This window comes from Strix uralensis, chromosome 19 (genome assembly GCF_047716275.1).
Source record: "Strix uralensis isolate ZFMK-TIS-50842 chromosome 19, bStrUra1, whole genome shotgun sequence".
In the NCBI taxonomy this organism is placed as follows: domain Eukaryota; kingdom Metazoa; phylum Chordata; class Aves; order Strigiformes; family Strigidae; genus Strix; species Strix uralensis.
Window position 1 is genome coordinate 14,422,638 of NC_133990.1, and position 70,746 is coordinate 14,493,383.

General features: G+C 48.2%; 1 protein-coding gene across 1 annotated transcript; it reads left to right on the top strand.

Annotated features, from left to right (window-relative positions):
- The first annotated feature begins 3,778 nt into the window (after positions 1-3,778).
- Positions 3,779-57,841, top strand: MAP2K6 (mitogen-activated protein kinase kinase 6). Its single transcript, XM_074888968.1, has 12 exons — positions 3,779-4,070; positions 29,003-29,069; positions 30,015-30,063; positions 32,622-32,735; positions 34,267-34,386; positions 35,177-35,293; positions 35,752-35,803; positions 37,886-38,013; positions 38,727-38,804; positions 39,588-39,727; positions 42,668-42,713; positions 46,172-57,841. The coding sequence occupies exons 1-12, from the start codon at positions 4,055-4,057 to the stop codon at positions 46,247-46,249; spliced, it is 1,005 nt and encodes a 334-aa protein (XP_074745069.1). The 5' UTR covers positions 3,779-4,054; the 3' UTR covers positions 46,250-57,841.
- Positions 57,842-70,746: the final 12,905 nt, after the last annotated feature.

Genomic DNA, 70,746 nt, shown 5'->3' on the forward strand with positions numbered 1-70,746 from the left:
GGGAGACACAGGCTCACATAAGGCACCTCGCTGGTTCCTGGGCATTGCCCCGCAGCCTTTAGGCACGTAACCATTCAAGAAGAGGTTTTTCTGTTCTGCTTCAGCGTCTGCTCTCATGAACTAATTGCTGCACAGCAAATCAAAGTGTTTTACTGTAAACAAAACCAGCAACTCATGTTTAAAAAATTACTTAACGAGTCCTCAGAAGACAAATGGCCTTTTCCACAGCTTGGAAGCGCTGCTGACAATCTGAACAGCAGAGGTGGGGACCTGAGCCTGTTACTGGACAGGAGGAGGGTGAATTCTACCAAGGGCAAAGGAGATCTGGTCACGTTGTCTGCAGAATTTAGGCTTTAAAAATAAAAAAATCTGGCAAGGGGAAACTAAACACCACACTTAAAGGTTGGGCACTGTGCTGGAGCAATCACAGAATCCTGTCATAGAATGGTTTGGGTTGGAAGGGACCTTGAAGACCATCTAGTTCCAACCCCCTGCCATGGGCAGGGACACCTTCTGCTAGCTCAGGTTGCCCAAAGCCCCGTCCAACCTGGCCTTGAACACAACCCAATCGTGAACAATAAAGATAATAAAGTGTTTTGGTACCACTTGACTCAAAGCTGATGACAACCAGGACACGGCACCATGATGCGCTGTCCGGGGAAGTGAAACAAGTCCAGCCATACTTCCATCGGGTCGCCCACCGACATCTCCCCTCGGCTCCGGGGCATCCCCCAGGGCCTGGCCAAGGCTGCAGCCCTCACCCCCAGGGCAGCCCCCCAGCCCGGGGCCAATGCTGCCGCACCCCCCGGCCTCCCCAGGCCTGCCGAGACTCGCCCGCCGGCTGAACTTCACACACCCTCCAACCCTACGCACACGAGCCACTGCACAGCACATGACAGACGGACAAGCCTCTGCAGGTCCCAGGCTCAGCCTAAACCCATTAAAGCCGGGAGAAAATTTCCCTCGGCGTTAGCAGGGCGCTGTTTGAGGGGGCCCTGATTCTGAGGAAAGCAGCGCTGCAGCGGGATCCCAGATTCCTGCAACCCTTTGGGGAGGGGGAATAGGGAAAACATCAAAAAACAATTAAAATGGACATTGTGCTGTTTGCTGGGTGCCAGCAGTGAGGCACGGGTTTTGCTGGGCTGTCCCAGCTCGTGCATGTGACGGGGACATCCCAGAGCACCTGATGGCACTTGGGACACAGCAAGGGACATGGCCAGTGCTCCAGGAAACTGCCCAGAACAAGGACTCCATCCTCTACTGGAAAAAAAATGCCTTAAAACAACCGGGCTCTTGTTCTCACCTGATGGATAGTATTCCAGCGGCCATCCAAAAATTTCACGAAAAACCAAACCCTCATTTTGCACCTGCATGCAAGTTAGACCAACAAAAGTTTTGTTAGAAACATTAAAAGCAAAGTAAAAGCCAGAGCCCCGCTGCACATCTTTATCCAGACAAGGCCTCTGGGCCGTGGCTGGCTCGTTGTGGCAATCCTCGAAGGCTGCCTGCGCCGCTGCTGATTTAGCTTATAGCTACTGAATTTTAACATTGCCATTTGTAACGTGTTAGTTAAGGGTTTGTCAGCATTTCCATAGCAAACCTTTCATTTTGGGGATTTATTGCTTGGCTATAAGGATTTGTTCTAGCTGCAAGTTTGGCAGGAAGGACCACGTACAGCAGCACATTTCCCTCACCCCAAACAATCACTGCGAACATTAGAAAGCTACACAAACAGATCCCTAATTGAGGGTTGCAGCCTCCTTCAGACTTTGGCCCTCGCAGCTAAAAATGGCAAAATCCTGAGCAACACCAGCCTAGTGCGAGCTCAGCTGCATGGGGCTGGCCAGGACACAGAGCGGCACGAGGGCGCGGGATCAAAATCAGCTACAAGACACATTTTCCAGCCCAAGGAAAAAGGACTCTAGAAGCGGCAGCGCTGCTGACGATCCCGGATGTGCTCTCCATGCCGTCTTGTCACCGGATTTTATACCTTTGTCATCAATATTTCACTGGGGTGTAAACCAACATCCTTGGCACTAATTTAGCTGCAAATGTTTTTAAAGTGCATGTTTCTGAGCGCTCAGTTATTTTGGTTTTTTTTAATTCTTCCAGTGTTTCTATAATGAAACATATACTTAATGTAAAGCGCTGCTTTAGGAAGGCCTATCTTGTCTTTTTTTTAGGGGCTTTTCCCAAGGTGGGGCTCTTACGTACAGAAGGGGGTACCCACCTATCACCCCCCACTCTACCGCCGGGTTTCTGATCTGGACAGCGTCCCCATCTCACTGGGACATCACCGCATCAACGCCACCGGCTCTTCCCATGGGAAACCTCCATGAGCCCGCAGGGACCGAGCTGACCACCTCGGAAAACACTCTGTGTCAGACCTGGGATAAACTTGCTTCATCTGATCTGCCTGAGAGGGTGAAAAAAAAAAAAAAAAAGATTAAGAAACTGCTAATGTTATATAAAGTGACTAAGAGCCGTGGTTAAGCCAGGGCACCACCGTGCTATGCAGAATGTGTAATGCCCCCAGCATCGTATGAGCACAAAGGCGAGAGGTTCCTCTCCAACGGATCCTTAAAATCTACAACCAAGAGACAAAACAGACCGTGTCTTTTTTCCTCTTCCCACTGTATTTTTCCACCCCGCTTGCTCTCGCTTTCACTGTGGTGCACCAGCACGCCCCGATGGGCTTCCCCACGCCCGGTGCGGGGTGACTGGCGGTAGAGGCTCTGCCCGAGGGAGCGACGGGGCTGACCCCGCGAAGACCCCCGTGGGCAACGCTCCGGCGCTGCCCCGCACGCAGCCATCCCACCACGTTCACACCCAGCGGTGCCCCAAGACCTGGAGCCTTTTTCTGGTCCCCAGGGAGCTGCAGGATCCCACCGGGGAAGTGGCTGCGTTGGGTGGGTGCCACGAAGATGCTCGGGGGGCTGGAGCACCCCCCTGTGAGGACAGGCTGAGAGAGTTGGGGTTCAGCTGGAGAAGAGAAGGCTGCGGGGAGACCTTAGAGCGACCTCCCAGGACTGAAAGGGGCTACAGGAAACATGGGGAGGGACTCTTGATCAGGGGGGTAGGGATAGGACAAGGGGTAATGGTTTTAAACTGCAAGAGGGGAGATTTAGATCAGATCTAAGGTAGAAATTCTTCCCTGTGAGGGTGGTGAGGCCCTGGCACAGGTTGTCCAGAGAAGCTGTGGCTGCCCCCTCCCTGGCAGGGTTCAAGGCCAAGTTGGGTGGGGCTTTGGGCAACCTGGGCTAGTGGAAGGTGTCCCTGCCCGTGGGAGGGGGGTTGGGACTAGGTGATCTTTAAGGTCCCTTCCAACCCAAACCATTCTATGATTGCCCCCGCACCCGGTAACAGGAGGCCATCCAGCAGCCACCGGACAGAGGCGCAGGCAGGGACACCTTCCGCAGCAGTTTAGGGAGAAAAATAATTAAAAAAAAAAAAAAAAAAGAAAAAAAGAAAAAAAGAAAAAAAAGGCGATCCGCCGCGCTATTTCCGCGGAGCCCCCGCCGATCCAGCTCCCCCCGTCCCCTGCGCCGAGCCAACCTCCGCCCCCGCGGCGCTCTGGCCGTTTGCGCGCTTTTTGCGCGGCCGCTCGGCCCCGCCCCTCCCGCCGCGCGCGCGCGCGCAGTCTCCGCGGGCGCGCCGCCCCCTGCCGGCAGCGGCGGGACTACAGCTCCCAGGGGGCCTCGCGGCGGCCGCCGGCCCCGCGCCTGCGCCCCGCCGCCCCCCCCGCTCCAAGTTTGGAGGTTTTCGCTGCCAGCCCTGGCCCATCATGTAGGTGCAGCGGAGCCTTCCCTGCCATTGCAAGCAGGGGGGGAGGAACCCCCCGCTCTGCAAGCTGCCCTGCACCCTGTGCAATTGCACGGCCCCCCCCCCCCCCCCGCTGCACGGAGAAGCGGCTGCAGCGAGTCAGGAAAACTCCCGTTTGCGCGAAGATTTGGGGCGCTTGCAGTTTTGCATCTTTGTTGCAAAACTAAAGCTCCAGAAGAGAGGCAAGGCAAAGTCTTTTGTGCTCCCCTCCCCCAGCAAAGCAAAGGGGAAAATGTCTCAGTCGCGAGGTAAGGCTCCTGCTTCTGTTCGTCGCAAATCTGCAGAAAGCCGTGCATGCATTTTCAAGTGCATGCATGCATTTTTCGGGATGCAGTTGCATTTTGAAGTTTGAGGCTTTTCAATGGCTCGCAGTTGCATTTCCTGTTTAGTATGTGCCTTTTTGCAGGCGCACACACACTCACACACACAGTTCCTGGGAGGCAGGGCTCGCCGTTCAGCTGTGCATTGACGTTATTCGAATTCTTCTGCGGGGATTACCGAGCCCTTTTTTTTTTTGCCTTTTGCACAGTCAGGACAGATAAAGGGTGTTGAGGAGCAGATGCATTCGCTGCTGTATGCGTGCATGCAAAATGGGCACAGAGCATGCCAATTGCGGCTAATTTCAAGTGCAAAATTAAATGAAACTTTTAAAGAAGTCCGTGGAGGAGATGAAAGGTGAAGCTTGAGTGGAGTTACCAGGAATTAAATATATACCTATGTTTCCATGGGAAAGTATTGTTCTTGTGCCAGGACTGAGATCATTTTCCACCGATTTCTCCCCCCCCCCCTTTAATATTTGGTAACTTTTGGTCAGAGGCAGCGGTGTGGTTTGTAACACCAGATCGCAGAAGAGCTCCTTTATTTAGCATTTAGTTGCTCGGCGCTTCGGATGGAGCGGGAGGGGTGTATTTGGGTAGGGGACAACACTGATTTTTTTTTTTTAAATTTTTTTTAAATTTTTTTTTGTGCCAGCGTGGTGGGGAAGGCTTGATCTTTGCTTTTTAACTTGATGATTATTCCCGAGCGGCTCTGCCTTGTGTCCTGCAAGGGGAAGGGGGGTGTGGGGGGGTGGAAGGAGGTGGAGAATTTAATATTGCAAAAATGCTGTGGGAATGCAATAGTCCCTGCAAGACCAGGCTGAGATGTTTTAAGGAGTTGCTCCGGCCATTCATTGTGAAAATAGAAGCAGATATGTCAGCGACTGGCCACACTGATGCAGCTTTTGGAGCTTCTTTTAAATGTTTGGATTTGGTAGTGCAGCTTGCCTCTCCTTGCATTTTGCAGCCCTCGCACATATTGGGGAGTGGGGGGGTGAGAGACAGTGCATGGCCCAGTTCTAGAGCAGTTTCCAAACTGGGACTGGGGCTTTTTGTTATTGTTGTTGTGTTTGTTTTGTTTGTTTGTTTTTTTTTAAAGACATCTGTGAAGTCAGTGGCCTTCCACTATAAGCCTTGCTGGGAGGACATAGGAAGGAGGTGCTTTCACAGCTCTTGCCACACAGTTTTCCTTTGTAAGAAAAATGTAAAGTTGTTGTATAATTTATTCCTAATTTGGGTTTGCTGCAGTCATCTTTTCCAGCCAAGCAGAGAATTGTAAAAGTTTCCAATAGAAAGAGCCAAGGAAGTTTGATAATGCAGAATTGAACCAAATGATACCCACAGCACGCTGCCGCTCGCAGGAGGGTCCCTGCGAGACCCACGGAGGGGCAGGGGCTGGGCAGGGGAGCAGCCGCTTCCCGGGGGTCCCCAGAAAGCCTTGGGGTGCAAGAGCCTGACCGCATAGAGCTGGTGACAGGCCGGGACCTGTGCTGGTGGCCCTGCAGCCCACCCTCCCACGGTGCTGCTGAGCCCCTGCGCTCGCCAGAACTGGCCTTGTCTGTCCTTCTCAGTACCAGGAAAATGGGAAAATACAAGTAGCCAACCCACAAAACACGATCTCAATGAATGGCATCATTCTTGAATCCGTTTTCCGTCCATCTCGCCCTCTGCCATAGGGGTGTCTAAGTTTGAATTCCTTACACGGATAACTTTTCCAAGTTCAGCTGTTCAGGCTGAGGTTTTGCTCAGGAAGGGGTTTCAGCTCCGGGGTTTGCACCAGAGGTATCGCTCTTCAGGATGAATTAAGGGAGGCATAATCTGCATTTCAGGATCAGCTTTCATGTGTTGCACAGGAGGTTCCTCGTCAGCTTTCTAAAATACCGCACAGAGCTCCAGCCAGCTGCTGAGCCGCGGAGCCCTCTCCCTACTTTGAATCATTTCCAAAGTTGGAATTTGCCAGAGATTAATTTTTTTAATGCTGCTTGTCAGGGGAACATGTAATCAGGAGGGTTGTTCTCCGATAAGATTTACTCACTGCAGGGAATCTCCCCTAGTTCAGCGGGCAGAACCGCTCCTTGGACCCTGCCTGTGCCACGCGAAGAAGCGGAGGTGATCTGCTTTCTGCGGAACCACAGCGCGGGCTGTAGAAGATAAAACTCTCCCCGGAGTTTGGAAGCAACAGCTTCTTTCTGGCCCTTTCCATTGCAGCCACCCGCAGATGCCTCCAGCACCGCGCTCGTGGCCACATTACCTGTGCCCTGATGGACTCCCTAAGACTTTGTGACCAACAAAATACAGATTGAGTCAGAATGATGCTACCGGGTGCAGACCCTTGCTCATTTCTACCTTCATTCCCTCTTTTAAGTTGCAGAATGGTATTTTTAGGTGGATGGAGCGATCCACAGCAAGTAAGATTTCCCCAAGAACAGCAGGTCCCCGCAGTCCGTTTCTCACCTTCAGAGAGGAGTCCGCTCTGGACAAGTGGGGTTTGATGTTGATGGTATCTCAGAAGTTGTTGAATCGTTGCCCAAATACGGTACATTTGGCTGTCATGACTAATAGGATATTATTCTGGAAGAGAAAAAAAATGCGGAAGTCCATATTAATTACAAGCTAAACACAGTTTGAGGCTATAAATCTGAACTCTCGTGACAGCAGATATATTCAAGAGTCTTCCAAATTCGTTGTAATGGGAGAATTATTCACTCACGAAGCCCACATCAGAGAAGCAACCTGCAAATATGCAAATTTCTCCATTGAAATAAGAAAAGGGAAGGGGGAGCAGTTCCCATTAGAGCACTAATTCATAAATAGTACGCTGAAATGAGCTACATTTAACTAAATATTGCTGTCCATTGATCTCATTCCTAATTGTTAGGCTTTGTTGTTTCAAATACGTTTTTTTTTTTTGTGCTCTAGCTGAAAAGGGATACTGAGATTATGAGAACCATGTCCCACGTGATGCTGGCTGAATATGTACCCTATGGACTTTGACCAAAGGCCCTGCACCTATTCAAAATACTGCATTTTATGCAAAATGCTCTTTTTTCCCAGCTAGAAGTCTCAGTGGAACAGATGTAAAGCCTAAATGGTAGATTTTTTTTTTTAAAAAAAGAAATCCTAGGTAGGTGGTAGGTTTTTGCTAGTATAAAATTAACTCGTAAGCAGCGTGAGGCTCCCGTTGGTTGTGCAATGTGCAGTTTGCCTCGTCAGCACCACCTCAGCTTCTTGCCATTAACACACTCCCATGACATAGGCACTTGGCAAGGGCAGGCTTTGCAAGAGCACGGTGAGCAAAGCTGTGGCACGGTCACTGAGGTGCAAGCCTAGCAAAGCCTAGTCTAGCAGTTAGCACAGCCAATTTTGGTTTGAGTTGTTGATTTATTTTTATTTTTTTTCTTCAGGATACCATGTTGAATTACTATTTCACCCCATTGCATGTGCTGCCTGCTCTGCTATGCCACTTTTGGGATGGAGGTGCCTGTGTACTTGCTTCAGGTTAAGAGGGGGGCAAATGTTTATAAAGAGGTTTAAAAGCTTCACGCAGTGCCACACTGGAGGAATTAACCAGCATGGGATAAAAGAAAACCAACTAGTTGGGGTAGAAAGTATTAGGCTAGAAATGATGTCTGACAGAAGCTGAATCACTGCTCTACACAGCTGAGCAAGAGGGAACCAGTATACCCAGTCAGGACTCCCCAGTTGGTGTATTTTGTGCCCTGCTCCCTCTGCATTGTGCTATGGATGCGTTTGCTTGTGGGCCATGCAGGGCAGGAGCTCTCGCCCCTTCCAGCCCAGGGAGCAACACCAGGGCTGCAAAAGCCAAAGTGTTTGCAGGGTGCCCTGTCCCCATGTCCCGACAGCCGGCGCGGTGCTGGCCAGGGCAGCAGCTCCCCGCTGCTAAGCGTTGGGCTGCTCGGCAGGGACAGGTAGACACGAGCATTTAAAAGCTCCAACTATAGAAGTAATTATAGCAATAAAAGCGGTAAGTTGCAGGGGAAAAAGAAGCAAAGAGCTGTCTTCTCCCTCCAGCTGAAAAAAAGTTTAGGCTTCTCACTGCCACAGTAAGTGCGGCTCATTTGTTACTTTAGTCACCAAAAAAAAAAATGGAGCTTCCGTTGGGGTGAATTCCCTCCCATGACACATACACAAGCTGCTAAGGTGAAGCAAATGATACTCAATTAAAACCACAGGAGTAATTTAGAGACATGAGACACTTCAATCCTCCAAGAGCATTGACATTAATAGAACACAATTACCTTCGAAGTCACATGGCAGATTTGCAAATTCTGTGTACTGTGGTTGCAAATATACAAGAGGAGTAAAGTTACTTTTTTTCCCCCTGAACAATACATGCATTTGATGTCACTTGTCTGTTTTCTCCTGCTGAAAAGAACCATAACAACACCTGTAGAAGCCTCTCAGAAAAGGATTTGAAAACAACACATCTGAAACAAGCTCCCATCCCTTTTTTAGGTTGAAAAAAGAAAAATACCATGGGGAGCTTTGATAGCACAGGAGCAGGAACACACTTGCAGCCCTCCTCTGCCGGTGCACTCGGAGGACCGCAGTGTCTGTTACCCTGATCCTTGGCCATGGTCATGATTCCCAACTCTTTCCCAGGGGTTCCCTGCCTTCACCTCATGAACTTGCATTTCTAATGCTCAGCCTGCCCCCAGGTCTCCTCCCAGCCCAGCTCCAAAGGCGAAGCCCTGCACCTCACCAGGAGCTAAAGCACCCGCAGCAGCGCTCGCTGGGCAGGTCATGGCTTCCCGATGGCAGCGGGTGGCACAGGTAATTCTGGGTAAGGGAAAGGGGTGACAACCAGAGCACACAGGTGTCCCTTACTGCGATCACTCACATTTTGGGGGACAATCAGTGCATTGTTCTAGCTGGCAGCGTGGTCACCAGCAGCATCATTGTATAAAGTGTTGAGTCAGTCTCCGGTGGCCGGATAAATTGCAGGACTGTTCTTTTAATTTTAGACATGGACAGAGCTATAATTAAAAAAAAGTTTCATTACCTGTAGAGTTACTTAGCTCCCTTCCTTAGGGCCTGTCTGAGCAGTTTGAGAAATTAGCATTATCAGCTAGAGCAGTGTTAGTAAGGAGGCAGATGTAGGACCCTGGAGCTGTGCCACGTTAGATGTTATGATCTGTGGTGGCAAAGTGGTGAAGGCCATTCAGTGCAATTTCCATATCTACTCATTGTGCAGAAAGTTGGGATTTTTTTGCTTTTGTCTTCCAAATCCACAATATTCTGCATGTTGACAAGTGTGAATGGAAAAGTGACTTCTGCTCAGTAATCCTGGCTCAGTAAAAAGCAATTTGGAGAGGGGAAGCCTGAGACTCTTGTTTGTAGGGCTTTCTTTTGCCTCAAAGCCAGAATTAAAGCTATCCTTCCTTTTAAGTTCAAAATTCCAAACACCCAGTTGATGTTTCAGAGGGTTCATCCCACCATGAAAGTCTCTGGGGTGCTAAAGCACTTCTGAGTCATCTTTACTTTGGAGATGTTACAAACAGATGTTGAACATCCTTTATGGAAGCTCCAAGAAGCCACTTGTGCATCTTGGTCTGCTGGTGCTAGCAAAGCTGCAGCTGAACATCGCTCTGGATTTGCATCCCATAGTCAAGCAGGGGCCTGAATTCGTATGGGCATGGTAAGAGCAGCATCCGACCGCATCAGGAGAGCGCTTTGGGGCAGAGCTGCTCAGGCTCCTTCCCCTCCTGCAGTTGCTGTAGGAGCAACATCCATGGCTTGTTAGGCTGCTGCAAAAAGCTGAGTGCAGTGAAGCCCAAGGAGCATTGTGCAAACAGCCAGAGGGAACAGCCTCTGCAGCCGAGACAGGGTTTCATATTTGTAAGAAAGATTGCAGAAAGAGAAAGCATTTTTTTTTCCCCCTGCTTGAGCCGGAAAACTTCACTGAGCAAAGCTGATCCAGTTTCTTGCTGCTGCTGTTTTGTTAGCCTACTTAGCTTGCAATTTTATAATCGAGGCTAGATTTTCCTAGCCTGCACCCAAGCAGATGAAAAATCATTAGAAGAACTGAAGCCCAAGCAGCATCCACTTCTACTGCACTCGGATGAAACCAGTGGAAAAAAAAAAAAAAAAACAGGAGTAGTTGCAGATGAGATGCCAAAGATAAGGCAGCAACAGAAAATAAGTACAGGAGTCAACACTTCATTGTGTCTGCAGTAAGAGGCCTCTAATGAAGGCTGAATCAGCATAGACTTGGTAGCTGCTTTTGAAGGAGAATCTTCTTCTAAACAAAAATATGTAATTGCACTCAGTGAAACAATGCTTATCAGCGCCAAATGGCCTCAGAGCATCATCTGGCAGTTCTTCTGTGGAAGTCCCAGGCAAGATGCGTTTGTGCTTATTTTCATCCTGCAGTGGGGTCTGATCCTGACGTTCTTCAGTGGTGTGTTTTCAGCAGGGCTTGACACTCAAGCAACAAGTTACATTGTGAAAATTACAGCTTTTCTCCGTGTTATCATTCCTCTTAAGAATGTTTATTGCTCCTGCAGTAGCTCAAGGTCAAATATAGAAAATGACTCAAAGAGGTCTTTTGTTCTAACAACTCTAAAGTAATGAAGTCCCCATCTGGCAAAGACAAACCTTCCCAGAGTACCAGCATCAAAAAGGAAGGAAGAGAGAACATTTTAAAGGCAAACTCAGCATTCATGACTGACTCCCTTTCCCTGGACTCGCTCCATTATATCTGCTCTCGTCAACTCGCAGCATCTCCCATCTCATACGCAGGAGCCCCACTACGAGCCCGCTAGACTTGCATGCTCACGCAAGTGCCTGCATGTAGGAGGTGAAACATTCACTTAAAAACCAGGGCACACGCGATGAGAAGGTCCTTTTGGCACCAGCTCTGCATGGAGGGTTTGTGCAGCGCCAAGCACCGCCCTGGGCACCGGCTCCTCGTTCTGGGGCACTTCTCCAGCGCTGGCAACTGGCACCCATTTAGAGGCACACTTTCCAGCTTTGATTTCAACACAGCCCTTTTTTCCTAGGGCAGCTTTAATTGCCTACAATTAGGGTCTCCAATGCTGCAAGAGTATGAAGAAATAAAACCAAGTTTGGCTTCTTAAGGACTGGAACTGATTTCTTCTTTCAAACTGCTGATGCTGTTGGCCTTTTAAAAAGGAAGTGTCAGCCTGTGATCATGGCATTTATGCATGCTACTGCCCAGGGATTAAAGCACAGATATGTGACATTTATTGTAGTTTCATTCAAGGAGCGAAACACCTGTAGGAGCTGAGAACAGCTGTTCTCCCTTCTTCCAGTTAGATGAAGGAAAAGACAGGGACTTTACATGCTATTGGCAACATGCCAAAACCCCTTTGGGCAAAGCTACATCTTAAGTAGATTTAAGCACTGAGCAAATGTGTCTCAGCAGAAGTACAAGCCATAGCACAGGGCTTTTGGCAGCCCTGATGGGTCCCTGAAGGTGCAGTGGGTCACCCCAGCCCCTGCACAAGGAGGCCAGGATCTGGCCAGCTGGGACTCTGTGCTGTTAAGGAGGTGCAGACAAAGATGTGATTTCCAGCTGCCATGCAGGTTTTGGAACTACCAACAGGACAGGGAAACTGTGGCGGTTTTCATCCTAAACTTGACCACCACTGAAGTTTTGGACGTGGAGATGTAGACTTAACCTGCAGTCCCCTCTTGCAGGTTTGATCCTCCAAGTAGAAAGATGCTTATGGTTAACGCAGAAGCTCACTCCCAAGCAGACCTCAGTACTTAACCGTACTAATTAAACGCTTTCAAAAACCACAAGATTGACCTTCACTGCATGCCCACAGATTTTTTTTCTCACTTAACAAGCAGAAGGTTGATAGAGTAGCCTATTAAAGGTGAAGAAAGGCAATGCTCTAGATACTGTTGTTTTTCAACCTGTTCCAAAGTGTTTTCTGCCTTTTAACTGTAAGAGATGGAAACCATAATCCCCTAACAACCTGCTGGGAGAAACCAGGCTGGAGACAAGGAGCGCTTTGCTCAAATAAAGCACAAAGTCTGATAAAATAGTGAACGTACCTAACACTGCAGTTTACTCAGATATCTATGCAATAAGCCATGACAGCCATTATATATACAGGTACTTATGTAACCAGAGAGCCATTCTGTGTGGCATAGAGTTGTCCCCTTTGGGAGATACCCTCTAGAAAAAAATAAAGGCAATTAACATAGACTCTGACTTCCTTACCTTTCCCAAGGACACCAGTAATGTGCTCATTGCTAATAAAACTTGGAACATCTCTACAGAGAACTTGAATTCCTGCCAAGGAATCCGTTTTACAAATTAACTAAAAGACACGATCGATGTGGTGCACTGCATGAAAGGACATCGCAAAACAGCCCCCCAACAGAGCAGCATCTGAACTGGAGGGAGAGCCCAAAATAGTCCCTGGCAGCTGGGGAGGGTGACACAGACGTTGCATTTAAAGATGATTAGTAGTAAGTGGGCAAGAAAGAGACAAGAAAGACTGAATTTGCAGCAGGCACCTCTCTGGCAGAGAGGAGGACCTCTGGGCTTGCACCTCTCCAGGTCTCTGCGGGGTGACAGTATGGGAACGTGCCCTTGCTCGTAGCCACCTGAGCTGGGCAGCACAGCAAGCTTCCTCATAGCATGACTTTAGTTTCATTCATGTCATTAGGCAGCTTCCTTTATAGCTAAGCATGTGATATTTTTTTTTTCCTTTTTTTCTTCCCCTCAAAAACATTTGGTACTTCCCCCGCAAGAAATCAGAAGCTCTATGTCTGATAAGAGGCTGGAACAGCTTCCTGCAATAGGAGAGCATTCCTCCTCTCGCTCTTCCTGCGCAGACCTCAGAACAATGCCAGCGCTTCCAGCATCAACAAGCAGTTACTTTACCTTATAGCACGCTCATTTAGGGCCCATCCTGTGCAAGCATCTCCCCAGCCAGCACCTCCTGCAAAGGGGGGATCTTTTTCATGGAGCTTGCTTTAAAAAGGCATTGCCGCAGCTGAGACGCAAGGAGCAATCTGGGAGATTGAATCAGAGCCTATTCAGAGCAGCTGTAGCCAAGCAGGGCCCTCATTTGGACGAGTGGGGTCTGAAGAATTTTTTTTCTTTCCCCTTAAAAGAGAAGCTAAATAGGATTTTTTTCACGCTCTGATCTTGAAACTACTTGTGCACATGCTAAACTTGGAGCACGTGAATCCTTTTGCAGGAGTTAGGGGGACTGAATGTGCTTGGGGTTGAGAACACACGTAAGAATTTACAAGGTTGGGGATATATTTTGTCCTGGTTGCTAAGTGGGATGGACATTATGGATCTGCGTAGATGATTTATACTGCCCTGCTATTTCATGGTTTAATTTTTTCCATTTCTGCTTATCTGTTCTTGCAACTTAGAAAGCGGTATCGTATTTGCGAGCGTGTATGTAACAACTGAAACTACCGTCCTGAGCCTCGCACAGGGAGTTCTATAGAGGCTTTGACAGAAAGGCTTATAAAGGGAGTTTTGTATTTGCAGCTCCTGATTTAGAAGGCTGGGTGGAGAGATGTAACCTGACGGTGTTTGATACATGTGGACATATGTGGATAGAAAAAAAATCTGCCCGGTTGTGTCAGGGACACTTTATTGGGAAAAAAAGGAGAAGACTTGCTGTCTTCTGCCACAGTACATGTTTTCCAAATTGAAAGAAAATTGCATTATAAAAGCTGGGGAAAGGCTTTTGTTCTTTACATACCGCCTGCTTTACTTTATTATATGACATAGACGCAAGTGTGTGCTCTTAGCAGGGGTCTGGAAGGAGAGCTGGAAGTTCATGCTCTCTGACCTCTGGCTAAAATCTGTTTGAACTTGAAAGAGCTTCCCTGGAAGCCCCGAGAGCTGCGCTGCATCCTGCAGACCTTCACGTTCATGGCTTTTTGCTTCCTGAGCCTTCCTGTATGTGCAGAGATACACTGCTGAAGTGGTTGCAGGACTGAGACTTTATGTTCGTGGTCGGACAGACTCACCGCTGCCGTAGTGGTGGTGGAGCAGCTCCGGTTCTTGCCCATCTCCGCCGCTGGTGGTTTTATGGAGCAGCTGCTGTCGTTGCTGACGGCACAGACCAGGTGCAGTTATTCTCCTAGGGCCTCCTGTCCTGCTCCGGTGTTGGGGTAGTGCCCAGAGTTGCAGTGCTGGAGACCTGGGTGGGTGCCGGGGCTCTGAGGGCACATGGGTTTGGCTTTCCTGCGGTTGCCCTTGGCTTCTCACTATGAATAGGGTTCCTGTGTGTTTTTAAAGTAGGACCTACACGTTTGCTGGGAGGCATTGCCAGCAGAGGGAGCATGAGTTAGTTCCTCCCATCTATGCGGTCCAGAACTGTCAAATGCCATCTTTAATAATTTAGGGACAAAAATAAGCAAATAAGCTCTTAAATCAAAAAAAAAAAAAAAAAAAAAAAAAGAATAGCAAAAGAGAGCTGTCTAACACAGCACAAAGGCAGATTGGTCAAAGTCATGACCGCGTTGAAAACTTAATCACAATATTTGGCTGAACCTTTACAAAAATTCCCCATGGCAAAATGTTAAGGAAGGAAGCAGATTGTCTCCTTCCATGCCAGTGCTGCGGGTGCCACGGCGTTCTTCTAATGCAGGAAAACCTCCGGGCGAGATTGCCACCAGATTTCTACTCAATGTGTCTGTTTGGCCTGAGCCTCGAGTGAAGGATGGAGCGTGAGCGGCATAGCACTGGGAAGAAAATTAGGCGTTGATTTGAAACACTTCTGAGTGTTATTTGCACCAGAGAAGACGAAAGTGCTCCTAAAATTATCTTCAGTTCAACAGTTTTAGTTGAAACAGTTGCCAGCTGCCAAACAGAACAGCACAACTTGGGGACTGAGAAGTAATTCAGTCTAGAGGTGTCTTGTACAACTTTGGCACTATTTATTAAATCTTTTCAACCCAGAGGTGCTGTTTTTTCCCTGAGGAGTGCAGTGGATGCTTGACCACGTGGATTAATGTAGCCTTCCTGTTCATCAGGGACCTCTGTTCATCAGACCTTCTGCAGAGGGTGGGGATACTCGTTAGAGAAATGGCTTGTGGCACATTCCTCTATTTCTGTGGATATTCCTGTTTGGCTGTAAAAGTTATTGATACTCTAACTTGCAGAATGACCAAATCAATGGGCAGTTTTCTCTCTATGGAGCATAAATTGCCCATTTTATCCTAAGGTGGCTTTGCTCCTGAGCAGAAAATTATAAACCCAAGTTTAATATGCTGTGCATCAGCAGTAGAAGATGGCTGATAGTGGTGTAGTTTAAACGTCCAACGTTTACAATATGCTGAACAAATTAAATCTGTGCTTGGTAAAATGAGAGTCCTGTGGCTGCCTGGAGCGCTCGGTAACAAAAATAAAACCATACCTCAGATTGCCCTGTGGTATTGATTAGATTTTATTCTGTCCTGCTGCGAGGGTGCTGACACCGAGACAGGTATCCCACAGACAAGGTGCGATCCTGCTCAGCGAGCAAAAGCGTCTCTGCAGAGAAATGGGGCTGCATTAACAGGCGGGGAGCAGCAGTTCAGAGCTGAAGAACAAATAACTGTGCTTGATTGCCTGGGGACAGTGACACCCCAAAGCGCCAGTTTGCTGAGCTCCCCCAGGGAGTCCTTCCTGGCCCATCACACCCTCCCGATTTAGCAAAGACCTGTTTTTCCCTTCTTTAAGCTTCCTGACTCATTTTTGGCTGAACAGCACTTGCCTGCGTAGCTTTGCCAGCGGATGCTACAGGGAAGCAATGACAAGGAACCTGCGACCTGCCTGGCACCACCGCTCGCAGAGGGACTTCTGTGTGCGGGTTGTCCCTTTGGGTGGGTATGGCTGAGAAATGGGCTCAAGCCAGCAGCCGGGTGCCCAGGGGACCGGTGCTTGCTGCAGCTATTGCAAAGGTCTGGCAGAGCCTTTAGGTACATGTTCCTGCTCAGCCTGGCACTTAATACAGCCTTAATAGGAACATGTGCTCTGGGTAAGCACGTGCTTAAATGTAAGCACCATCAAGACATAAGAACCTTCATAGCTGGAGCCGCAGGCCTGAATTGGGCTTTTGAGTCTGCAGCACAGCAGAAATCAGCAAGCGGGTGGAAATGTCACCTTCGTTTTCCAAAGCAATTTGCATTTCCCCGGGCTGGCAGCACATCTGACAGCTCCAAGAGGCCCTGGCTCGGAAAGCGCGGTGCCAGCGCTGCCGGGGCGGCTGCCCCTCGCCCGCTCTGCCGGGTGCACGGGCTCGTCACCCCTCGGTGTCCAGGCAGTTGGGGCAGATGTAGGAGCTGATTTGTTTTTCAGGTGAAATGAAGCTCTGCTGTGGGGTCCTCCACCCGTGATGCTTCTTTAAAATCACCTTGTGGGACCCGCTGGGAGAGAATCGCACTTGCACCAAGCGCATTAAAAAAACCTGAAAACCAAAATTGAAACTGGAGGTAGACCCTGAGCAAAACGTCTGTCTGGTGGGGAGGGCGTCCTTATCGCCTCCCTGCAGCCAGACCTAAGAAAGTTGTTTTTGAGGCTCTGCAGAGCAGTGGGAAAGGAGGTGGATGCTCGTTTACTGTGTCAAGTTTTCCAGGGAGTGGCGGGTTTGGGAAGTGTAGAAGTGTTTGTAGCTGGGCTGGGACTGGTGGATTTAAGGCAAATCCTGCTCCCACCGTGTCTGAGGCAGACAGGGCACCTGCTTTTATGCTGAATAGAGGAGACTTGCTGCTGCCTGCTAGATATTTGTATGGGAAGTTGGTCAGAGCCCTGTAGCTCTATGGGGTCACTCACTGTGGCATTTTGAGGTGAAGTCTTGGTGGATAAGAGGAAGTAAAAAAAAGCAAGTGGAGTACCGGGAGTGATGCCCAGCTCGCAGGCGAACCTGCAGCATCCCCGCTCACACGTTGGCCGTGGGAGCTTCAGCCCCCCATCCACAGGGCTGCATCTCACGGGAGCACCCACCGGCATGGCAGAGCCTGCCCATCCCTTGGGAGACTTTTTAGGGTGCTGCCACTGCACTGAGGAGCGGAGCCCACCCCACCTTCCGTGCGAGGGGCAGAGCCAGGGCAGGGAGCACGGAGCTTGGCCGAAAGGCTCGGGTGAGTAAGTCTTGCACGCCGCGATGCCTGAACATTTGGAAAGCGCTTCACCCTCCTGCCTGCAGTGCTCTGCTTCCGCTGCCTGCGGGCGCGGGAGGCATCCGTCCTCCTGCCCACACATCCCCCCGTGCACGGGCAGCAGCCCACCTCCTCCGGCACCGCTGGCAGGTGCTCTTTGGCGGGGAGAGAATAGAAATGAAGGTAGCGGCAATAAAAGCAGCCACGTCCTCCAAATCCTCCTGCACAAAAGGCCTTTTGTTCCCCGGGTGAATTCCAAGAGCTTTTCTCCAGTTTTGATTCCAGCAAACTCCCACTGCAAGCAGACAGCCGAGGGCTTGAAAACAAAGCAGCAAGTAAACGAAAGTCCCTCATAAAAAATCCCCACGAGGGCTGGAGGCTCTTGACAAACAGCTTCCCTGGCCTGCAATTCCTGTGGATTTCCTAATTTGAGATAAGCAGCAAAGAAAACAGGCTCTGGGATGGGGAGGCAGTGAAGCCAGCGGACCTTGGCAGAGGGAAAATACGGGCTTGATTTATGGTGTACTGGTGACTGGAGGGGGTGACTGTCCCGGCCACTCACCTCCCCGGAGCTCTGTTGCTGTGACTTCTCATGATAATGGGGGTGAGGGGAGAGGCCGTGAGGGTCCCGACGGCCTCTGCTGCTCCGTGGGATCTCTGTCACTGTCACATCTTTCCCAGAGCAACAGGAGGATGCAGCTGCCCAAGTGCTGGAGGTGCAGGAGCCTCACAAGGGATGTAACCTTCTCCAGCGGCCGTGAGGAGCAGAAAACAAAGTTCTTTTGGCATCACTTGGACCCCAGTAAGATTTCCCTGGGCCGTTAGTTGCCTTTGGCTCTCACAGCCTCCCATTGGACAGCCGTGAGCGTTTGCAGGATTTCAGGGTGTTTGAGACAGCGTGATGGGAGGAGGGGAGTGGAAGTGGTTTTTCTCTGTGCGTGATGAGAAGGTCTTGAGCACACCCATGAAATTAAGTTGATGAGTGGGAAAATAGTGAGGCAAAGCAAGGTGAGGAGAAGGAAGAGGGTTTGGCCCCTGTAAGATTTCAGTCAGACGACTGGAGATGGATGTGTGGTTGAATTTTGCATTTTGTGTTTTTATGCATGTGCCTCCACGGTGGTCTCTGGAGGATCCAGCATGTCTGGAGCATCAAGGCTCTCCCACAACTTGGGAGTTGAACTTGATGAGATCCTTATGGGTCCCTTCCAACTTGAGATATTCTGTGATTCTATGATTAACTTGCCTGCGGCCATGGACGGGGTCGTTAGAGCTGGAACTAGAGCATGAACACCCTTGCACCCACCACCTCCTCCCCTCTTTATCCGATGGATCACGAGGCAGTGCCTGTCCCTGACAGAACACCTTACAGCTGGGCTGAATCAGCAGAGAACCACACAATTCCACTTTGCACCCGCCTGGGCGATCCCAGCACTGAGGAGGAAGGCGCTGATCCCTGGAGAGCTGTGCAGGGGCAGAGCTGGTGCTGGGGGGTCAGCCTAGGGCAGCCAAGCCCCAGCCCGGGTGGTATTGCCTGACAGCAGATGCTCCCAGCTGTGGTGTGTTTATTCACGTCAATATAGAAACCAACGCAGCGCCGTTCCTGCAGGGCGGTGTTGCCACCGTTTGCACAGAGGTGCTGCAGTTTGGGAGGAGCCGTGCCCTTTCCCCCAGGCCATCGAAGTTCGAGCAGCTGGATGCACACGCCAGATGAGTTCAGCCAAAGTGTTGTAACAGGGTTTTTAATATTAAAGTCTCTTGAGCCCTGTGCTGAAAGCCGTAGGCAGGCAAAACTCTCGTCTTTACCATCTCCCACGTATATTAGCACCTAAAATATGATGGATTTAGGGCTGTTTTGCATTGCACCTGTTTTCTAAAGAAAAACTGGCTAATCTAAAGGCTGCCTTGGCAGTGCAGGATGTCAGGGGAGGACTCTGTCTTGCCTTGTCATGTCTGCAGATGCCAGCTTGGTCCTGGCACCAGCTCAACAGGAGCATGATGGTGGCCCCACGTTGTGCCTGCAGTTCCCTCGCTGAGATTGGGAGTGATGCTGTGTCTGGGCTGGGAAGGGACATTGTCTGGGAAAGCTGTTTGTTGTCATCTCCCTGTTAGCATCAGAAGGGAGCATGTGGCTGCTCTTTGTTGGTCTGTGAGTATGAAAATGGGCTCTGAAGGCCCCGTTTCCTCTCTCATGTTGGTGTTCCTGCAATCAAACACTGGAGCGGGGTGCAAGGAACACACCGGGGCAGAGCCCAGTTGGGAAGTGAAGTCCCAAGGTCCTAGCAATGGAAGGTCCAAGCCAGTGTGGGAGCCCATGAAACAGCTCAGCGAGGTGGCAGCAACTTCCAGAGGACACAAAAGATCATCCCAAACCCTCGTACCCTCCCTGTGCAGCTGTGTTTTATCACCCCCTCCATCAGACAGCCAGCGTTCGCCTCCAAACTGGAGTTGGGTGTTGGTGTCCCACAAAACCTGCTGGAAGGTTGCTCCAGCACATGATTACCCCAGTGCTCCCTGCAAGCTCCTACGGACTAGAGCTGCAGGGGGGCTCAGCTTTGTTTGGTGGTGGATTACAGGAGGGTAGGGAATTGCCCAAAAGCTGTGTCAGCTCCCTGCCCCCTTCCCAGAGTCCCTGCAGCGCTGCGTTCGGTGCATGTCTTAGCACAGGATCTCATGTCTAATCTCTATCAAAGTGTCTCTTCCGTTTCGCACTCAGAAGGTCTTAACTCTTCTAAAATTTTGACATGCACTCTTATCAGAGTGACAAACAGACTCTCATAACCAAAATCTGCAGATAGATAAGAAGAAATTGCATCCCTCTGGTTTCTATATTGACATGAATAAACACAGCAGCCTGCAGCCCTTTTGCAGGATGTGTTAAGAGGAAAATGGGCAGAGTAAGAGAGATTAGCCTGAATCAGGAAATTACCTTCAAAATTGAATTACTGAAATACAGAGCTTATTGAAAGGCAGGCAAATAGGTTCTGATATTTGCACAGTTTGGTGACATTTCTGTATGTTTCTGCACTGCAGGATCCACAGATTAGTCTGCTGGAGTCCTTATTGCAAAGCTTTGTGCTTCGTCTTCTTCCAGCGTTTTGTTCGTGTGCTGTTCAGAGCTTCGCCACCAAACTGTCTCCTGCTGGAGGCCAATCTTGAGGCAGGCATGACGGACTGACCTTGTGATTTTACCTTGCAGTAAAGCTGGAGATCTTTGTCTCCGTTGTGTTTGTGCCTCAGCAGAGCTGACCTACGTCAGCCGCCGTGAGTTGAAAACGCAGCTCGCTCTTTCAGTGGAGACAGGCCCTGAGACGCAAATAACCTTGGCGTGATCCGAGCAGACGTTGCACAACCTTTGCCACGGGGTTCATTCGGTGCACCTCCGTCGCTCCTTGCAAAAGCCCTGCTATTTTGGTTTGGGGCCTCTCCTGCGCTGGGTTTATTACAGGTTGCAGGATTGAGTCAGAGGAGTGAGCTGAGCCCTGCGACAAAGAAACCCCGGGGCAGCCGCCGGCGCGGCGGGGTGCTGGGGCCCGGCTGCTGTCGGGGCAGGACAGCAAATTGCATTTCCAACATTGCAATGTGGGTGCTAACGGTATCGGCAAGTAGTTTGGGATCGGCGGAATCGTGGTCACTGGGTGAAGTGTGCCCAGGCAATGGCATGCCATGCTCTTCTTATCTTCAGGAGCCTTGGGAATTAAATGGAAGATGAATGCAGCATCATCTGCTCATGTGTTGTGCCAAGGTTTCAGGGTTTCCTACTGTACAGACTTCCAGATGTTGGTTTTCCAGATGGAGATTCAGCGTTTTTCTGTCTCTCTATTTTCATTGCTTAGACTGACTTTGAGAAAAGAAAGTATCTGCCTCTGGGCTGTGGCTCTGAGGTCACCTCCTCTTTGCCAAAGCAAATCTGGGTGCACTTGGGGCGATGCATTGGCTGGTTAAATCTCTGGGAGGTGTCTTTAGGAGCAGGTTCCCCCCAGTGTGTCGCAGCCATTCGTCAGAGCCAGAAAGGAGACGCAGAGGGGAAGAGCAAGTGACTCAAGCACTCCATTTAGCCTGCTGACATTTCCAGGTTTGGTATAAAATGAGATTTATTTATTTTTGGAGAAAAGCACCAAGAGGAGGAGTGGAGTTCAGAGGCAATTAGGGCTGTCCCGTGGTATCTCTGTGCCTGGCGCAGTGTTTCAGGCATATCCTGATTCCGGTATGTGTTGGCAAAATTCATCACAGTCATAAAAGTGCTTTTGCCTTTCCCGCTTCCTGTCCCGAAATGTGGTTCGGGGGGGGTGGGGGTGGGGGAAAGCAAAACCAAAAAGCTTCGATTCTTGAGATGTAAAGGTGTGTGTTGCAGCGCAGGGATGGGGCGCAGGGATGGGGCTGGCAGCAGTGATGGTGTGCTCAGACCTGGATGTGCCAACGGCCACCAAATGAGCCAGCAGCTCCGCGGCACCAAAACGAGAGGAAGAAAGCCCAGAGCTGGGAGACATCTCAGCCCCACGACCGTGGCAGGCTCAGCTCCCTTCTCCTGAGCAGCCCTGAAATGAGTTGTTAAGGAAACAGATTTCAAGTTTGCCGTTTCCAAGGAGTTATTGCAAACAACTGCGAGGGAAGACACAGATAAAAGACGTGCAGGAAACGTCCCTGTCCTGCGCAGAGGACGTGCCATGTTCCTCGTTGGGACATCTCCATTTGCCTCCAACCGATCCAGTTGCTCATGGCAGTGATGGAAAAGCAGCCAGTGGCGCTTGGCCACTCTTACTTATTAACAGGGCTAAGGAGAGAGCAGCTGAATTACATTTCAAGGAGGCAAATAAAGCACAATATCAACTTCATCTCTTCCATTGGCCTTCAGTTGAAACTTGAACAGGTTTTAAGAATCTCTTGCACATTAAATTCTTTTTCTGTGGCTTAATGAGGGGTTGGAAGACAGATTTTCAGGCCCACTTCCACATCATTGGTGCTTACATCTAGCTTTTGGTTTTCTTCAGAAACTAGGCCTTGGCTAAAGCTCTGCATTTACAAACTGGGTGGTGGGCACAGCTCAGGCACTCTCCTGCCCTGTCCCTGGCACCCTGCTTTGAGCATTGCACAATGTGGTTTTATGCAGCTTTACCAAAGGGTTACCAAGACACGCAACCAACCATGGAGGCAGAAGTGGTGGGAGAACTTCCCTCACGTGTCCCAACCCCAGTCACCAAACCACTGTCACCACCAGCAGCCTTGCTGTCACCTGCAGATCTGTCCCAAAGAGATATAAATCAAAAAGGCATCGTCTGATCCTGTACTTTGACTGCCTGTGTGACAAAACTCAAAGGCTTTCATGCAGCTAAAGCCCATGGAGGAAGGCAGTGGTGATGCAGGAGGCACTGTGGTCCTGTCTGGGGAGATGCCACAAGAACCCATGGGAAGGCAAGTGGTGCTGCCTCTGGGAAGAGACTGCCTGGGAAGATACATTTGTACTACTAAACCCACCAGAAGTGGCTAATTCATGAATTTACACCCATTGTGTTTGTTCTTTTTGACTGATGACTTGATTTCTGTTTCACCTGGAACGGAGCCAGCTTGTAAAAATGAGTCCAGGTAAAGCCCTGGCAGCATAGCTTCTCCCTCAGACACACTCATTTAAAATATATTTTGTTATCTATGTGTATTTTAATTTTTAAGCTCAACGATTTGGCAGGGAATCTCAGGCGTCTTTGCTCGGTGACTCTTGTTTAGTCTAGAGGTGGTGAGTGTTTGACTGCAGGGATGCCAGGAATGCACCCGGCCTTCCCACTCCTCTTACACTTGGCTGGGGCGTCCCCTCTTGTGGGATTCCTTGGTGAAGAGACCTGGGCGGAATTAAAGGCTCTTCACCTTGCGAACTCATGAGCAGTGACGAGCTGTTGCTGGGGCAGATGACTGATGGACAAAGGAGATGGGCAAGTCCATCACCAGCCCTTGAGCCCTCGTGTGCCAAGATGGGTTTGGATCAGCTCTAACCATTGCTTTGCCTTAACCTTTAATAATTTGCAAGCATAAATAATAAACCTGTGAGATGCTCTTTAATACTTGTTGAAAAACCATTTCCCCCCCCCCCTCTTTGATCATCCTGTGTGAAACAGATGTTAAATTTGAGGTTGCTGCATCTTCTACAGCAGCAGTTGCTCCAGGTGACCCTGCCCTGGCTGTCATGAGCAGCTTTAAGATATCTCAGTGTTTATGTGCCTGGGTCCAGGCATGTTAATGGGTGAAGTTCTCAGAGGTTTGGGTATTTCCACCTGGCTTGCAAGGCTTGAACTTCTCTTTGACAGCATCAAATCTACCATTGCTTGCTGAAATATGGGCTGGAGCTGGGCTATGGGTAAGAGATGCCCTTCGCAGTTGAAGACTAAGTCTTTGCATGAAGAGCTGTTTCCTGCTGGGCATTTCCAGGGCATCTGGGACCAAAAAAAGTTAATTTCTTGGTTCTGCAAGAACCGTCTCAGTTTGGGGATTTGCACCTAAGCCGTGACCACAGGTTCTTTCCCACTGAAAAGGGGGCATAGTGGTGCTTCAGTGTCAGGGAAACGTTGGTTGTGCAGCTGTGTGGTACAGGGCTCAGTCTTGCAGAGCCCATGAGATGCTGATTCACTCTTCTTCCACGTAAACACTCCGAGCATTTCTATTTTGCCCTCCTGTTAGGTGTGGGGGTTTTGCTTACACAATTGAGTACAGCTGATAGGGGAAAAGCAGATCATTTGGCTTTCAAAACCTTTCAAGAAATCAGACAAAAAATCCTTAGGGAAGACTGGAATAGTAAATGAGCCTCTTTTATCTCTTAAAAAAGTGGGAGAAAGAGGCATTTCCCGCCTGTGAAATTTTACCAGCAAATTATATGCTAAAGAGTGTTATTTGAAAGAAAGTGTTGCTACATGGTTATTGAACACAGCTTTAATAATAAATTGTGGTGAAGACAGAACTGGTTAATATCCTTTGAAGGAAATAGGAGCTTTTTGTGGCAAGTAACCATTTACTTTGGATTATATCATAAAAAGTTTTTGACTGCAGTGCAAAGTCTGGAGACTGGGGAATGGGATTTTCCTTCAGAAGTAAAAGTTTATTTTCTGTTACCGCGTATGTGGGTAGTGAATTCCTCTGTCTTCCCTTTCTTTCTCATTCTCTGTTATGCTTCCTACCCTTTCGCTGTGAAGCTTTGAAGTTTCCTTTTTCAATATTGATATTTAACGCTGCCCTAATTGAAAGGGGCTAGCAACATTAATCTCCCTGTACGCTCCGTCAGTGCTGGTGGGAAGAGGTTAACAAGCCCATTGGAAGTTGTATTTTTCTCCCCTCCCTCAGGAATTGGGTTTAAGACCTTCACAGGGAAGTATTTAATGTGTTTTCATTAAGTCAGGTTTTCTTTTTCCTATTACAATTTTGCTTTCAGACCTCATTTCATTCTCAGCATTGACTTTCTTGGGCTGGTCTAGCCAATGCCGTGCAGAAGGCACGCGGGGGGGGAGCTGGGGTGGGAGGTTGCAGTGATGTTGCAGCTAAATGCTTGCATTACTGCTGTCCTGATGGGTGCACTTGCCAGGAGAGCACTGAGGTTTTTTAAAGGTGGCACCTTCTCCAGCATCAGTCAGTTCAATATTTACTGTGGGTAATTGCTTTGCTAAAAGAAAGCAGGTTTAAGCTTGCGCTTAATGTTACAGATACCCTGGATGTTTTGCTGAATCAAAACTCGGTTCTGGAGATGTCTCTCAGCATCACTCCAAACCAGTCTGTTTTTTCCCCTCAATTATTCTTGAAACGTGGCTTTTGAGTCAAGTGCTTGTGGAAGGCTGTGTGCGGAAAATTGCAGGGAGAGCTGTCAGATGAGCTTTACTTGGAGGATTGGAGATGAGAAAGCCACCAGTGGTTGTTTACATGGAAAACTCCTGACTTTCTGGATGCTGGGGAGTAGATGTACGATCCCATCTGTTGATCAACCAGGACTGTGAACTTTCTGCAGGAGCCATGTTTAGACTTCACGCTTTGTATGATGCCTCACTGGGGCTTTCCTTATTGCAGATCCCAGGGAGCTGCACTGATGCTCAGGCCTCGGCTGGTTTGTGCCTCAGGATTGAGCCTCGTGCTGTTATTTTGATGTCTGAGACACCCGGGGCTTCTGCACGGCTTGAACATGGATGCCTGGTGCCTGTCATGGGTTGTTTTTGTGCTTTAGCCTGCCTCTTGAGTTGGGGACTTTATTTTGTCACTTCTTCTTGTCAGATTTGCAATCTGCAAAAGCTCAATTTCTCTGTCAGATAGGGCTGAAATTGGCCAGTGGATTTACACTTGCCACAAGGGTCACAGACTGTCAAATACACACATGTGATTTTCTTCAGGAAGCAAAGCTAAAAATAATAATGATTCATAAAAACACTATGGAAAATACTGTTTTTCTGGTGGATGGAACAGGTAACGTTCAATTTGGTATGTTATTAAGCTGCCTCCACATTTTGAGCTCCTGTACAGATTACTTTCTCTGCAAACTGCAATTTATTACAGCGTTGTCTTCCAAAGCTGATGTCTGCTATGGTAAACTGAGGGATTTTATTTTGACAGCGAGATACTTGCTTGGCAGTTATTATTGAAGAGAACTGATGTTGGGACTTCCAATTATTTTTTTTTTTTAAAAAAAAGCTCTCTAAACATCAGTGTTTGCTTTTGGGGAGAAACTCCTTCAAGCATGTGTGACCCGAACCCTTTGTTTTCGGAGCAGCGGAAGAGCCTCAGCTGAGCTCCCCCCCACATGCAGCTGGGAGCCGGGGAGCTGGGGCATAGGGCAAGGGGGGGACCCCGGTTTCTGCACCCCGCTGCAGCCTGTCAGGGTGGCAGCCACGGCTCTGCAGAGCGGTGCTGGCTGCTGCTCCATGCTTCTGGTTTTAAGGCAGTATCATGTTCAGCATTGCTAATGCTTCCTGCGAGACACTTGCAGACACTGGCCCCAGAAGGCTTGGAGAGACAAGCATTTTGCATGTTGTAACAAAAGGAGCTCAGAAAGTTTGCCTGATCCAGTTGAGAGGCATGAAGTTGCCTGATCGCAGCCCGAGACTTTCATTAAATGACCACGCAGCGAGCCGTGGTGTGGAGGGAACCGCTTTCCCCTCCGCACCGTGAGCTCATCCCGCAGGAGCTGTGGGTGCTGCAGGTGCAAGTCCCGGCTGTGGCAATTCCCGTTTGCAATCCCTTCTCCTGGTGCCATCTGAAATCTGTGTTTTATTCTTGCTACTGTTGTTGCTTTCTTCTTTCTTGAAAAGAAAACCCCAAAGAATGTTAAACTGTGTCGGTGTCTTGGCAACTTGAATACGCGAACAGATTGTGCTTCAAAAAAATGGCAAAGTTTCAAAATATTGTATTCTGTGAAGAAGAGACAAGGAAAATAAACTCCCCAAAGTGCAGATTTTATTTCACCAGAAGGCGGAAGGCTTTTAATATTTATTTGGGTTTGGCATTTTGCTACCTAGTTCTTCTGCTGACACCACTTATGAACCATGATAAGATTAAATGCTGTGCAACCTGTTCTGGTTCACGTTCAGATTAGGTTAATTTCCAGTAGGTTCATTTTCACCCTCCCAGAGCTGCCTGAGAGCAGGTTCCTGAGGTTCAGGTACAGCACGTGGCATTGTGTTAGCAAATCCATGAAGAAAAAAAACATAAAAAGGGAAGAACAGAGCAAATTTGTGCTTGTTTCTCTTTTGATTTTGGTGGTTGTGTGAATGTTGTTGCAGCGGTGTGCATGAATGGTCGACGTGTAGAAGGGTGCCAAGAGACGGCTGGGGAGTGTTAATAGGAAGAGTTCAATTCTAGAGCTGAAGAGGCAGTTCCTGACTCCATGGGCAAGTCGGCGAATTTCCCTGTCTTAATTCCCACGTGCAAAATAAGGCTGAAGATACTGCTTTTCTTCTGCCTGTGGTTGTCTTGTTTGCTTGAAGTGCGAGAGGATGCAGGCAGGTTTTTGGAGCCAGAGAGATCACTGGTACGGCAGACTTAGCAACTGCCAGAGAAAGAGGGTTTTTGTTTGCCTGCACTGCAAGACCTGTATTTTTGAGATTCCTTTTTTAGCTAAAACATGACAACATCAAGAACACCGTTGCCCATTTAGCATCCTGTTGGATCTGATGTGCGCTTGGCGCAGCATGGGCAAGAAATGGTATCTAGAGCATCTCGCACAGCAGGGCTTGCTTCTCAGTTGTGCCTTCAAGAGACCTTGGTAGTACAACTAAGAAAACTAGAAAGAAGAGGGTCAAAGAACAGCTCTGCTAACTGTGGAAATTCCTCCACTTGTTTTTACAATGATTTTTATTTCCTTATAGGCCAGCTTTTACCTCTTGGGAAAACTGAGAGCTGTTCTTCATGCTTCTGAGTGACCTTGCTTCTTTTATTTTGTCTTTTCTGTGCTGGACTGGAAGCTCCTTGGAGCAGAGAATTGGCTTTTTTTTCCCTCCCCCTTTTGTAAATTTGCAGCTCTGTAGATTTCTAATAACAATAGTGAGTGTGCACAGTGGTTTCCAGTAAATGCTTTTCCCACGAGGTGTCAGTTGGGTTGTCGAAGCTTATCCCATCCTGGAATGACTCTTTGCCAAAAGGAGCGAGCGCGATCCTGTCTTTTGGAGCAGAGAAGGGGAAACAAAGAAAGATTTAAAAAAAAGAAAAACGATTGGCAATCTGAATTGACTAATTGCTTCAAAAAGGTCATTTTCAGTTCTGGGTGCCTGCACTTTGATCTAGCACCCCTCCAGCACTGGGATGCACAGACATTTATTGACATGAGTTTGTGTCAAGAGGAAAAACAAACTCAAACATGTACAGGTAAAGTTTGAAAGAGAGTGTTGGGACTAGAGAGTAAAACTCATGCTTAAAAGAAAGACAGTAATTGATACAAATTGTTAGGTTAAAAATGTTTAACGCCTAAATTAGATGCTTGTGCTGTTTTTGGGGACCAGGGATTTTATTACACAGCCAAATAGCCAGATGTTTACCTTGGGGTTTTGGTGACATGACTTATGTTTTCAGGTTATTTTATCCATGAATTCAAAACCCCGTGCTGAAATGTGGCTGTATATGTTTAGTCATAAAAAGGTTCTTGTATTTCTCTAGTCTGCCTGGCTCTTGTGTCTGCCGGCTTGGACCCCCTTTACAGGAGAGCCTGCATTTGAACTACTTCAGAGCTTGAGCTTCATCCAGCTCAGAAAAGCTTGGCTGGTCAGTGTGAACAGAAACAAATGGCTTTGAAGCCTGCAAACTTAATTCTGCCTTGTTTTTGCTGGGTTTGCACAACTTTAATGACCAAGAGGTGAAACATCCATTTAAACAGAATCAGAATCTGGTTCTGGACTTTCAGATTCAATTTTTAAAAGATTTTTAATCCTGCCAGGGTTCACAATTATGTATCTGGAATGGTTTAAAATCTGAGAAACATTTTAAGGGATCCTACGTGGGTAGGGCTGACGAAGGAGAAATACCTTTCACTTTGCATTTTCACATGGCCTGCCTTTGCCAGAGCTCTTGCCTGTTTTCTGTACCAAGTTGGCAGCCAGACCTTGCAGGTCTAAGTGAAGCGTTACTGAACAAAGACACTTTATGTTTTGAACTCTGTGCCCCTAGTCTACACCACCAGCCTGGCTGGGCATTTATGTTAAATAAGGTCAACAAATATAGACAAGCTGTGTTTTGCAAATTAAACCAAAACAAAACAACAACAAAAAAGCGCCTTTCTTTAATTCTGCCTCTTTCTTGTTTCACAGGCAAGAAGAGAAACCCTGGGCTGAAAATTCCTAAAGAAGCATTTGAGCAACCACAGACAAGCTCCACGTAAGTCTGCAAACACTAAGGCAGAATAAAAAGAAAACCACGAACCCCAGCTGCCTTCCAGCCTTTGCTAGCGCCTGCGCTGCCACGGCCAGGGGCCGGCGGCCGGTCACAGCCAGCACCCGGGGCGTGTGCTTCCAGGTCTGGGATAACAGGGACTCTTCATGAGGAACAGGGGCAAAATGCCTATGTTAATTTTGGCACCATCAAGGAGGATAATAACAGCCCTTGTATTTCTCTTGTAGCCCCAGGTACAACCAGGGGGGGTCTCAGCCCATCACCCTCTACCCATCACTGCCGGTGGTATGTCTTGTACTGCTTCATGATGTGCCCAGGAAAAGTAAAAATGCAGAATGGGCACCCAATTTTAACCGATGTGGCACTTCTGCCACCCAGTTTGAGTAACATGCATTTGGTCAAGGCATAAAAACGCATCCCCTTCCCTACATACTCAGCCTCGCAAAAGAAAACCTTGTGCTTTTAAGGCAATTTGTGCAACTCCAGCTTTCTTTGCTTCCTTGAGGATTGACTTTTATTAGCCTGTTAACCCATGTTGTGTGACTTGGGTAATCATTTACAGTGGTTTTAGACCTTTACGCCTGTTTGATCCGTTTTTCATACAGGCTGGCGGAGATTTGGCGCTTGCCACCTGGCTTGCCTTTTGCAGTGAATCTCTCTGGGTTCCTGCATGGGGAGGTTGGATGTGAGAAATGCCAGCTCCAGCAGGTTCCTTCCTGACCCCTTTCTGGGGTGACTTTGTACATCTTGGCTGTATCTGTTGATCCTGCAAAGCTAGGAGACTGGTTAGGCTGCTCAGGGCTGCGAGGGCTGCTGCCCTGAAGGTGTGAGGGGACGGCCTGGGGGACGAGGGGGGTTGTGTTTACTCGTTGAGGGAAAATTGATCTTCATAAGGAACATTTCACATTGTTTCCATTTTCTCTCCTGCAGGCCACCCAGAGATCTAGACTCCAAAGCCTGCATCTCTATTGGCGAGGAGGTAAGACTAGGAGTTAATGTGAGGAGAAGACCTCTGGGGACAGGTGACCATCCTGAGCTGGCTGCTGTGGTGCTGGCTGCTTGTCCAGGCGGGCTGCTCGTGGGATTGCTTAATTTCAGCCAAAAGAAAGGGCAGATTAATAAATATTAGGCTATTTAAAAATAGTGGCCCATTTTGTGTGAAATGCAGAGCGATTGCTGGATGAGTAAAAGCTGGGAAGAGCCAGCCTGGGAGCTTGTGTGAGCCCTGACAGTCACCTTCAGCCTTAGAGAGCCGACCACCGTCTGGTGTTTGTGCTTCTCCAACAAGGGCTGCCTGCGTGGGGCCGATGGCCCCGTGGCCAGCTGCAGTGTGACCTGGTTGTCACCGCTTTGATGAACATGCCCCCAAATGCTCACCCTCTGCATCCCATAACACCTGGGTCCCCTTCATGTTTTCCACCTTGGAAATTCTTGTCTTGCCTCAATAAAGTGCAGCTAATCCCTTGGAAATAATGATTAGAAAATAAGGGGATTGCTGACAGCAGATTTTACTCTCATTTGCAGTTCCCTTGCTGATTTAAAGCCTTCATCCAAAGTATTTCCCTTTGCCAATATTGAAGGCCATCTCATGTGGAGCCTAACTCAGGGTAGATCTTCCTGTCCTGGAAGCAAATCCTTCTGAGAGCATGGAAACCAGTCCACCTGATGTTCTAAAAAAATAGCAGGGGGAAAAAAAAAACTGAGGACAGCTATTTTGATAGGAGAAAATGGCACAGCAGCATTCATAAAAGCACTTTGAAGCTGAGCAATAAATTTATTAGATGCAAAAGATAGGCCTCAGTGTCAGCAAGTTAATTTGTGAAGTGAAACACTACTCCAATAGTGTTTTATAATGTCTATCTTTGGATGCTTTTTTTTCATTTTGGATTTTGTATTTTCCCTGGCATGGAGCAGGGGCTGGAAGGTGGAAAGAGTGTGAGATGCCTCTGGAGCAAAATGGTGCAGCACTGAGGCAGAGAAAATGCCTGCTGCTAGAGCGAACGCCCGCTCCAAGAAAATCATTTCTCCCCTGCAGTCCCAGGGACGAGGAAAAGCCCAAGCGCTCCAAAAAGGCTCCATGCACGGAGGCAGAGAGCCCATGTTGGACAGTGCAAAGAGAAACGCACTTATAAAACTCAGGCTTTTTTACAGACACAGATATGTGGCTATCTCGGAGGGACTGACATGCCATGGCTTGTGTTTCCCATAGATCTGTTACCTATTTGTCCAGCCAAGTTCCTTTAGGATGTGCTTCCTCTTCCACCAGCCTTTCTACACTGACCCCTGATCCCTAGGGAAAGCCACTTTTCCCCCTCTCCCTTTAAACATTTCTGCTAAATTTAAGAGTGGCCTTGAGAGAGTCAAAAGTGCTTTTCTGGAGAGGGTCCTGTTGAACAGTAGGAGCAGTGTCAGGCAGTCAGAGATGCTTAAATCTCCGCTGTAACACAAAAATGTTAGTCAGGGCTCCTTTTGCAGGCAACGTAGCTGCGAGTGACTGACCGGGAGCCCGAGCGCACAGTAACGCAGTGTATGGGCCCTGCACGCTGTGGCATCCCCAGCCAGCACATTTCAGGCTGCAGGTTTTTTTCTGCTGTGCCGGCAAAAAGCAGTGTGGGATTATGCACCGTGAATCAGTTCATTATAACCCGCTTCTTTCTGTAGGATGATTGACTGATGTGGTTGTGCGTTCAGCAAACAGAATGGCTGGGTTTAGTAGCAAAGGCATATTTTAAATATCCAAAAATAATAATAAGCAAAAAATAGAGCTGCTGCACAATATTGCAGCAGAAGGGAGAAGAGCAGGTTAGAATGCAGGGCTCCAAACAAAGTCATCCTTTGTGTAAGGCCAGGAGAAAGAGATCTTGAAAGCTAGACAAAATAAATCCTCCGTGGTTTAAAAATGGGGCACACTTGGCTGCTATTTGGCCCATCTACAGGTCTGGAGAAATCAGCTTCTACAGGCCTTAAAAAAACCTGGAGATATTTCCATGATTGTTTGTGGGAGGAGGAGGATGGAAGGAGAAAAAAATTAAAAAATGAAAGACTGAAGGTGATTCCTAAGGGAGAAGCTGCCATGGTGTTTAAAAGACTGAAGGTGATTTTGAGGGGAGAAGCTGCTGTGGTGTTTTCCGTCCCAGCCCTCAGAGGATGGAGAAAATGAAAGTGCTGGCAGCTAAAGGTGCTGGGAGGGGCACCTGGGTGCAGGTGGCTGCGGGGAGAGCATCCCACCAAAGGAACGGTCCTTCCTGCACCCGCCCTGCTCAGGATGCTCGTCGACACAGGCTCCCTGCTCCTGCCGGTACGAGACACGTCCTCTTCAGAACGGTGCTAATTACCGCACAGTAGTTAATCCTGCTGACAGCCCCTGAGGACCATCATCTTGTTTCTAGCCTCATGAACACAGACTGGGAGAGGGATGCACAGAAGTGAATTCATGTGCCAAGCAGGGCTAGATTTTAGATTTTAGGGGCGTTTCGCTCCTTGCATAGCACATACGCGCAGCAGCCACCTGCGTGCTGATGTTTCTTTCCCCCACAGAACTTTGAGGTGAAAGCCGATGACCTGGAGCCCATCTCCGAGCTGGGACGAGGTGCGTACGGGGTGGTGGAGAAGATGCGGCACATGCCTAGCGGGCAGATCATGGCAGTGAAGGTAGAGTGAGCCTCCCGAGGTGCTTTCGGTCTGTGTTGTTGTGTGTGGACACCCTCTGCGCTCTCCTCCGTGCACGTTTCTAATCTCGCTTCTTCTGACGCATGCCTTGATGAGATTTGCTTCTTTCCTTATGAAATCCTCCTTCTACACAGGGGCAAAGAGTGCTGAGGTAGATTTGGGTCATTTAACCAAGAAAAGGGGTGTGTTTTAAAAGTATGATGCTCAACCTGCTTCCAGCATTGTAGTGCATCAAACATATTGTTCACCTGTGTCTACAATATTCCTGGTTTTGCTAGGATTTTACAAGCTATTTGCCATCATTTTTTAAATATGTGTATTTTTTTCTAATGTAGTTATACCCTCAGATTCAAGGCTCTGCACACTAATGGTAATTGTAAAGAAGAGCATACTGTAAATTTAATTGCATAAGATAGTTTTCTTCAGCTGGGACTTTTTTAGTCTCTTTGGAACAGGAAATTTTTGTTGGGATTTTCACATTTTGTCTGCCACAGTGGGATCTTGATTCATGACAGGCTTGTAGATACTATTATGAAAAGTTTTCATAACAACAGTTTAGATTTATACGCTTGCAGCTTAGGGAAGTAGTCATGGGAAAATTTGTATTTAGGGAAGGACCAAATTTTGCTTGGCTGAATTTTAGCTCGTTTCCTTTCAGAATAAGAAAAAAAGAAAAAAAAGATGCAGAGCTGGAAGCTGTGAGCAAACTGAAGGAAAATTCTTAGCTCCTCAGTTGTGGATAGACTTTGCTGTGGATGCTGGGATGTGTCTCAGGGCCTCTGTGCTCTGCATTTGGTCTTCTTGTTTGCTTTGGTGCTCACCAAACTGCAGAAGACCACGGTGGGAACATTCAGGCTATCACGTGCATCTGCGATGCTGAACAGTTTAATTCTGTCACATTACTGACCTCGAGTGGCTTTGGCCAAGGAGCCTGGAATATGTGTGACCTGTGTTGGACTGTGTCATGTCCCTTTGTGGTGCTTCCCAGCTGAGGGTTTTCAGGTATTCTACATAAATGACATCTCTTCCCTGGGATGCTGGGAAATGTCCATTTTCCAAAGCCAGGGGGAGTGCACGGGCTCTGGCTGCAGGGCTGGGGCCCTCTCTCATGACCAAAGTCTGCTAATGTAAATAGATGTCAACTGCAGCTCCAAAAGTCACAGGCTTCCACCAGCCTAGAATTTGATTTCCTGCTCCTTTCTCCTCTCCCAAGCCTCAGTGACTTTTGGCTGTTGCAAAAAGAGTGGCGTTAGCAGGGAAGAACAAAATCACCTGCAGTTTGGGCTGAGGTGAGAAGACCCCTTCAGCCACCACTGCCCTCTGTTGCACTGGGGTGCTCCTACCGTGGGCGCTGTGCTTGGGATGTGCCTGTGACAAAGAGGTGTAGTAAAAGGGTGACACGAAGAGGTGAGATAAAAGGGTAAAGGTGTGATGTCAAGGCACTGTGGCCAGCACGGGTATGGCTGTGGTATGGAGGTGCTGACAGCCAACGCTAAAATGCTTTGCCTTCCAGCGGATCCGAGCCACAGTGAACAGCCAGGAGCAGAAGAGGTTATTGATGGATCTGGATATCTCCATGAGGACGGTAGATTGCCCCTTCACTGTCACCTTTTACGGGGCACTTTTCCGAGAGGTATGGCATCCTGGAGATCAGCCGTGCTGCCCCTGGGAGACTGGATCCTCTCCCAGGCTCTGAATTCCCATGCCTAGACTCCCTCCAAGTGCCAGGGGTTTAATCTCCATGTAGACATGGAGACTTGGTACAGTATGGATTTGCTTAATCCTGGCCTAAGGATCTGTTACGCACAGTTACTTCTTGGCGAGCGAGGAGAGACACAGTCCCACATGAGGGGGAGCCAAGGGCAGCCAAGCCCCAGTGCCAGGAATGTGCGAGGCCTCTGTGCCGAAATGCTGGGGCTTGGTAGGGAGTTTGAGTGATGGGGACGGCCGGGCACCGAGGACACCACCTCACAGCCTGCTCTGCTAGTGTTAATATTGTCCTGACTTGCAATGAGAAAGCCACATGGAGGAAAAATGTGGAAAGCTCTGAAAAGCAAGATTTATTGAAGAGTTTTAAGCATAGCTTTGCAGAGCTGAACTTTTCCTGGCTGAGCATTTGCAGTGACCTGAACATGTAGGAGCCTCAGTCCTGATAACTTTCTGGGCTTCTAAATCACCATGACTCTGCTTTGGGAAAAGACAGCAGAAGATACACCCTAAATGGTAGTGAAGGTGGACAGCACTTAATTCCAGCTGGAGAGGAGGGAAAAAGAAAGCCCAGTACAGTTTTTCTGACTCTGTTTTAAAAGACAGGGAAGAGGCAAACAGGCCAGCAAAGGGCAAGTGCCAGAGAAGACCTTTGTTTGTGAAAGGAAAGGATGCTTCGTTTCAGTAGGCAGATATTTGCTTTCTTTATCCTCCAGGGAGATGTATGGATTTGCATGGAGCTGATGGATACCTCACTGGACAAATTCTACAAACACGTCATTGACAAAGGCCTGACGATTCCTGAGGACATCTTAGGGAAAATAGCTGTCTCTGTGAGTATTAGCAGGGTGAGGAGGGAAGGGTGTTTCTCTTCTAAGCCAAGTCCTTCTGAGCCAGCTCCCTGCTGTATTTGCACCAGGAAGAGCGTGGTCCATGAGCCAGCCACCGTGGACATTCCTAGCTGGCTTCCAGTATCTGGTCTGAGGTGATGTTATTTATAAGCCATGAATAACCCAAAATGTGCCTATACATATAATTTAGAGATGGCACAATGTTAGATGTGGGGAGGGTCCTGCAGCTCCTTTGCCTTATCATGAAGGTCCCGGAGCCCCTGGGAGATCCCTGGGTACCCACTGTCACCTCGGGCTGCTGTGAGGGTGCAGGACTCATGGGAGATGTACTTCCTTCCCTCTAAGCAGGTCTGGTGAGGATGGGGTGGGTGAAGCCAGATAACATTTCCTCCTCAGCATGGTGCTGCCAGCTGTGATTCACTCTAGATTTGTTGTTTCAGATCGTAAAAGCACTAGAACATCTACACAGTAAGCTCTCCGTGATCCACAGAGGTAAGTGCCAGACACACAGCCGCGACCGTGCTGGTGTCTGCCCTGCACCGCACGCTCTCAGCCTCGCAAGGGCTGGCCTTGCGGCTGGGCACAGGGCTCCCAAAATCCCCCAGATAAAATGGACTTTTGATAGCAAAAATATTCCCCAGCATCTCGTGACTAGCAAAACCTAGTCAGAGGAAATGTCTGCTGGTTTGCTCTTTAAAAGCTGCATGCTAGTCCCAGCGTTTCCCCGAGGTGGAGGAGTAGTGAGCTCCAGCCTGGTTGTGCTGGCAGGAAAAAGGGCTCTTTCCCCCTGGGTTGCATTTCCCTTATGCACGGTCTAAATCCATCGTCTGCTTCAACACCTCTGCAAAATTAAACCCGACTTTTCTGTCTGACCTTGGTGGGCTGTGGATCAGGCTTTGCAAAGGCTTCTCCCCTAGCTTGATGGCTCCACGTTGACGTGCAGTGAGAGGCATCTCCATGGATGGATCTAACCATCCTCATCCCCTTCTGTGAGCTTGCCTGAGCACTGGTGGGGCAGAATAGTTCGACACCTAAAATAGCCTCAAGTGAGGTCATAAATACCCTCCTTAAACTCTTCTGACATTTTCCCCCCTAGAGCATCTCAAAGATGCCATGAACACACCGAGAAAGAAACGAATTTGCAGTGTTGCTGCTTGACACCTTTATTTTTAAAGGGTCATTTTCAATTTGTCGTGAGGAGGAAAAAGCCCTCTCTGGAGTGTGTGAGTGCCAGGGAAAGGAGCATCTGAAGCAAACAGAGTTCAGCTCTAGCAGGCAGTCACATTTTGTACATTCTGCGTGTGGCTGGGGGTTGAGTTTCTGCCTTCTGTATCGTTTACAGTAGGTGGAAAATGCTGCTTGGCTTCTGGATTTCTGTTTACTTGTTTGATTGCCACTGAAAATTGTCTTATTTCAGCCTAGTAACAGATGGGTGAGGATCTCAGATACCTGAAGTTTTTGATTGAAAAATGCTGATTAGAGAGCAGACGTTAACGAACTGTAAACCACCCAACTCTAATAGGCAGGACTAGAAGCAGCTTCTGGCCTCCTTCGGATGGTGTTTCAGCTCTTCTATTTAATAGTTTATCACATGTAGACAGAGGACCTTCTTGCAGAAGAGACCTCTTATTTCTGGGTGGCAACAGGGACAGGATTGCTCCCTTTTGAGGATCAGTGCTGGGACAAGAGAAAACAGGGTGGCCTGCGCTACCAGTGCTGTGTTGAGATTTCATCTGGGATTAGCCTCACATGGAGCGATTGCCTGCTGTGCAGGAAAGCACCTCCCTGCTCTCGTGGATATCACGTACTAGCATCTTTCTGTGCCTTAATTTCCCTTTCTGATGGTGATTATAACTGCCTTCATGAGCATGATGCAAGTGTGAATGCACTAAGGATTATAAGGCCGTTGATGGGAAGCAGATAAATCTGGCAGTAATAAATAGATGAGACACTGGCCTCATTTCCATAAGGTGTGGAGCACCCACACGCCTGCTGCTGTTCACATTGCCTTCAAGCTTGGTATCCTTAAAATTAGAGGCCATTTCTGAAATCTTGATCCTTGTCTTAGTTTACTGCTCCCTCCTTCCCCTGCAGCCCTCGCTCCTCTTCACCCTTTCCTGCCCACCCCTCATCCTTTCCCCATGGGTTTTTCCTTTTGCTGACATGAGACCAGATCCAGCTGAGGACTTGCCAGAGCTCCAGCCATTTGCAAACATCCTCTGGAGATGCCCCCAGCCCTGCTGAGCTGTTCCCCTGTGAGTGCTCTGGTGTCCGTGGCCATCTCTTGCGCAGTGGGATATGACGGTTATGTGCAGGGTTACGTCCCACTCCCCCAAATCAGAGAGAGGAGTCTGCAAGTGAAGGGACACTTGCAGGACATATGACAGGCCCATGAGGCAGTCACCTGAGCTTGCAATAGCCGCAGCCAGCCGGGTTTCTGGCGTGCACAAAGCGCAGGGGTTTGCACAGGCACCTTTGGTGCCCTCTGCTGATAGGAAGCTCTTTGGCTTTTTTTTGGCTTGGCACAGCCACCCACGCGTGACAGTGACTGTGGTATGTGTTCCCTTCTTGCAGATGTAAAGCCCTCTAACGTGTTGATCAATACGCAGGGGCAGGTGAAAATGTGCGATTTTGGAATTAGCGGTTACCTCGTTGACTCGGTTGCTAAAACCATGGATGCAGGATGCAAACCCTACATGGCTGTAAGTTGAGCCGCGGAGAAACTGCGTGTGAAAGCTGCTGCGGGACAGCCAGAGGAACATGAGCCTGGGCATCGGGTCATCCTAAAGGGGGAAGGATCAGCCTCCGGCATGTGTGCTGGGGACTCGTTTTGGAAGGCGTATCCCTGAGGTTACTTGTAAAGGGGCAGAGAGGAGAGATGGATCTCCCAGGTCAGATCAGATCTCATGGGCACGGCTTCCTGCTGCCTTATCACCTCCCTGTGACCTTGGGGAAGGCTCTCTAATTTCTCCATGTTGCATTTTTGCTGTTTGCCCTGTGGGGAGAATAGTACTTTCTGTCTGGGAGGAAAAACAGTCCGCAGGGATTGGGTCCCTCAGACTCCTCCTGGGAGCTGCTGTTCAGGATTCACTGTCTGTGGAGCACTTGCACAGGGTGAAAATGGTCCTGGAGAATTGAGACTTGTAACATGCTACATGCTGGGTGTGCTGGGTCAGCTCCACTGCCCCAGCCCCTGGGGCAGGTACCATCTGCTTCTGGTGGCCCATTTCATTGCCTGCCCTTACCGGCAAGGGTGTGGGACCGGATCTGGCCCTGTGACAACCGAGCTGGTGGCGTGGGCTAAATGGTCCTGGCCTGCCACCATGAAAGACCAACCTGAGGTTGGTGAGCTCTGGGTGTGGGCATTGCACTGGGGCCATCCCTCTTCCTCAATCATCTTTATCTTTGTTCACAGCCTGAAAGAATTAACCCGGAGCTAAACCAGAAGGGGTACAGCGTCAAATCTGATATCTGGAGTCTGGGGATCACAATGGTATGGTGACCTGGGGCCTCGCAGCGATTCCAGGAGGGTTGCGTGTTGCTCGTGGATTCATTTTCCTCCCCATAGCCCCCCTGACAGTGCTGGCACCAGTTCCCTGGAAAGGTGGCAGGGTGGGAATGGGAATACAGCTCTGGGGGTACCAGGGAGCACGGCGCAGGGTTGAGAGGAAGGAGGATGGAGCTGCTTTGTCAACTCCTTGCTGTCTTTGCATGTGTTGGTGGGGTGCCACCCCGCTGGGGACGTCCCCGCTGCCGTGGCCGTGGGCTGCCGGGAGATGGCAGCATGGGCTAAGGCGAGGGTGTCCGGCACCGCACGTCTGTCGCCTTGGAGCAGGTTGGGTTTCAAGCACAAAAAAATACTCTCAGCACTTAGCAATTAGCAAAGTCCCCCTCAGAAGAGCAGGGATGGGTGGCATCTCCCACACAGCGTTTAGGGGGAATCCATCTGCTTGTGGAGTCATTTTATAGCACAGTTACCCTTTGCGACGTGGGGTTGTTTTTTTAACTTCTAACATTTCCCAAGCGACATCAAACACGAGGGTAATGGAGGACTGAATATGGAGGCTTCTGGGTCTCCTCAGGCCTTTCCCTTTTTCTGGAGGAGGTTAAGCAAAATGTTGTGACCAGGTGGGGTGAGGAAATGCCGCGTATTTGTGTGGGGCCTAAAAAAACACCCCCCTGGGTGGGCACACAGGAATCTGAAATCTGTGGGGCGGGAGGGCGAGCTGTGGGGTGTCTGCCCCTGGTGCCTGAGGCGTGGGCTCTGTCTCCCCAGATCGAGCTGGCCATCCTGCGCTTTCCCTACGACTCCTGGGGGACGCCCTTCCAGCAGCTCAAGCAGGTGGTGGAGGAGCCGTCGCCGCAGCTCCCAGCAGAGAAGTTCTCGGCAGAGTTTGTCGATTTTACCTCGCAATGGTAAAAAATACCCCCTCGGCTTTGCTCACCCTGGTTGTGGTCATCCCAGCCGTGCTCGCCTCCACCATGCTGTGGGGGGGCTGAGGAGGGCAAAGGCCGGTGGCCTCTTGCGTCCCTGTCCCCACAGGCATCTCTCTGGTGTAGAATGCAGATTTTTGAACAAAGCATCCCTCTGGGTATAGGAATGGGCCATCATGGCGTCACTGATCCGTGAGGGCTGGGCTGGGGCCTGGTGCTGTGCAGGCAACACGCACCCTTTGCCAGAGCACGGGTGATGGTGGTTGTGGGGGTTCTCCCCGCCTTGAGGAGGCAAGGAATGGGCTTGGTTGCTTTGAGGGGACACACAGGAGGAAGGGCTTTAGACTTTCTTAATCCGATTGCCCCCACATCAACAGCATGAGGTGTCTGTGGCCGGGCCGGCAGCATGGGCAGGTGCAGGCAGGCAGGTCCGCTGGGCCCTTCCCATCCCCGGGGCTGGTGTGGGGCAGGGAAGGGGAGCAGGGCGCAGAATGGCTGCGTCCTCCTGCCTCCCGCTCCTGGGAGGACACAGCTCTGAGGGCAGGGGAGGTGCAGAGTGTGCCCCGCCGTGGCCCCTGTCAGCGGCCGTCCCGCTACCGGGGCCCTCCGGCTGCTGTGCTGCTTTCTGTGGGACTCAGAGCTGGAAGCAGCGGGAGAGTTTGGCTGCGGCGTAGGAAAAGGGTTGGAGCAGATGCGCGCTGTCTGGAGGTTGCGAGAGCTGCATAAAAGCACAGGCTCTCCCAGCACCCGAGGAGACTCACAGCTGCCCTCATCGTATGGTTCAAAGAGAGCTGGCGGCGGCCCTGCGGCTCCTGACTGCTTCTCCCTCCAGCTTCCCTGGAAACCGCCTGGGAGGCGTTTTTATTTTCCAGGCGCTGCAGTGCCATCCGCGGCTTGCCAAGTTGGCAGGTGGATGGTGGGTTTGCGTGGTAGCCAAGAAAGGACGGCAGATCGACAAATACAGAAATGTGAGACTGTTCCCGAGCTGCCAGCATCAGGGCCTGGAGCCCGGCCGGCTCTGCTGTGACCCAGGAAGGGGATTATCAACCACTTCTGCCCAGGGACTTTAAGTACCGACACTCAGATTCTTCGGAGTCTTGTTCAAAGATGTTTTTGAGGTCCCTGTGATTCAGCTGCATGCCTCTCTACCAACCTGCATTGGGGAATACCTGCCCGTGCCCACACTGCTCTGTGTCTATCAGAGGTGGGAGCTGGCTTGAAAAAACCCTCTCACAAAATGCCCACCGTTTTTGCAAGGCCCACGCTGAGATTTTGGACCAGCTGCCTTTCTCTCATGCTGCTGGCTCACTACTTGTTATTGCAAAGTTGTCTGTTTGTGCCAGGCAGGCTGTTGTTCCCCACTGAATATTTTGCTTTTGCAAGCATGGTGTCTTGCAGCTATAGCTGTGGGCTGATTTAGGAGTAAGATACCCACCGCTGTTCATGATGGTTGCAGTGAGAAGAGTGACCCTGCTGAGCAGTACTCGTGCCTTGAAAGCTCATGCTTTGGGGAGCACATAGCAGTTCTCCCTTTGCAGATCCTATCCTCCAGGATCACTGAAGATCCCTCAACACCAGTGTAGTGGCATGGAGTCGTAAAAGTGTGCTTTGGCTCCAGATTGCACTAGTTTTGTGTTGTTGGAGCCTGAGAATTTTTTCTGCCACCGAACCAGGTCACATGAACTCAGTGTATTGAGACTGGCCTGATTTAGGCCTATCGCAAACTCAAGAGGTTGCAGAGAGAATCACACCATCTGCTGCCTGGGCTAGCAATATGACCTCCTGTGGTCGCTGCAGAAAAGTTCCTGGGATGTCTGAGTCAGGATCAGATCCAAATATGGCTCTTCATTCCTGAAGATTTACATTGATTTCAGTAACTTGTCACCAGATTTCGTGGTATTAGTAACCTGGGAACAAGGTTTTTGTTTGTAGAGGGTCTAAATTAAGAGGATTATAGCCAAATTCTGCTTCTGGACACACCTAATCTTCAAATTCACCTTAGCATCTCGGCTTGGGCTGCTTCTGAGCTCAGAGGATGTGACACATCCCATACCTTCAGTTCGGCAATATTGGCACGTATCGTTACTAGGTTCCTCTGTTCATTCACAACATGACACTAAACATGAGCCCACTACACACAGCAAGCAGGAAATATCTATTCAGTGTGTGTCCTCTGCTTCCTCTGGGCTCCGGCAAATCCCAGCAGAGGAGCGACTTATCATTGCCGAGGTTCTCACTTTTGTTTTGCTCAGTGTGACACCTTTTCCCCGCCACCGACGTGTACGTGTGTGAAGATCTTTTCAAGTTGCTCCAAGTGTCTTTCCCCTAAATACACTGTCAGGAAGTGAGTAGAGATTACGTCCTGTCTTTTAAAAGCTATTTTCTGCTGGAGGGAAACCAAAATAACTTCCAGCTACAAGCCTCCAGAGCCATCTGTTGTAGGAGAGGAGAAAAAAAAAAGGATGTCCCATGTAACCGTCCCTGCTGATAACAGCATGGTGGTAAACAAATAGTTGTACACGTGCTTTGGAGCCACTTGGTCACCACTCCCAGTCAGAGGTTGGAGGCTGTATCCATTCTCTTTGTTGCTGGCCTACTGGATTGTACACAAAAACCCAATTGTACCTGGCCCCCAGCAATAGGCAATGTCTTGACTGGTAGATATGGTGTCTCTGGATCTCTTGTTTGAGCTTGAGCTCACTGCACTTGTGTGTACCCAGCACTGTGTACCCTGCGGGGCCTGTATGCAGGCTGTGTTGGCTGTAGGTGTCCTCAAGGCCTAAGCTGTTTGCTCAACGTATGGATGAGTAGTTAAACTTACTCTACCAGGACTTGAAACCTTGCTTTTGTCATGGTATAATTTTATGGCCTTGCGTACAGAGTGTAACTTTACATTTTTTTCCTCTTTTTTTTTCATTAAAGCTTGAAGAAGAATTCCAAAGAACGGCCAACATACCCAGAGCTTATGGTGAGTGTGCCTGCATTGAGCAGTGTATTGGTTCAGAGCTGAGATGGATTACAGTGAGATGCTGAGGACAGGGTTTCCCATTGTGACTGGTGATTTGGGATACTTAGCATCTCTATTTTCATACCAGATGTGAGAATCATGGCCCTTCAGGGTCTTGGGAGGGTGACGGCGAATCAGAGATGCTCTTTGAAATGTCGTTCAGGTGCTATTCCACTCAGATCAAGGGAGAAAAATATGTAAAAGCAGTTAACAAATTTGCTAAGGGACAAGAATGAGGCTGTGAAGAATCAGTTAGCAAGGATAAAATCCTCTTCTTGGGTTTGTGTGATGGCTTCAGACACCTAAGTGAAATGGATGCACCACAGATGCTCCGCGTGGGCTGCAGGAGCTGAGTGGCCTGCTAGGCTTTACTGTCATGGTGCCTTGGAGAGGGGGCTTTTTGGGCAGAGTAGTTCCTGGATGTTAGGGACAGAGATGAGTCTGTGACTAATAATTCCGGTTATTGAATTTCATCTGCTGCTTAGAGACTGTTTGCTGTGAGCATGTCTAGAACAGAGGAGTAACTAAGGAAGAAAATGCTGATAAAGGCTTATGACAGGGGAAATGCAAGGCAGTGCAGGGCTTTGAGGTCAGATGCACTTAACTGCTGATGAACTCCCCGCGGTGCAGACACTGGTGTATGCTCAGCCAGAGCTCTGGGCTGGAGCTGGCAAGAGCAGGGTCTGTGGTGAGATTTTTCTGCTAGGGCTTCACAGCTTCATGGCCTCTGTCTCTCCTGACTTTCTGGTATTGATCCTGCTGCTCCTAACAGCATAAGCACCCATAAGCATCTAGTTCCTTTTTCACTCTCACCTGATTCAGTTTGCTAAAGGCAGGAAGGTGCCTAACTTTGTTATTTCTGAAGATCCTGACCCAAATGCTTGCCTGTCCCTACATGCCCACCCCTGCCCGGTGCCACTGACAAGATCTTCTGGGTTAAGGGTGGGAACAGCTGCAGAATTTCCTCAGGCATTGGTGTCTCCCGCCCCATAACTTGTAGGACACGGGTTATGCCATGCAGGGGGTCAGCCTCACTGCTACCTCACGCAGTCTGCTCAGAGGTGTTGGGACCTCTGGGGTGTGAAGGTGCCAGGGTTTAGGGTGCTCTCTAGCTGCAGGACATGCTGAAAATCCATGTACCTTTTGAACGTGAATTGTAAGCAATGAATAATTCCTGTGGCATATCTTGCTGGGCCCTGTAATGGAATTAGACTATATATAGATCTGATTTACACACAGTTTGCCCAAATACTGGTTTCAAACAAAGGGAGGCCTGAGGTTTATGGCTTTTTTTTTTCCTTTTTTTTTTTTTTATTATTATTGAATAAATACATATATATTTTAAGCGAATTTCTGAAGTTTGCCAAATGGCCTTTTATCAAAAAGGTTCACCGGAGCAGCTCCGTCTGTTGCAGCATTAATACCCATTGGCAAGTGAGCGCATTTCTATTGAATTAGGTTCTTGGATCACCTCTCCAGAGTATCTCAATGCTGTGGTATTTTATGGCTGACATGAATGTTGTGAGGTCCTGTGGTTGAGGGTTGCTGTTTTGTTGGGGTTTTTTTCTCCCTCCTCTCTCTCTTATGGCATTAAGTTGCGGTACTGGATTGGACTTGTCATTTAGACCAAGACTGCTCCCTTGCTTTCCTGTGGAATTGAGGTTTCTCATGGAAAATATGACTCTGTGCTATCTTGAGCATCAGGAAAACTGATACGGATGCTTAATTTCATTTTAAAACCCACTTCCCCAGGTGAAGTGGAGCATGAAACTACTGCAGGACCGGTGGTCTGTGCATTGCATGGAGCACATCCCACCTGGCATGGGGTGTTTTTTGCTATAACCAGACTCAGACGTTGCAAAGGGGTTGGGTTCACTGCGAGATGGGACTGGAGGCCACCGCTGCCACCCATGTCACGCTTGCGGGTGCTTCCAGGCTGCGGTAGCTCTGCTTTGGGTGCGACTTAGCTGGGATGTGAAAGCAGTGGCATCGTGCTGGGATAATAACACAGCAGGCCATTTGGGCCCTCTGTCTGAGAGTTATTCAGGACACTTCGATTCCCGTGACTGTCTGACCCAGGGAGACCTTAAATTATGTCTGGATCCTTGCCTCAACCCATTTCAGCTCTGTTTCCCACATAATTGAGCTTCCTTTTCCTTGCTGGTGTGTCTTTGGGCCGCTTCCCTGGTGCTCAGAGCTGCCTCTTTTTATTCACTGGGTAACTTGCTGCTCAAGCCCACCTTGGAAAGTCTCTTTTCTTTGCTCTTCTTCTCCCTCCACTTGGCCACTGCCATAAATGATCATTGAAATAGCCAACGCTCAGGGACTGAGGTGAAGGTCAGCTTTGAGAAACCCTGGAAACCCCAAATTGTCTTCAAAAATCTGTCTTGAAATGAGAGGGTCAGGAATCAAACCGAGCTCCCCCAGCTTGTATCTGGGAAGCACAACAGCATTTTCCACAGAGTGGAGGTCACCTGTGAGCCCTGCAGGGCCCTGGCTGCCTTCTGGTTCTCACTGACACCCTCCATACAAATAAATACAATTACTTGCTGAGACAGTGGGTGTCAAACAGTGTTTTGGTGATTTCAGTTGGAAGTTGGCTGATCTCAGCTATGTGTTGCAGCCCCCAGTAGCAAATTGAATCACTGGTGCTAGTGGAGAGGGGCTTTGCTGTTGCTGTCGGGGGGCATTTAGTTGTGTTTTTTTCTCCTTACACATATTTTCCCGTTTGTGCTGAAATGTAGGCAAGATTTTCTGGCAGGATGTCTTCCCATGTTGGTCACGATTAAGTAGTTAAACATACAGCTGCGGATGGCTTTCCAGCCGGGATGGCTTTCCTCTTTGCGGTGGTTAGGGGTAAAGTAGCCATCTCCTGCTGCGAGTATGAGCAATTGCAGGGAAGAAATGAGACTCAAAAGTCACCAGAGGGTAAATACACAGATAGAGCAGGAAGCTGAGGGAAAACCCGCTGCAGTCAGCCTTCCTGCAAGGTTTTCCTTGCTCCCGTTGGAGCTGGTGCGCGGTGGGGTGGATAACCACCGTCTCAGGAGGAGCACGTCTCCTCCCGGGGCACCGCAGAGCTGCGAGCCAGCGTGTGCCAGAGGGCACGGCGTGCTAGAGATGGAGGTGGTGTTTTTTAAAACTTTCCCTTGGTTTGAGAGCAGCCCAGCTCAGCCGTCCCAGCCAGGGCAGGGTTTAGAGGGAATCCAAGGGGGCAACACAAATCTGTAGCCTTCATGAAGTGGCCCTCGGGCTCCATGGCTTGACTCAGCTGCAAAACGTGGAAGGCCCAATATTGTGATGCTAGTGACAAAATCTTTTTCACTGAAGTCTTGAAGACTGTCTGAATAGATTGTAAGTTTGGTCCTCGGCGTCATGAATAATAAATTTTTCTATTTTTTCTTTCTTTTCTTTCCCAGCAACATCCTTTCTTCACCCTGCACGAATCCAAAGAGACAGACGTCGCCTCTTTTGTCAAACTCATCCTGGGAGACTGAGAACTGGACTTGTAAATGAATTGCCCTTCTGTGGACTGGTGGGTGCAGGGGAGGGGCGCGTGGCAGGACTTGTCATGAAAGCACCAACAGAAAGTCGCCGTGTTTTGTTTTGTTTTGTTTTTATTCTGGGAAACCCCCGCCTCGCCGAAGTTTTTAAAAGGGTTTTTTGGTATCCATAGTGACATAGAACGAGCTGGTTAGTGAAATGAATTTTAATAAGGTTGGTAACCTTAAAACAGAAGCAAAACAAAAAAAAATTTAAAAGAGTGATTTTTACATATTTAATGACAGTCAAAGTCCCCCTTCCTAACTTTCTCCTTATCCCCCTTCCCTTCCCTCTGAACCAGAATTTGCTTTGTCATGGTAATAGGTGCTATGGTAGTCATGAAGTTGTATGTAGATTTATATTTTGTCCCTTCCATTATTTTAATATTTATGTTAAGTGCTTGATGGAATAGATTTCTGTTTTATATGAGGATGAATGCGTGGTGACGATGATGATGCTAAATGAAGCCACAGCAAGCAATAGTTGTAGGGCTTTGCTGGGGTAAAGGTGTCAAAGGTAAAGAGAAAGAAGAGAAGAAGTGTCTGTGTTGTGGAAAATATTTAATGTGCATCGTTAAAAGAATTTATAAACAAGGATCTCAGCTCAGCTACTCGAGCTGCTTTTGCAGCGTGCGAGGCAGCATCACTGTAAGGGAGGGAGGCCCCAGCGTCCCGCGAGGTCGCCTCTTCTCCGGACACCACGCTCCGAGCCCGGCTGGCGTGTCCCGGCCAGCCTGCCGCCTGCAGTGCACTGCCAGCCACCTGCCCGGGGACAGCCCCTGCCCTACATCCCACCAACTTACTCTGCTATGTCAGATGGGTCTGGAGTGGGAAGATATTGCTGGGATAGTGTCTGGGACGAAAGCCCCAGAGGGAAGTAGATTGTCGGATAAAGTTGCACAAAGATCAGGAGGAGGCTGCAGTGGTCAGTCCCCACCTGCCCGCGAGCCCAGCAGCGTTGCAGTGCCTGGGGCTGCCTTGGGCTGGGGATGAGCTGCTTTGGGCCTAAAAGGGAGTTCCTCTCTCCTTCTCCAGATGAGAAAGGGTGACAGTATGCATAGCACAACATCTGTGAAAAATGGGCTATCTCAGCGCGAGTTTCCAGGGCTGTCGGCACTGCATCGGCAGCGATCCCTCTGTGCTTGCCCACAGACCTTGGGAGTGCTAGCGAGCTCCCCTGGAGCCCGTGCCGGCCTGCGGTTTGGGCCGTGTCCAGCTCTGGTCGGGATGCTGAAGGCAGCCAGGAGCGCTGGGCTCCGGCATGGGCTGCAGGTGTCCCCCGCGAGAGCTGCAGCCTGGGAAACCACGCAGGGAAACCACAGCCCACCCCTACCAGGAGCTCGTTGCTGTTGGCCAGGTCCTCAGAGAAAAGCTGCTAGCCAAGGGCAGGAGCACGGGGAGTGCCGGGATGGGAGGGATAGATGACAGATCACGCTGCTTTTAGGTAACACGGCTGCTGTCTAGAGAAAGGGGGGACCGTGCACTGCAAGGTGTTGCTGAGTCTGGAGCAAGGCCACTGGCTCCAGATTGACGCTGGTTTGACTGAGCCAGACCCGCATAGCTGCCTTGCCCAGCTATGAGGTCCTTTGCCTTTGCCCATGGCTCCTTCCCCCGGCCCTGCGAAGGGGAGTGCCTCTGCGTGCGGCTGCGCCGGAGCGTGCATGCGTGGCTCGTGCCCTTCCACACACTCCCCTTCCTCATCCATTGCTTCGGCGCAGACTCTCGGAGTCCAATCCCAGCTGGCAGCGTGCCTTGCTCTGCCATAGTGAAGTTGCGCGGGATGTGATTCAGCCTGGGATCCAGCCCTTTCTCTCCCAGTTTAGTGGCTCATCTCTGTTGGTGCAGGTTGTGCTTCTGGCCTAGTGTGAGCAGCTGTTGGGGACGCGATCCCTCAGAAGGGCTGCTGGGGAGGGCAGTATTTAGAGCAGGGGTTCCCAAATGGTGGTACCTCTTGTGCTAGTGACACGCCGACCACTTTGAAGAGGTGCCCATAGACACCACCAGTGCCTGGGCTGCCACTGTCACTGCCACAGCCGTGGCTGGCAGTGCCCGCAGAGGTGGCTGTGAACCCTAAAATTGTTCAGCTCTGCCCTGGGGCCAGCACCGAAGGAGGTAGAGGAGCATTGCTCGTGGGGATTTATCGATCCTTGTGCCCCTCAGCTGCAGAGCAGGGTGGCTTGAGGAGGGCTCACAGGAATCGGGGAGCAGGGGTTTCCTTGCTGCGAAGGGCTCACGGGTCGTGCAGACTTTGGGGAAGAGGTTCCCCTTCCTCAGCCGCGTTTCATGAGCCTGCCTGGCCCTCGGTGACGATAAGCTCCATATTCTGCTTTGTATTGAGGGGAACCTTTCAGGTTACATTTTGTTGCGGATGAAACACAAGGATGTTTTACTTCGCAGTGTAATTTTAAGAGGCCTCGCATGGCTCATAATCTGCCCTCTCATATTCCACGGTGTGTGTGTGTGTGTGTGTGTTTTCTCTCTCTCACTTTCTCAGAGTCACAGAGCTGGTTTGATTGATTGTCCTCAGCTGCAGCTAAAAGTCCAGCCAGCCAGTTTATAGAGTTGGTTCCAGCATCAATTCTCGCTTTGAAAAACATGACATTTAAAACCACTTGGTTTTCCTACATATGGATCTGATGCTTTTGTTAAAGACTGTTTTTGCCGCTTTTCTCCTGGAATATAAGTCTCATTTGGACACCGCATCTCCTTGACCTCAGAGCACCTTTATTTCAGTGCCATTGTAATTGACAGGTTGAATTTATGAGATACTGTCAAAGTTCAGTATTAATAGCAGATATTAATGTCACCAGCGTTTTCCAATAGAAAATTAATGTCAGTGTTGTCTGCAGCTAGTAACCCTCTAAAATGATTCCTACATGCCTCGCCACTACATGCTGAGTGCTTTCTTTTATGCTTTTTGCTCTTGCAGTGCTTGGGCCGTCTGATCCCTTTGTTTTAATGACATTACAATAGGACATGCAACAAATCACTTCACTTCCCGCCTGATTCTCCATGACTTTGTTCCTTTAAAAGTCATTTGCGTCAGCCCAGAGTAAGTGTGAATCCGTATGACCAGTGTGAATGAAAAGAGTGATCCGAGTGATCACCACTGAGGAAGGTACGTACAGCAGGAGAGAAGTGCAGAAGCTGTCTGTCTGTCTCTGCATCCCTTGTGGCACATGTGGACACAAAGGTTGGCCTGACCCAGGATTTTCTTAGAGAGAAGCCTGAGCTGGTGGCCTCAGTGCAGGGAGGAGGGCCAGGGACTCCTGTGTGCTTAAAAGCTCTGAAAACATGCTGGGCTACAAGATGAAAATCAGACTCTTTTCTATTTCGTTTGATTGAAATCTCTGTGAAGATGAAAAGCCTTTGGTCAGTGCTCAGAACTTTGCTTGGCTCTAACATGAACACAGGGTTGCCTAGGACAGGCATGATTTCAGGGGCATTAAGCCTTTCCCAACAACCATGCCCCCTGAACAGCCAATGTGTTGAGGCTTAAAGCTTCTTCAAAAAGCTTTTTGTTTTCAGACAGCACGGGACTGTGGGCAATGTGTTAGATTGTCTTGAACTGGGATTTTTAAACTGCAGAAGAAGCAGGTCTCATGCCATAAACCTGAAACAAACCAAAACCACACCAGGGAGCAGAGAGGAGAGAAAAGCTGCTCAGAGCTCAGCACTGAGCTGTGACCTGGACCAGCTGCGTGAATTAATTCCAGCACAGTTAGCCATTTGCAAAGCAGGGAGGGCCCCTCCGCTCTGCCACAGGCAGTGGTTATTGGGCTGCGTGAAAGATGCACAGCCCAATCCTGTGGCAGGCAGCGGGGGACCACTGGGGCATGATGTTCATTCTCTTTTTTCCTCCACCGTGCAGCTCTTGATGTTCCTGTCCTCCTGGACACTTGAGGCCTTGCCATCGCTAGAGCTCTTGAAGTGTCACTGTCAGGAAAGCTCTTTTCTGGGTCCCCAAGAGTCCCCTGGTCCCTTAAACCTGAAAGAGGAGTTGGAGGGCATTTGCAGGTTACTGTTTTGGAATGTCAGGTTCGTGCTGCTGCAGTGGGTGAAATGTCCATCTTTGCTGGAGTTTTTCCAGGTGTACAAAACTTCACACAGGTATCTATGTGCTGTATTTCTGCATTTTTCCTGACTTTTGTCATGTTTACTGGTGAGGAAGGAGGCATTTCTACCTCGTTAAAGAGGTGGGAACACCATTTCTGGAGGTAGCTGGCCTCCCCTGTGTGATGGAGGAGGCAGCTGGTGGGTCACTACTCAGCAAAAGCTCTAAGAAAAGATAGGCAGTTGAGCTCCCAGTTCTTCAGCGGGTGTAGAGGACTGCGGCCGTGTGCGTGGTGGGTCAGGGCTAGCTGCGCCTTGTCTTGGTGGGAGGGGGCTGCCAGGCCTTTGCCCATGCAGCGGAGCAGTGCCTGGTGCTGAGGGTAGAGACACTGGCATGCCCAGCCTGAGATGGGATTTCTCTGTGCTTGCTGCAAGCTAAGTATGTACCTGAACACTTCCCTTCTTTCCTAGACATTTTGGAAGAGGAAATCCTGCTCGGTCAATGCAGCATTGCTTTAGTGGCTGGTCTGATGTAGTTCAGACAAGGTTTCCACCAGCTCCCTTGTTTAATAGACCTCCTTTTTATTAAAAACAAAACCCAAACTCCTCTCTTGGAAAATCCAGCCAAGATGCTCTTTTTTTTCTCTCTTCCATCTTGTTCCTCTTAGAGGAACTCTGGGAGCCCGTCTTGGTGCTTTCACTCTTCCACATGCCAAAGATTGCTACATCCCTCTTAGTTACGCTCCTGCCAAACCAGATCTTATAGTCTTGCCTCAAAAATCATCCACTTCCCTGCTCCTTGGGGTTCCTTTTGTTGCTGTTGCTTTTTCATTGAATTTCCTCATGTTTATTGACATGTCTATTGTTGAGCTTCCTGGACACATGCAGCTCTCTTTTTCGGATATAGAAAAAGACAAATAGTTGCCTTCACTGGTCTGCCCCTGCTGTTGGGGAAATACTGCTAGTGATACGATTCCTACAGATGGGGATGGGTCTCATTTAGAGCTAGGGTCATGCAGGGTGTAAACTGGCATCGCTCCATTGGCTTGGCTGGAATAAGGCCAGTTTTGTCCAGCTGAGAATCTGTCCTTAATGTCTAAACAGTTATTACACACTAATAAAGATTAATGATTGTAAATCCCCACGGATTATACATAAAATGGCAAGTTTTACTCATTAATCTTTATTGCCATATTATAGCTGTTTATGTTAGAGGAGTCGTCTCTCTCTGTTCTGAACATGCACTATGGAGGTGGGGGTTGAGCGTGGGGGAGATGAAGGGTGGACAAAACGGACCAGATGTCCACATGTTTTACAGTCTGTGTCCTCCCCCCAAGTTGGTTGTTTCCTTGAAAGCCGTTAACCAGCAGCAAAGGATGTATCACAGAGCTTTGTCTGCTTCGCTGGCCTCTGGCTGAGCTATAAAATCCAGATTGTTTCTGGTGAGAAGGGATCAGATCTCCTAATTAATATTTCAGCTCAGCCTTTACTGGAGCAGATGGATAATATGAAATTTGACGTGCGCTCTGGCAGACCAGAGCTCTGCAGTGCAGCGAGATTCGCTCTCCTGGACGTGGCTGGAAGAGATGCTTTCTGTGCAGTAGGCAGCTGTGTTGCAGGTTGAAAGGACGCTGCTCCTTCATGTAACCCCACACCATAAAAGCAGTTGATTCTGTTAATAAAGAGGGCCAGAAAAAGCTCAGTTGAACCCCAGCTTTTATGTGTTTGCAGATGGGTATATCCACAGGTAGGAGGTGGTGGTGCCAGTGGTCTGGACACAAAGGTTCACAGGCTGTATAAATGAAGAGGACTCTAAAGAGAGTGTAGTAAACTGTAAGGGTGGTTTTAATGGCACAGGGACAAAATGAGTCCTCTGACAAGCAGCTGGTGTCAGTCCACTCTGCCAAGGAAGTCTGGAGTTGATGGGGAAGGCTGGAGCAGAAAGACAGGGATATATAGCCTGGCTAGAGCAGCCTGTCTCCCCGTTCTCTTGCCATGTACTCCTTCAGGCCCAGATTTGTAGGTAATGGGTTTGCTGACAAGTCCCAGATTGCCACTGCATCCCCACTTCCAGCAAGAGAAACAAAATCTAAAACCCAAAAGACACCCACAGGGAAAAACTGCAGGCGAGCTGATGCTTGTTGCCTGCTGCGTGGCCTCGTGCATTGCTGCTTCCCGGGCCGAGCTCATCAGTGAGATGCAGAGGTCTGACTTAAACGATGGGGAGAGCATGGGAGAGGCCTCTGTAGCTGAGAAAAAGGAAGGTAAACATTTTAAGGTGGTCTCTAACTAGCCTAATGGTGGAAGTATCTAATTTACCGGCCACAGGGATAAATGAATTCTTCGGGGGCCTATGCAGCCGGTAGTGCCGTTCCACTGGGAACAATTTTGGCTGCATGACGTTTATTACACGGCTTCCTTTAGTGCGCTCCTGGGTTGCTAGAAGGCTCTTCGCCTCCATCGACACCTTATGTCTCAGTCACCTTTACGTTTTGTATTTTACTGTCTGGGATTTTACTAGCAGCCTTTTTTCTAGGCGGTTGGTCAGGGTGAAGGCAAGGGAAAGGGGCCTCCAGCGAGCTCTCCGCAGAGCGCTTTGGGAGAGGACGGAGCTGCCTGTTTGTTATCCAGTGCCTGCCTGACGGGAAACTGCGGGCAGAGGCTTGCTACCCTGCAGGTATCCAGCTGAAGCGAGAGCTTCTTCTTTCATGCTTTGCTGCCGTTGCATTAAAAATCCCTTTCTGGAAGTGGAGCAGCTCTGGAGTTGCATCAGCCTTGCTCCAAGGCAACTCGCCCTTGCCGGCAGCCAGGCTGCAGGACGGGCTGTGTTTCCTTCCTCGAAAGGCTCTTGATTTTCTCTAAATGATGGGGCAAAAGTCCAGCGGCTGCGAGGTGCCACGAGGATAGGCTGGGAAAAGCTTGGAAGCATCTTAAACGCTCTGGAAATAGAGATAGAAATCTGCAAAGATCAGACATCTTTTGGCAATTTCCAAAGCTATGTGGTTTTAGCCAGACCTGAAAACCCTTCCTAGAAGTGTATTTCAGGGTATTTTGATGTTACTTTTGCTTTTGGGCCTAGCTAAATCCAGGAAACTCAGAACAGTGTAATTTTTAAATAAAGAGTAGACACACCCCAAGTATTACTGAACTGATCAGGAGAGTTTCTGTTTGGTTTCTCTTACAGGAATAATTCAGGCCAGCTCAGGATTTATCCTGATTCAGCCTGGTTTTGCCCCAGATAATTATTCTTGCTGAGAAAATAAGAGATCAGACCATGGACTTTCCAAAACACCATGACCTGTCACACAGGGGTACGCACCAAACTGTGCCAGAAGGGGGATGGAGATAAGTGCTACAGTAAAGGTGGCCAGTGTCTGATGACTGGAAGGAGCAGTCTGGCAGCAAGCATGCCCATGGCCTCCAAAAACATAGGTAGATACAGTTTCCCCAGGGGTTGTGTGATGGAAGTATCAGGGCCTGCCACGTCTCGGTTTTTTTCCCTCTAGTAAAGAACATCCAGCCATCTCAGAGCGTCCAGGAACAATATCTGAACACCTTTGGTATTTCTCAGCTCAGCTACATGTTGATTTTGAGGACAGATACTGTGAAAAGTCAGCAAGGGCCAGGTGTCCTTGATTTATGCAGCCAGAGTGAAGAGATGTAGATTAAGTGCCTCGTAAGAGCCAAAAAGGTGTGTTTAAAGATAAATTACAGTCTCTGTCATAGCTGTTAAGTCAGGATCAAATTTTCACATGTACAGGTGCAGCTGCAGAGCTCTCCGTCCACATTCAGCCTGGATTTAGTCATGAGTCATGCATAAATCTCTCACAGCATGGACCGTGCCATTTGGTGGGCTTCTGGCAGATTGGGGCTCTACAGGCAGAAAAAAAGCCTGGTTCAGAATACGGTATCGCCAAAACCAGGATTTGGCTCCAAACATTTCCTGTATAATCTAGGTATGAAGTGAATTTCCAGAGCTCTGCCACCGTTTTTCCTCCGTAATTGTGAATCGAGTGACTTGTGCTTGGTGACAGCTGTCACTGTGCCAGCGGGGCTGCTGGAAATAGTCACAACATACAAAATAGTTGGAATTTTGCATTTATTTTTTAATAGCAATACATTGGGGGGAAGCTGCTAAATGTAGTTCATTGCAAACTGGAAATGTGTTGGAGTAAAACTTGTCATTTCTCATAGAAAAAAACCCAACTGTCTAAAAATGTCCAAAATCTTCAATTTAAGGAATTACAGTTTTATTGGCAAAGGTCCATGTTTAGCATCAAAATATATGAAATTTCTAGAGTTTCTGTCTTAAGGTGTGAAATCTGCTTTTTCTTGAGATGGTGGTAAATCTGTAACAAGGATATTTCTACATACTTCCAGCTAGGAAAAACAAAAAAAGATATGAGCACAATGGAAAAGCAACCACTTCCCAGTGGTCTGCTGGTATTGAAGAGGGCGCAGGCAAAGCACCTGTTTTGAACGTGTTAGAAAAGAGAAGGCTTTCCAACCTGCTGTAATGCAAGTCCTTATTTTACTTTACTTTTAGGATTTTTTTTTTTACAGTAACATCATTTGTTTTATAACTGTGAAAATCTCTGCTTTTCATTACATGTGGAAGGCTGATTATTCCTTCTCATGTTCTTATTATTTATTATTTATCCATTTCTGGTACTATCCAAGATGTGCTAAGTTATCTCCCAGCCTGCCCTCCAGCCATATGGAATCACTGTAGTATCTCCTAACAGCTGGGATGGCGAATGGCAGTAGATGACTAATTATTATTTTAAATTATTTTTATAGCAAGTTAGATTTTCTTTTAGTGACCTGGTTTGCTCTAAAATTAGGGATGGGGATAAGGAATCTTTTTTTTAAAAACTGCATTTTTCAATTTTTCTTCAAACATCTTGGAGGCTTCCGAATAAACCTACTCACTCTTGTTTTTAATAGGAAAAAATGCACCAGTTGGGTTGTAATTGTTCCTTCCAGAGGGGTTTGACTAGCATCAGGGTTCAGTTTAACTGGTAGAAATGCTCTGTGTCACAACATCATTAACCAAAAGTGCACTGGAATTCTGAGAAAACAATGATTTTCCACCTGAAAAATAAAATCTGGTTTCTGATGAACTTGGTTTGTCCAAGTCTCATGCCAGGCTTTTCTGTATCATATTTGCATGGAGTTTTCCTTTAGCCCTCGAGCCGGTGAGACTCGGGGTTGCCAGGATTGCTTCGAAGCAGGCCTGAGGGCCACCCAGGCACCCTCTGGCCAAATGTCTGCTCCGGGTATGGGGGACACGAGTCCTACAGAAATGATGCAGCAACTAATGAACGGCTGCTTCTTGCTCTTAAGAGATGTTGAGCTGAAATCCCATAGCATGACCTGTGTGAGACAAGCAGGACTGGGCGCTCAAAAGCATCAGCTTTTTGTTCTTTTTATAACCTTTCTCCTCTTTGCAAAGGTGCCTTGCTGCTCTACTGCATCAGAAGTCTCCCCAGCCTTCCTGATAAAGAATGCTGTGGTGCATCTGTTTTCAAACAGCTTGCATTGGTTTTCTGGTTTGTTTTTTCTTCCCCCTATGTATAAGAAATGTTGGGTAGCAGAATGTGGAATTCATTAGAAGTTCATAAAGCAGGGACCTCAGAAGGATGTGGGTATAAATGCTTTTCAGGCATCTGAGGTGAACTTTAAATGGAGCTTTGGCCCTCATTTGCTTTCTGCTTTTCAAAAAACATTTATGAGAAAGTGGAGCTGTCAAAGCCGTGCATGAACTTTGCCTTCTTGCAAATAACTTGTCTCAAAGTAAATTGTCAAAATGCACAAGAAACTTGTCTCAAAGTAAATCCAGTAGCTCTACAAAGCTGGAAACGCATGTGCATTAGAGCGTGTGTATGAGTGTGTGTGTGCGCGCACATGTTGTGCTTGGGTGGGCGGAGTGAGTAAGTCTACCATTTTGGAGATTTAAAAAACACAATGCAAGTGTTTTTAAAAAAGGCAATGTAAAATATTTATTTCTTGGCAAAAGTACATCAGACCACATCTCCCATCCTTCTTTTAATTGCTTCATGTTTGTTTTTGTTGTCTAAGTCTTTGCTGGCCCATTTCCTCTGCAGTGCTCGTTGCTACTTAGCAGCCCGTAACCTCACACAACCCCTCTCGCAGCGAGGGAGCGCGTGGCACAGGGCAGCACGCAGGAGCACAGGCTCTGCGGCTCATCAGCAAAAGCACTGGTGTTCACACCAGTGGGAGGAACCAAAAAGGCAGGACAATGAAATATGAGCGATTTTCGATTTTGAGCTTTGTTGAGGAAACTCCGTCCTCATGAGAATCGAAGTTGCCCACATCCTAACGCAAGACCCCGAATCATAGCTTTGGGGGAGGGTGGATGGGTCCAGAGATAGCAGACTTTGGGAAAGACTCTCCCTGCCTTGGCCAGTCTTGTGAGCGCGTACTAGTGGTATATTTAAAAGAAATGAGGTGCTGTCATCCTTGTGAGATGACACCCAGATTCTTGCCAGTGCAGGTTAAGGTCCGTTGGGCTTTGCTCAGGGTTTGTGGCAGGGCAGAGCCAGTGGCCAGGAGGCAGTGCCGCCCCGTGCCATGATGAACCATCGCTCCGAGCTCCTATCCCTGTCTGCAGCCAGGTGAGATTTCATCAGCCAGATATTGCGAAGTTCACAGGGTCCTCCCTGCGCTCCGGAGGACTTGTGTGTTTGCCTGGCTGCCACCCGTACGGCTTCACGTCTGCTCCCTCTGAAACACTTAACCTGTGTTGTCTTCATTCATCTCAAGGCCGCTCCTCATACTATAAAGATGATAAGTAGTAGGAGACTGACAGTAGGACCATGTGCGTAACGTTAGATCGGCTTTTATTTAATGTTGTTGTTGTTTTAATGAGATGCTTTTAGGATCCGTGTTGTACTGGATTAAGGATATTGGTGGAACAATTGAACTGGTATTCTTTAACCCCGACTGCCCCAGATCCTTTCCCTCCACCCTCTTCATTTTAAAAAAAATCAGATTGGGAGAATATATTTAACTTGAAACAAAAACCCAAACCTTGCTGATGGAATAAGTTAATCTTCTTTATTACGCTTTGATTTTATTTCTCAGGATATCCAAAGGTTTTTCACTGCTGCTGAGAGAAGGGGTCAGTACACCTTTTTGAAACTTCAACCACTGTAACCGTTTTCCAGATGTGTGTGTGTGTGCATGTGTGTGTGTGTGTGTGTGTGTGTGTGTGTGTGTTAAACTCAGCACTGTGTGTGCGTGTGTTCTGCTGAATATTGTGTGCATCTATGAAATGCTTCAAACAACTGCCTGGAAGTCAAAACCAACCACCTCTTTCCAGTCATATGTTTGCCGTGACTTTTCATAACCACACTTGAACTAGTGGTCTTGGATTAAATATTCAAAGAGCAGGGCATCTTTATAGCAATGGTATGTCAGTCAAATTAAGAAAAATGTACACAAAAATAAATAAATGAGATTTAAAAGTAATGTGCTGTCAGTCTACCTGTATTTACCCAGTGGAAGTACTACCAGTTGTTGGGGACACGCTTCGTACTGCTTTTGCTGTTCATATGGAAGGTTTTTAAGGCTCATTTTACCGTAACAGCTTATTGTACATTACGGAATGCTCAAGCTGCTCTACAGAAATAATTGTCAGTCCTTCTGCCGTTGGGTTTTTCTTTCTGTGCTTAGGCTAGCGTGGCTGGCGAGCGCAGACACATCCACATCCCGTCCAGCCCACATCAAAGGCGCGAGCCCCGGCTCCCACTGCGGCTCTGGCAGGGCACTGGTGTGACGAGAGGGGCCGGCTTCCTGCCCCCCCCACCCAAAAAAAGCAACTTTCCAGGGTGGATGGGGGGGTTCAAGGGGCTGCAAGTGGACACAGGCTCCGCGTGGGGCCAGGCTGACACCAAGATGTGCTGTTGGGGCGGGAAGCGCAGCGGCTCTCAGCACCTTCACCGTTGTGGCCGGAGCGAGCGGTGGGGTTTGAGCAGCTCTCGGCCCCTGCACTCACAGGCTGGAAAACAGACGTGGTGCTGGATTGCACGGCCAGCCCCATCATTACTATCTGCAATTAATCCCTGCATTTCTTTAAAGGGTAACTATCAGGCTGTGCATTTGTCATGATGCGAAGCTGATTTTCACCCTTAATTTATTAGGCTAAGTCAAACAGCATTTTATTTGAGTAAAGCATGCTGGTCTGGGTCATACTGGAACACGAATCGCTATTTCCCTCTTTCTCATGTAAATAAAATTATGCTTCCATTTATATTGGAATTGCCGAAAACAATATATCAGCTCCCTCTGCTGATCCTGCAGTCCCAGTTAAGGCGAAAGCACTAGTTGCAGAGCTGATGCGCTAAGGAACGAACTAAACAAAAATAGCCCAGTTAATATAATAACCTTTAAGGGCACAGGAAAGGAATCGATGTTTATCGCAGAGAAGAAAGCGCAGCGACCGGGGCTGAACGCTTTCAGATTGCACGGGGAATGTTACCCGGCGTTGGTGATGGGAATGCCGGTGATACGGAGATTGCCATAAAAATGTCTGAAGAGAAGAGTTGCAAGAGGCACATAACCATTTCTGGGAATCCTAAGCAAAACAGCTGCCGAAGTTTTATCTGCACTGTGGTATGTGTGTGTGTATGTGTGTTCTGTTTAAGGGAAGAAATTAAGAGCCATACTTTTATTTTATCAAATCAAATTACCCTTGTATGTTCAGAATATTTATGCATCAGTACTTTTTTTTTATTAGAGCTTTATCTCACTGTAATCAATTCCAAATACAAAACTATTTTTATCACTGAAATGCAGCAGTAATTTATAAGATGTAGACGGAACGCACACGAGATGCCAAAAGCAATTTTATGGAGCCTCTTTTGTTGTCATCTACAATGCATCGGTTCTTGCCTTCAGCCTCCCATCAATTTTAAAAGCCCCAAGATGAAAAAAAAAAAAAGGAGTAAGTGTACTGAAGCAGCTGCCAACCCCTAAAATAGTCTGGAGATACGTATGCACCTTTGGGATGGAGTTTGATTGAACACGGCACAATAATGTAAACCATGCTGAGCTTTGTAATACAATTATTTTAGTTGGCGAAATGGCAGATCTTGTTCCCGCTGTCTCCCTTGCCTACTATATAGTATTTCATATATATGCCAAAAATGAAATTGTGAAATAATGTCCTGCATTATCACAACTAACGTCACACTGAAATGAGGAAAAGAAGAGTGAGAGTTGAGGTCCTCACAGCCGAACAGGAACTCCAGCCCTGTACAAGACAATATTTAAACGTGTCCAGCCTAAAGCATATCTTTTAGGTGGTCCTTCTTTGGGCTACTTTTCCAAAATGGAGTCTCTCATGCTGGACGTGACTTGTAGGGCCAGCATTGGGGTGGCATCTTCATCCACTCTGACCACCACCAAAGTTAAAACTTTCTCTGAGAGAAATGTAGATTAAGCTGGAATGAAGTCCTGAATACCTTTTAATGGCAGCAGTCTCATGTCATTGAGTTAAAAAAAGAATAAACATTTTACTCCACCTGCAGTGCTGTGTCCAGCTCTGGGGCCTCCAGCATAAGAAGAACATAGTTGTGTGGAGCGGGTCCAGAGGAGGCCACGAAGATGCTCGGGGGGCTGGAGCAGCTCCCCTGTGAGGACAGGCTGAGAGAGTTGGGGGGGTTCAGCTGGAGAAGAGAAGGCTCCGGGGAGACCTTAGAGCGACCTCCCAGGACTGAAAGGGGCTACAGGAAAGGTGGGAGGGACTCTTGATCAGGGGGTGTAGGGATAGGACAAGGGGTAATGGTTTTAAACTGCAAGAGGGGAGATTTAGATCAGATCTAAGGAAGAAATTCTTCCCTGTGAGGGTGGTGAGGCCCTGGCACAGGTTGTCCAGAGAAGCTGTGGCTGCCCCCTCCCTGGCAGGGTTCAAGGCCAGGTTGGACGGGGCTTTGGGCAACCTGGGCTAGTGGAAGGTGTCCCTGCCCATGGCAGGGGGTTGGGACTAGTTGATCTTTAAGGTCCCTTCCACCCCAAACCATTTTGTGAATCTATGATTTTGTGGAAACGGAAGCATTTGTGAGGCAGGGACTCCTGCCTTTTGGTCTTGCACCCATGCAAGATGAAGTGGGTTTTCTGTACTAATAGTGGTGATAAATTTGCTACTAGAGGCTTTCTGAAATCCTCAAAGCTAGACAGAGGCAGCTGCTGAAATACCTTTGCCTGGTGGTTGTGCACTTGCGAACACACCAATTTTGTGGATTATTTTCTCTCCACACAGCACAAGAGTCATCCTCTGGCATAGCAAGTACCACTCAGAGACAGATATCCCTGCCCTTGTGGAAAGTACCTTGTCCACTAAACGTGTCCTTGTTTTCTATATATGTGGTGCTTGCTGAAATTGGAAAGAGATGATGAGGAAGAATCAAATGCTGAGGCATAAACAATTCGCAGTCATTAGAGACTATAAAATTGAAGAGAGATGTGTTTCTCAAGTCTTCTTGCTAAAGATAGCCTTGAATATCTAGAATCCAACTTTGATTTGTGACTTTTACTGGGACACACTTTGGCCTGACAAATGGCTTTTTCCTAGTATTTCTCTATGGTGACAGATGTCCACAACTATGGACCAAGGCTTTGAAGAAACTGCAGGGGTTTTTCCAGGTCACCATGCATGTTCAAATACACTTCTTGTTCTGCAGGTTGACTCCATTGTTATTTGATTTCCTTGTGGCTGTGACAAGGCGCATGAAATTAGAAATTAGGTTTTACAAAATGGAGAATGGAAATAAGAGTATTTGAGGTGACACACACTCTTCCTCAGCATGACCTGCTCTGCCACCTTCCCTGTATCTTGGCAGATGTGATCATGGTTAGCCCAAGCACAGCAGCACAGCACTCCCCTCCTTGGTCTTCTCTTTTCTCCTCTCATTTGGGTTCCCTTCTGGGCATGCAGTAATATTTGCTTCCAAAATGCAAATGTGCCAAATGAAGCACTCCAAAATCCCCATCCCGGTTTTCATTCCAGTCAGCTGCTGGTGAGCGCTTGCTCCTCCCAGCAAACTCTCCGTGCCCCTCAGGAGCACCTGCAATAGCAGCAGCCAGGTACATGTTCATGGTTGTGGTTTTTCAAACTGTATCTTTGATCTTGCCAACTCAGACTGCTCTCTCCAATTACCCTTGATGTTTCCTCCTACAAAGCCATGTATTACCACTCCAACACACTTATGGTTACAGTTCTGGCTCTCTGGCTCTCCAGTGCTGGAAGTGCATGGGATGACGTGGAAAGCAATGTATTGCAAAGCTTCTTAACAATACCCTGCATCTAGAGGTGATGTAGTTTACCGATGTTAAAGATACAGATGTTTAATTCTGTTTCATTTGTTTGTCAAGTCCAACTAATGTTATGAGTGGAATGGCCAAATTGGAAGCATTTTCAGTCTTAAAAAAGCATCCCATTTTAATACCCAATGATTGGTTTTAGCGTATTCATGTTAATAGGTCTCTTTCAATATGCTTCTATTAACTATAGGTATTGAAAATAGATGGAAGAACATTACAGCATGTTAACAAATTATTAGTGGCAAACATTACTAAGACACCTTTCTCATTTGCCTACTACTTTCACATTAGAGTGCTTTTGGGAAATAATAATAAAAAATCCCTCTTGAAGGAATCATTACTAAAGCATTTTGCATGCGGATTACTTCAGGCTTCAGCATTGCAACTCTCAGCTAGGTTAGGAGACGAAGGCCAAGATTTGTTGATTGAGATCAGATGGCTGGTGGCGAGAAGGAATCTAGATGACTTAACTGGAGAGATTAAACTCAAGTCTTTTGGCTTCCATTTGGCTGTTTTATAAACTCCACCGCTGGGCCAGCTAGTTGGGCTGTGTTCCCCTCATCGCGTATGTGTGATGTTAGCAGGGCGGTTTGTAGTATCAGCCAGTCCATCAGTATTAGTAGTCCAGACGTTCTGGGTGAGAAAGGAAAAGAGTGTAACTGAAAGCTAAAATTAGTCCCCAAAGCGCCCATCCGCGCACCTCAAGCTCGGCGGCTGACCTGCTGCCCGGCCGCTGCCGGCTGAGGAAAGCAGGGGTGAGCGCTCTGTAGCCCAGCCAGCACCTGGGGGTTTGGGTGGTTGACGACGTGCGGATGCCGTTGGGCAGAGCCGGCATCCCCAGGAGCTCCAGCCCTCTTTCCCTGCCCTGCCCAGGGAGAGGCAGGTCTCTGCGGCACCCAAAACACAACCGATGTCTCCTGGCAGCACCACAGCCGGCAGTTTGCTCAGGGTGACGTACCATCGGACACGCGAGGAGGAGGGTTTTGTTATCAGCAATTCTTGTTTGAAGCCTCACCCGTTAGGCATACCCCCATGGGAGCAGACGGAGCTCGCTTTCTTCTTTCTTTCAGAGCCCTAACCTTTAATTTTACAATTGAAACCAAGAGTGGAAATAAAAAGTCAGAGCTACTCTGTTTTCCTTCCCCTCCCTTCCATTATCTTTCTTCTTTTCCATCCATCCTCATTTCACATGCCTCTCAGATTGCGTCCCCTTGGTTTTCCAGTTATTTATTGACCCAGACCTAATTCCTTATTTCCAGAAATGTGTCATGAATCCTGCCTTTGAGCCATTTGTTTTTTGCTTTCCAGGCTCACCTCTTTGACCACGTTTTCCTGTAAGAGATAACGATATGGGGCTTGTGGAGTAATCGCAGCAGGATGCCTGGGTTTCATTCATAGATCTGTTGCCACTGGCTCATTATGGAAAATTAGGAGAGTTATTTCACCTTTCAGTGCCTCACCTCAGTGTCACCATCTGTAAAACAAGGCTAATAATTGTTATCTCTTCCTTGCAGGAGAGATGGGGATCTTCGCTAATGACCATCTGTTAAATGTTCTCAGAGCCTCACATGAACATTTCTACTGAAGTGCAAATTATTATTAGAAACCAGGGATTGTTACTGGATTGATATCAAATCATTGTCGACAGCTTCTCTGCAGGGAAAACTTAGGCGCAGCCAACAAGAACAAGCTGCATGTTTTGAAGTTGTGCAGTTGATTATATTGGCTTTCATCTTCTGGTAAGAGGATCCTCTGCCATCTGAACTCTCTGATCTCTGGGAACACAATTCATCCAATCAATCTGGAGGAAAATAAACCTCCTCAGACAAAAAAATAAAGTATCCACCTGAGATCATATGAAGATGGAAGATGTCAATTAATTCCCAGCCCCCAGTCCTTAACTCTTGTAAACCCAGTGTTTTTCTGGCCCACCAGGCAGTGCTTAAGAGAAGGATATAATGCGTCCATTACACAGTCTCAGTATTGCAAAGAGTCTCATGGGCCTGCCTGGGCTAAATTATAATTGAAAACATGCAAATATTTTACAGTGAAATTGGTGCCACTGAAGGGTTCTATGGACTGTCTGAGGGATGTGTGTTGATCTCTTGGTAGCATGTGGAGATTTGAGGTGCCAGATTTCAGCTGTGGGTCCTTCCAGGCATAAGCCAGCCCGGGGTGAAGGACATCTCCATACTGCTCCTGAACCTCACCCGGTGCATTTTGTCCCTAGGTCAGCCTCAAGCTGCCCACCCAGTGCTGAGAGCTGATGGATTTAGTTGCAAACTGAATCTGGAGCCCGTGTTTAGCACCATATAGACAGACAGAAACCACCACTGGGTCATCACTGGTGTGTGCTCCATGTGCCCAAGACCCGAATGAGCTCCAGTGATGACTTTAGAGGGAACCACTGTCCATGGCCTCCCATCCTTTTAGCGTATGGGCTCATCTGCTGTGTTTTCCCTGAGCTGAAAATTGAGAGGGAGGATCACTGGAGCCTACAAGCCCTGACTGGCTATTCAACAGCAACACTGTCAGTAGGGACAAACAAACAGCGATGGGGCTGGAGATGGGGATAATTACAAGGACTGAGTTGTGAGGACCAGAGAGCTCAGGTCTCCTGCGACGCTAAAACTGATAACATATAACTGGTGAGGCTTAGCAACGGCCTGGAGTCTTCCCCCTCTGGTATCACTGTGGTCACTGTCTTAGTTTGCTCGGTTTAAGTAAAACAAATGTGTTTTAATGATGCTGTTACTATCCAACAACATCATCGGTGCTGTACTCACGCAACCCTTTCCAAAGCAATGCTGTGAGGGCTTACAGGGGGGAAAATGGGTGAGTCTGAGCTTTTGGGAGCTGCAAGGAGAATATAAATATCCCTGGTGCGACCATCTGCAGTGCACTGGGGACTCTGGAGACAGGACTTGGTTCTCCTGTGCAGTGCAGAGCGTATTAACAATGGAAAAAATAGCCCAGTAATTTTTTAATTAAAAAAGGATAATAACATCTTGTGTTAAAATTTTAAAAAGCAATCCTCTACATTTAAAAATATACCTGTAAAATAATATGTGCCTTTTGGCTATTTCCTATAATATGTAACTTTGGTCACATGGCTCTCATTAAGACACCAGAAAATATCGTAAACCAGCATTTATAAGCTCAACATAGGAAATTTCTGTATTTTTATTTTGAATTTATAATCCCAGTCCAAGATTTGCTGAAAGATATGAAACTTTATTTGAGGTTTTGGAAATGGAATGATTTCTGAGCAAAACAGTCTTCTTTTGGTAAAAACTCCCATCTGTTCAAATTTTGACATTTTCTTCAGGCAAATACGATTTTTTTGCCTACAAATATTTTTTAAAAAAATCTGGCTAAGAGCGCAGTCACTAATACTTAAAAAAATGCAATGTTACGAAATATTAACAGTTTAAGACAAAGCTACTTAAAATGCATGGCAGCATAAACATGTGCTCTCTGCCCGTCTCCGCAGAGCTGAGCAGCGCTGCTGTGGACCCCTGCGTGTATCTAGCACTGAAGGCAAGGAAGTTTTGCTCTGAAAATAGACAAGAACATTAAAAGCAGGGAAGATATTAACCACATTTAACACTGAGGCTTGCATGACCCTAACCCAGGTAGTGAAAAATTCATATTGCCCAAGCCTGTAATCAGATGGAAACTTTCCTGTTTCCTCCAACCTCACATCTCTAGACAAAGGTCAAGCTCTAAAATTTGAAATCAAATGGACTAGTTAACTTCTACAATGATGAGACAAGGGCTGATGCCCATCATTCCTGAATGACCTGGGGATTTGGAAGCGTACAAGCAGGTTCAATACCAGCCTGCAAGTCTGGTTTCAGCAGCTGGATCCCGAGCGCGGCTCTTTTACAAGCAGGCTGCAGGTGGCAATACATTTATGTTGGTGTTTCAGAGCATGAGAGCGCTCCCCGAAACGCTGCGCTGGGATCAGAGCGGAGGATGTTGCTCTCGAAGAAGAAATACATCAGGCGGGAAATATGATAAGCATAATTGCAGGGAATGGGTTAGAGAGAGATCAAGGTTTCCTTTCAGTGGGAACGGCTCATTTCTAAAGGCAGCCACTGTGGTTTTTCTGCTTCACCCTCTCAGTCCGTGCCTGGCCGCTGGCCTTGGTGCGGTGCCGCACGGGTGGTGTTGGGAGCCAGGCCGAGAAGTCAGCTGGAAGAGGAGCAATGTCCCCTGAGATGGGCAAAGCTCCGGGGTACATCAGGGAATATCTTAGAAGTAGAAAGGATGAAATGAGACATATTTAATTCTCCTTCCCTGGGCTCATTGTCACGTTGTTCTTCCAGGAGCAAGAATACAGACTTGCAGCTCTCCCTCCTTCCTTAAGGAAGATTAACCAGGGTAAAACTCAGATTAATTAAGTTACGATTTAGAGCATCCCTAAGTGCATTACAGTGCCCTTACAGTATTCATCTAGCAATCCCGCTTCTCTAGGTGCTACGGCAGGGTTTTACTCATAGCTAAAGGTGTCTGTAAGGGGTTTTTTTGTGCTGGGGTTTTGCTAATCAGCCCTAGTGCAGTGTATTTCATCCTGGGAGATGGAGGGTCACTGGCAGAGGCATCCTGGGAGAACAGTCTGGAAACATGGGAAGGAAGAAACATCACCCCTCTCCATATGGAGAAATGCTTCTGAAAATGGAGGAGCTTTGCCAGGAGGGCAGGGAAAGCTACAGGAAGGGCTCCAATACTGCACAGAAGCTCAGGTCGTAGCAGGGAGCTCGCTTGTCTAAGCCATATGAGGTCTGTCACAAGATGCAGAACAACGGGTTGTGTGAGACTTGGGCTCTGCTGGTTCTTCAGCATCGGTCCTGCTGCCAGAGAAATGAGTGGTGCTTTCTGCCTTGGCTTCAAATCTTTGATGTCTATTAAGTGCCTCCTCTGGAAAATGGCCCTTATTTGCTATGCTGTGGGAACAGGACTATTATTAAATGGTCACAGAGAGTAATTGCTTTAAAATAATATTGCAGAGTACTCACTGTGCTCTTGCTCAGTTATGTTAATACAGGTTGATCAGCCCTGAATGATGCCACTGTTAATTCACCTGAATGGAGCACACACAAGAGCCAACCCAAAAAGGCATTTTCCAACAGGAAAGAATACCCTGTTTTACTGAAGAAGCAATGGTATTTTGATCAAACCATCCTTGATGAAACAGCCCGATGACACAACTTTATCTGAATCAAGTTGCTACGCCAGAGCTGTGTCTGTGGGGCATCATTGCACGTATCAATGCTCACGAGTGCATCCACCGCACATGGCCGATGGCGAGCAGGATCCTTGTGGCAGCTGGCGCCTGGCCAAGGAGATCCTACAGCCTCTCCCTGCTTTCCCCACCTCATCTTGCTCTTTTGCTTTGATTTCCATCACCCCTGAGCAATGCTCTCCCTCTGCTCCCCACCTCTGCCTGGCTCCCTCCTCCGTCATCACCCCCTGTGAAGCCACCCAGCCAGCTCCTCTATTTGTGGGTGTGCTGATGGCAGGCGATGGGGACACGTCCAACTTAACCCTCGGCCCTCCTCCAGCCAAAGGCAGAGCTGCCCTGAGCTCTTCTGAGCATAGAAACCTGCTTATTAGCGCAAAGTTTTTAATCAGGGGCTGGCACCCTGTGTGGTGCATGGGCAGGACACACCACCAGTCTCCAACCTTCATTTGGGAGTTTCCAAACTGAAGAACAGGTCGATGGGGTGATGACTGGGGAAACCAGCTACAGATGGTCGGTAATTTTCTTGCAGGGTATTTCTGTTGTTCGTGCTGATACCGAGAGGATGGAGGGGGACAAACCAAGGGGTGAAGCTGAACCAGCTCCCCACGTGGGTGCTGCCTCTCTGTGCCTGTCCCCGTCCCAGCAAGTGGGTCTGCCTGTGCTAAGCCCACGAGCAGGGCAAAAGGGCAAATTCAGCAATACCTTTGGCTTATCAGTGACAGAACAAATTGATACCAGACTTTTAAGAGGGTGGGGAAACGTCTCTCCATAAAAAGAATCTAAATTTACCATCGTGTTAACAATTCTATAAGACTTTTTGGCAACTCCTAATGGAAATTTCAGGAGCAGATGGAAATATTTGGAAACGTATAGAACACATGAGCCTGCAACATCCATTTTTATTTTCTCATTGGGAGTGTGGAGTGGTTTCATGTTGCCTTTAAATTTTTTTTTCTTTCTCTCTTCTGGATACTAAGAAAAGCAAGAGGGGAAGCAGGCGATGGATATAGGCAGGACGGGTTTTTTTGGTATTGTTCACTTGATTCCCCTGTGTGGTCTGTGATGGGATTCAAGAGAAGACGGCACCAGTGCAAGGTTACTTGGTCTCAGGTTATTTGGGAGCTCAGCAGGAGTGGGAGGACACCTGCTAGCCTGGCTCTGTGAGGTCCAATGAGCCAATTAACCTTTTCCAACATAAATTGAGGTAGATAACCTGTATCTACCTCCCAGGCAGCCTGTGAGTTTTAATTAATGCATGCAAAAAGGCCTCGGGGATTCTTTGATGGAAGATAATGCCAAAGCATGCAGAATGGGCTTTACTACTGCTGATGGACAATGCCCAAAGTCACAGCCTCCATGGGAGAGGAAAATTCATGGAGAACATTGAAAAGGTGGATCAAATGTTTGCAGTCCCTGTTGCCCACAGACCAAGAAAAGCTTTTGCTTTTTAGGTCCTATAACCCATCCTAGAGCATGAAATTGGGTGCAGTGGGACAGGAATCAAAAACAGTAATAAACACTCATATACAAAAGCTGGAAAAAAAATAATAGCTCTCAGTTACCAAGTTTCTGGACCACTGCTGATCAGTAATGATCAGGAATGAAGGACTATGCCGTATTTTTCCATCTCCCTGATGGCTTAGCAGAGCGAGGGCCAATGCACTGGCTTCACTGCTGGTCTGCTCTGGTAGATCATCTGCTACAGTTTTTTATGTGGGGAACTCATTTGGAAACTGAGGCATTTTCCAAGGTGTTTACATTGTCCCGCTTCCATCGGATCTCAGCAGCTCTTGGAATATCCATACCCAAAGCCTTTAATTAGAAGAGAGACTACTGGGGCTGGTGGTCGCAGCATTTATTGTGCTTGGAAGAGGACTGATGTATTACAGCAACAGCAAACTAACCCAGCGCCAGCAGCAGTTCCGACAGTTATCACATCCGTGGCTAGATGCACTTCACGATAGTGCAGGCTTTGGAAAGCAAGTGCCTGATTCCCTTGAATCCCAGGGAAATGAACCTGGGTGATGACAGAGGGACTTCTCTCACAACCACTTGAGCAGCTAACGGAGAAAAATGAGTCGCAAATCCCTCACTGCCTTTATGCGTTGACAGTAGCATGTACAGCTTCTTCCATTTCATGGTACTGAATCAGAATACGGAGGGTTTAGAAATTGCTGCTGTTTCTGATGGGCACTGTTGTCATCCCCTGAAAGCAAAGACTCTGCAGTGACAGGGAGCAACCTCGTGGCATCGCACAGGTAATTCAGCAGCCTGCCGTGGTGGGGGGCAACCGTCCCTGCTCCCCTTTGCCCCTTGCCTCCCCCTCTAATGCAGATAAACGATCCAGGGACAGCACTCAGCTCTTTCCCTCTCTGCTTCACTGCACAAACTCTTTTTCCGTAGTGGGATTAATGCAAGGGAATTGGGTTAAATTTTCTTGTATGTTGGCTGCAATACAGGACCACATCTGCCCAGACCTGCAGAAGTCGTTCAGGTCCTAAATGCTCTTCGTCATATCACTTCCTAGGGATTTCTGTGGCAGACATTGGCTGGGGACCTTTGCAGAATCGTGCCCATGCCCAGTGCTGCGGAGCTACCACCATCCTTGCTGTGGGAAGGTATCACTGGTTTGGTCCTGGCACCTTCGCCTTTGCCCAGAGGCAGTGGGTGCTGAGCCACAGCATCTTCAGGTTGTATCTTCTCCCTGGAAATGCTGCCCCTGGGACCTTGTAAAACACAAAGAAAGCATTTGGAGTGATTAACTGTGGGCTCTTCCTAATTGCAATGTGATCCCATGTGTGACATGGAAGCTGTTATGATAATTCCTTTTTTATTGACTAGTAGTGAATAATTGTATTATAATCCCTCTGTCCCTGATAAATATGCATAACACACTTGCAACTGCTTCGAGGCAGGTTTAAACCACATGCTCACACAACTTTACCAGATGCTGTGTCCTTCTATTTATCCCAAATCGGACGAAAAAACAAAAAAATTCCAAACTCTGTTTTGTTCAAAGCAATCATCAAATATAAAAACCCAACAACTGAAATGAAGAAGCTTCTATGAGTTGAGAATAATATGTCCATGAAACCATTTGATTATAAACATATTTAAAAAATCTCTATTTTGTTCGCAAACCACTTTTTATCTCTAAAATGCTTGAAGTGGAACCACCTGAAGATAAGTCTGAAACCAACCCAAATTTATTTCATTCACAAGTGTGAGGCACTCAGGTAGAACATCAATAATAAAAAGCAGTTGGGTTTTAAAAAATTAATCATTTTTAGTCAGATAAGGAAGGAGTGTTATTCATAATGCAGACAAATGTCTTTGCCTATACCTGTGATTCATGCGCTGACAATGACTCCTCTCTTCCAGCTGTCCTTCCTCTGAGCTACTTCACCTTTTTCTCTATAATTTCTCGTACAGTATGCTATCAGCCAAGACTATTCACATTCCACACAGTGACTATGAAGTGAGGGCTGTGGATGGCTAGAGCATGGCTGGGTGATCTCCCCTTTCCTTGGTCATCATCATCGAGAAGATGCTGGTGCAGAAAGGCATCTCTGAGCTAAGAGGGAGCCCCCTGAGCTGTGCTGGAGGGGCCCCAGGGGAGGGAGCAAATCAAAACGGACACTGGACCTCTCTCAGACCCTGGAGGGAAATTTCAGACCCTGTGGCCCATGTGAGCTGGACCAGCTCCTGGTCACTGATACTTTTGCGCTGTCTTTTATTAAAATCCATTCTTAGAGCTGCAGCCTGTTGCATCAAGTCCCTTCAAGGCAATTGTAGTTCTTCAGCC

Bases quoted from the DNA above. Each gene is read 5' to 3' on its own strand.
- MAP2K6 (XM_074888968.1), top strand. The intron at 39,728-42,667 runs GTAAAAAATACC...TTTTCATTAAAG, and splicing joins GTCGATTTTACCTCGCAATG to CTTGAAGAAGAATTCCAAAG. The intron at 42,714-46,171 runs GTGAGTGTGCCT...TTTCTTTCCCAG, and splicing joins CAACATACCCAGAGCTTATG to CAACATCCTTTCTTCACCCT.